Source organism: Crassostrea angulata, chromosome 1 (assembly GCF_025612915.1).
Source record: "Crassostrea angulata isolate pt1a10 chromosome 1, ASM2561291v2, whole genome shotgun sequence".
In the NCBI taxonomy this organism is placed as follows: Eukaryota; Metazoa; Mollusca; class Bivalvia; order Ostreida; family Ostreidae; genus Magallana; species Magallana angulata.
The window spans coordinates 3,351,180-3,423,268 of record NC_069111.1 but is presented as its reverse complement, the minus strand read 5'-3'; the positions used below and the strand labels follow the sequence as shown (position 1 = coordinate 3,423,268).

General features: G+C 33.7%; 2 protein-coding genes and 1 long non-coding RNA gene across 4 annotated transcripts; all 3 read left to right on the top strand.

The window, feature by feature from the left end:
• The first annotated feature begins 7,131 nt into the window (after window positions 1-7,131).
• Window positions 7,132-12,303, top strand: LOC128165726 (homeobox protein Hox-A5-like). The gene is made up of 2 exons (XM_052830531.1): window positions 7,132-7,664; window positions 10,993-12,303. The coding sequence occupies exons 1-2, from the start codon at window positions 7,217-7,219 to the stop codon at window positions 11,298-11,300; spliced, it is 756 nt and encodes a 251-aa protein (XP_052686491.1). The 5' UTR covers window positions 7,132-7,216; the 3' UTR covers window positions 11,301-12,303.
• Window positions 12,304-33,310: 21,007 nt separating this feature from the next.
• On the top strand, window positions 33,311-43,376 carry LOC128163627 (uncharacterized). The gene is made up of 4 exons (XR_008240831.1): window positions 33,311-33,611; window positions 40,284-41,157; window positions 41,584-41,684; window positions 43,029-43,376. It is a non-coding gene; the product is annotated as an uncharacterized LOC128163627 (long non-coding RNA).
• Window positions 43,377-45,164: 1,788 nt separating this feature from the next.
• Window positions 45,165-67,382, top strand: LOC128176469 (homeobox protein Hox-A4-like). 2 transcript variants are annotated; one of them, XM_052842853.1, is made up of 4 exons: window positions 45,165-45,325; window positions 55,500-55,682; window positions 63,955-64,518; window positions 65,512-67,382. In XM_052842853.1, exons 3-4 carry the CDS (start codon window positions 64,053-64,055, stop codon window positions 66,294-66,296), a joined length of 1,251 nt encoding a protein of 416 aa, XP_052698813.1. In that variant the 5' UTR covers window positions 45,165-45,325; window positions 55,500-55,682; window positions 63,955-64,052; the 3' UTR covers window positions 66,297-67,382. The 2 variants fall into 2 exon arrangements, with proteins under 2 accessions (XP_052698813.1, XP_052698821.1); XM_052842861.1 differs by lacking the exon at window positions 45,165-45,325 and adding an exon at window positions 55,087-55,224.
• Window positions 67,383-72,089: the final 4,707 nt, after the last annotated feature.

The window sequence follows — 72,089 nt, the reverse complement described above, 5'->3', positions numbered from 1 at the left end:
GCATATTTATGTAAACTAATATTGTTATATAATAGGATCATTGTTTTAAACTGCAGATGTTGTTATTTTGATAAAGATTTTTGTGATTAATATATGAAAGCAATTAAAAATGGTTTTTTATGGATTCGAACTTTAAAGAAAGGAGTTTGCAAGATATGACTATCACTGGAAAAAAAATGAGAACAATTACCTTTTTCCAATCTACGTACATGTACTTAAAGAAAGATGCAAACAATTAGCTCAGTATCTGACTAAAGTCCAACTTATGACGAACGTAGCATGAGTTCATTGGCAAAGAACAATGAAAATCTTATTAAAAACTACTTCGATTCAGAAGTTACATGCAAAGGAAATATATTATCAAGTTTTGGAAGACATAACGACAAACAGACAGACAGACAATGACAAAAACATTACGCTCCCGATATTCAAATCGTAGGGTGGGGGATTAAAGTTAAACCATATATACGAATTAGCAGAAAATTAATCAGAACCCAGCGTCTGAAAAGGTTAGAATCGTACAATTACAATCTTCATACCAGATTAAACACCCAAATCAAATTTATTTTTTTTGATTTAACTTTATCTTATATATAGCTTCAGACGAATTTCAAATCTTGGGAAAAGTTCAGTCACAGACAAATGTCACAGACTGAGTAAGTCTTTCTAGAAGCCAGGTAACCGCTCCCCAGAGACGCCATATCTAATCACCGCCGAAACCATATAAATCTTGAAGCACTGTACATCAAAATCAATATTTTTCAATCGTCTTAACAAATAAACCCAATTTTAACTGCCAAAAAAAAAAGATCAATAGGTCTTTTACATGCTTTTGAAATACACACACATATATATATATGACAAAATTATTTTCCAACAGTCCGTTGAAAATTCCAAAAAATCTCTCTCTCTCTCTCTCTCTCTCTCTCTCTCTCTCTCTCTCTCTCTCTCTCTCTCTCTCTCTCTCTCTCTCATGTGACGAATCTCTTAGATCCGTTTTTATTGTGACGGAAAGATTTCTGTTCGCTGGATGATATTGTTTAGGGTTTTAATAGTGATAACCGTTGGTCTGCAATCATTTATAATTCTTCTTGGAGCTAAAAGACGCTTCATACGGCGCGTAAAAGGCGATGAAACGTATTTATCAACTGACAAAATATCCAGAATACGGTAATTTTGTAAGAATGATAAATTCTACCAAACGGCATCAAAAACAAGATTGCTGCTCTCGTGATGGAGGGAAATGAATGGTCGATGTCACTTCTTTTCGCGTCGTCTCACCAAAGGCGGTATCGACTCCAGTGTTCCAGCTTCCACGGCCGCGGCGAACACAGCAGACGTTCAGTGTGGGCTATAACCGCACAAGTTCTACCGAAATCAGGAAAATCATAAAGGAACCACATTCCGCTTGTCTTAACTTCATTCAAATTATGGAAAAGTTTATACGTTAACTTCATTAAAAAAATATATTGGGGATGTTTAGAAGTTGCCCAACTCCTTTGTGTTTCTTAATTCCTCACTTCTAGATTTTTTTTTAATTTTATGTCATATTTATTTGTATCCTTATTTGTATCAATATTGATATATACACGTACATTGTATCTCTAATAGAAATACTGTATACCGTATACTAATTGTTTGGTCGATTCTGTTTTGCCCCCTTAAAATACTGGGAGGGGGGCTTTAATTTGATAGTAGCATGTATTTATTATGGTTGGTATTATCTCAAATTGAAAAAAAAAATAGTTTATTTTCATTTCAAATTAAAAATATTAAAATAACTTGAACTAATGACAATTAGCCTTAATTAGGTTAAACAAAGTGCGGGTTATGAGACCTTAGAGTTATATTCCTAATTTTGATATTTTAGATAATGTAGATTATTTTTGAATTAACCAGTTCTGTATATAAAAGAAACTTAACAATATAAATATAATGCGAAATGGAAATATTTCCCCCGATTTTCTCTGTAAACGAAAATATAAATTTCTTACCCTAAGTTAGTTTTGTGGCAAATAAAAACAAAAAATCCCAAAATATACAAATTTACAAAGTCAATGAATAATAAAAGAATTGAAACTGCTAAAAAAAACCTCTCAAGTAACCAGTAATCTCTTCAATATCCTGGTATTTTGGTGTTATGCTATTTTGTTTTTGCAAGGCATGTTTCGCCCTGAAGCACGCGTGCATGTGTGTGAATGTTTACGCTGCCGCGTGCTACATCTATCATTCGCGCTGTGTTTGAGGAAGTTTTTGTAAAATAAATACGTTATTGAAAGGTTAGAATCAATCACGTTTCCTCCAATTCTCAAGAACAGACTAATGTAGTCGATATTTAGTTCTAATGAATTCTCAAACTGCCAGGAGATTGGGAACACGTCGGAAATGTGTTTATTTAAAATTCTACAAAGTGAAGTTTTCGGTATTTGGTGATAATGAAAATAAAAACAAATGCGATTTACGGTGGGTTTTTTCTTTACTATGCGCAGGAGCCAAAGAAATGTGTTCAGTTAGCCGAAGTACATGTACGCAATATTTTTTTCTTCGGTGGTACTAGTTTTTGTACAGTTTGACACTTTCTTTTAACCACAATAAATTCCTGAATACCAGATGTACTATGCTAAAAATTAAATTAAGTGTCTTGGTGTCAGCAGTAACATATGAAATGTACATTATAAAATATACATATCAGCCACCGAAGGCTTTAGTGAACTTTGTAATTGTTTAAAAATATGTTTAATTTTAAAATCCTTTTTTTTAAATTTAAATTTTTAATTACTTGTTTTAATCCCCCCTCAAGGTGTTCAATTAAGGTTGTTTGCAATTATAGATTGAAGTATTTCATTGAGTAATTGGTTTACTAAAACTGCATATATTTTCAAAAGTACGCATTTTTAAATGTTATTTTAATCATTAGATTCGGTTTATATATATTCTTTTCTTTTCCAAGACAACAAACTTGATTTAACGCTCTTAGTTACATGTACATGTATATCGTAATTAAGTTTTCATATTTTTAAGGTGTAATCTATCTATATTTACATTAATCTCTATACAGAGAAAATAAAAGATGAATTAATTTTTAGTTTGTTTTTTTGTTGAGTTTAATATTGTAGTTATTGTCTTACATATATTTTCAAAGAAAATTAAACATTTTAAAGTTTACTCGCAATATCAACAAAAACCGTTATTTTAATTTCAGCTAAAAAGAGTATGTTGAGGGAAATAATTATTTTTATCAGTACATCAAGGGCAGCGTACTAAACCAGTTTTTCTTGTCATTTTAATTATGTTTGCAGAAAACAAATACTAAACTCGTCTTCTGTTGGCTCTTTATAAACAAACTTTGGTGCACACTTAACAAGCAGAATAACCTACCGGTACTATATATATACATTTTGTAAGAATTAAGTCCATCAATTAATCGTCACTGATAATAATAAACTAGTGACACTCATGATACTGCTGTCGTGTAGGGAGTTCATTTCTAACCCAGGGTTCCCCTGACAAGTTTACACGGTCTGTGAATGCCTGACATACGTACATTATATCTACATTAACTGACACAGCGAGGAAACTGTTATCAACCCGACTCTACCAAGTCCCAATGTCTAATTTTTCTTTGCCGAAATTTAAAAAAAAATTCTTGAGAAAGATCTTTAAAAAAAAAATAGGGCAGGTGAGACAGCGATTTATCTCAATAAATAATAATTGCTACATTCCAATATTTCACAGTCACCATTAATATCCTTGAAGTTTTGTCAAAGAGGACTGAGAATCGCTCAATGGGAATCTAATTGCTCATGAAAAGAACCGCTTGTCTTTTGGATGAAGTTGAAAAATGTGTACATTAATAATCCGGGTCCCCCCTGACAGTCCCTCCCCAGAAATATCTGACCAAACAATGACCCAGCTGTCCCCCTGACCTCCCCCAGGCGATGGTCAGCTCCGGAGGCGATTGGAGGAGGGAGAGATAGCGCCGGCCTGTAATGAAATGATTATTACTAACTACTGAGGGGATATAACGGAACAGCACGCGGTCGTTCGCCCCCTGTTTGCTGCAGTTTGTCATGTTTTTCTATATTCCGTGTATTTGTTTTCGGCAAAACAATCGCCATCTCCAAGAAGTTTTTCAATAAATTATGAAACTCTTAAAGAAAATAAAACTTTAATAATAAGTGTTTAAAAGATTGAATGTTTATGACGAACAAAATATCAATGAATTATTATCTATTTAATTTTTCCCCCTTAATTTTGATATTTTTTCAAGTTTAACTTTAATTTTATCACTAAACTTTCTTTAATTGACGGTCTTTTTTGAAACAAGCGATTAAATCTTTTAATTTAATTTGATTTCATGATCTACAAAAAAATGTAGTGAACTCTCGTCTGATTTTTCTCTACATCATTTCACTGTATTATACGTGTAATAACCGACACAGTCTTGTTAATTTAATTAAAAGAATGTGTCAGAAAGGACGATGAACTTGTTTAACAAGTTGTAAGAGAGTAAAGAAGTATATCAACAAATCCAACTAAAATTAAATTTTATTTGCTTTAAATAAAAAAAATATACATTGCAGCTTTAGTATCGTATTTCTGCACTGTTATTCCCTGAATTCAAACTGCTTCGAGCGGGAAATCAATTTGAGAATTTGAGTTTTTGAGTTGTTAAATGATTAATTATACATAGTTTTTTATCTTGCAGGTATTAATTGTATTAGTTTTTAAAATGAAAAAATAAACAAGAAAAATATATATTAATTAAATTACGAATAATAACCAGTTGACTCGCTGGGAGGATTTCGGTCCACGACAAAGACAAAAAAAAGTTGTCTTCAAAAACCCTTTGAAGACGAGCTAGAACTAGAAAGGCGCATGTTTGTCTTTGAATACAGACTAGAAAAACAAATCACCTACATGTTTTTCCTCCGAGTTGGGACTGGACAGACAGCTTTGGCGATCGGAGTTCATTAATCAGTAGATTTGAACGAGATAATCCCGGGGTCGGGATGTACCGCCCGTGGGGTAGGGACCGCGCGCCGAGACATGTAATTTGTCATGTTTTGCGTGCCCCAATGTGTTTCCTTGTTTTTGTGTAATGTGGAATTTAAAAAAAAACAAATTTTTATGGCCTTTTTGACCACTTCGTACAAATTTTTATGGCCCTTTTTTATTGCAGGAATTATCGTTTACAAATTGGTCGACTGAATACACTACATTAAATGTCACACGAATGATTGGTGCTCCAGCATGTATTTCCTTAATCCTAATAAATTGTCCGTTGGTATATTTTCTTTGAGAAACGGGTCTTAAGTAAATAATCTTATCTTATTATTTCAATCATGCTACATGTAGGTTCTTATTTTCATTTTTCGACCGAATGAACTTTTCAAGATTATAGCACGTTACAGTTTTTAGATTAATTGAAATAAAACTATACTTTTATTGAGGTATATTTCTTATTTTCGAAAATTATGCATTACTTTGTATTCAGATTAATCCCAAATACATAAGCCTAATTTCACAATGAAATTGATTTAGAAAAAGTGAATAAATCTTGATTTACTCTACAATCGGGTTCAGCATTGATTTGAGGACGGTATTTATCGGATGCTCATTATCATTTAAGGAATCTGTTCCTCGCTTTAGTTCGCCAATAAAATGAAGTTCCAGTATATAAATCTGCACCAGTAACATCTACGCGCTATTTGATTTAATGTCTGTTGTGTGCACATATGGATGGATGTGCAAACTTGATAGAGAGGCTGCCATGGGTCCAGATTCCCCTGACATCCCTACTCTGTGGGTAACACCTGAGTCTGTAACATTTGTGGCGTACCAGCCCTGTAATTTATCTCCCTTTCAATTATATACAACCTGTGTATGATTCCTAATAAATCACGGCAATGTTGTATGAAATACGTTGTATTTCTCCGAATTCTTAGATTCATAGAAATACGAAATTTTATTCAATAATAATTTCTACTTATTCCTGCATGTCAAATTAATTCCCTTTAACAAATTACATAATGAGCAAATCTTTTTTTCAAATGCGTTTTCAAAACACTGACACAAAATGTATATGCATATAATGCACCAGCATGAAAAAACACCACAATATCGGAAATGATTTTATACTTACTTCCATATATTCTTGGTTGATCTAAATTTATGTTTTCCTTTGCGTCAATTAATGAACTATATTGAAATCAATAAATTCAATTAAATTCTTTAATATATATTGATAATGATATGCATCATCAGTTTAACTAAGTGTTTTGTGATTTTTCTAAAGTACGAACTATTTCATGTATCTAATCAATATTAGCTGCTATGTCCTTTTCGCAAGAAGAAATGAAATGTTTTTATGTTCTTTTAAAATTTTTAACTTAGTCTTAATAATTATGTAAATGTGTCTGCCATTCAAATAGAATATGCCCGCTTATTATTATGAAATTAAACTCATTTTTGAAAAGTCGGATTTTTTGGTCTTTATAATTATTAAAAAGCTAAGATATAGCATGTGATAACGTAAAAACTATATCAAAAAAGGTATATGTTATGTTTTTATTCTGAAAAATATTTTTTTTTAAAAAATAAATACATTTTGTAATTATTTACCAAACCATGTAAGAAAAAATAATATTGTTAAGGCAGAGCTACATAAATTACTTTTAAATTCTAAGAATACATAAATGTCGAGTTAATTATTAGGGAAAATATTCCCGAATTTTTCGATGTTGAGTTATATAAATTACTTTTAAATTCCAAGAATATATTAATGTCGAGTTTATTATTAGGAAAATATCCCCGAATTTCTCGTTGCTGTAATACACACACCGAATTCTCCAAACCTGTTTTTGTTTGATGTTTTCCGACAGGATAAAACTATTTATCATGATCTTAAATCCGTTTCCTAAAAACATGATGTTAAATAAGATTTACCCCAAGATCCTGATTATTACAACGGGTTTTCGGTATTACAATATACTTGTTATTAGATAAAAATATTTTAATAGCTGTACATAGCCATAGGCCAGTGGCGGTACGTCAACATTTCAGCGTTCTGCTTGAGCGGGCTGGGAGAGTACACCCATTGGCTATACAAAACCACGTGACAAAATGATATAGAAAGATGGGAGGGCTAGCAAGTGAAACTAGAATATGTGTAGTAACGAGTTGGAATTATTTACAACCAATTCGGTGAAAATTAATGGCCATGAGTTCGTTTTTGATGACTTCGGTTCAATATACAGAACCAAAGTTTCCCCCTGCCGACGAGTTTTCCCAACAAAGTTATATTCCAAATCATGGAACAGATTACTATAGAAGTAATTATCAGACACATTACGGATATCCCGATCCGAGGAGGTTTGACGATGACAAATATACCCCGAATCAGTACGGAGGATGTACCAGCAACGCACCTGTTTCTCCGCCACAACCCTCACCCCCTGTCTCCAATCACGGCGGGGGTGGAGGGGGAGGGGGGACGATGAACGGATTCGCGTCCTCACAATCCTCCACTCCCAGCCCCCCGCCCGTCCCCTCCCCAGATGAAAATTCCTCACCCCTGTCACAGAGTTCCTGTGCTCAGCAGCAGTCAGACGGACAGCCGGTTATCTACCCCTGGATGAAGAAAAGTCAGGGAAACAACCCAGGTAATATATAACTACAATCTTGGTCCTAATTATTCTGTTTGCTTTCTTTTTATTTTTTCTCTTTCGCGTGCAATGTGTCAAACGTCTGATGTCTGATTTACATTCGGTGTTTTTGGTAGTTGGGGCTCCTGTAAACACAGACGGCATAATGTTATTAATAATTTATTCGTTATGATTACGAAATATTCGCTCTGTTTGGTTCGGAGAGTTAATATCGGGACAATACCGCGTAAATGGGGTTATGTTACAGATTCTACCTGTTCTTTAGTTAAAAAAAGGAATTAGAGGGAATAATAAAATCACCCATAGTTATTTAGAGAGGAATAAACCCATCAGACAATAATATAGATTATTGTAGTAAGGTTTTCCAGCGATGCTCGCGTGCCGAAACGATCTATCATAACACAAAACTATCATAATGGCTACAAATTGCCTATAAACTGGAATTAAGAAGCATCTTCTCACCTCCAGGTTTAATGGGGAGCTATTATGGCCAATAACCATCGTAATAAATCACTGGTAATCACAATACAAAACCCCGTGTAGCACGCTCGGTGGAGGGCCTCTGTTCCGGGTGTTAGAACCACTGTAATGGATTAACTTTTTCACAGGACTAAAATTTCACGCACTCAATTAAAACTCAATATTCTGAGAACGTTCTGTTATAAGAGGGCAAAGTATATAATAGAAGGAGGCCTGTAACCATAAATGCGTCAAGGAGCGGTCTCTATGTCTATCTGGCATCACCCTCACAACCTTACCCTCGTAAAAAAACTACAGTTCAATTACAAAATACATCTGTGTATATCTTGGCCTATTCAGGCAATGTCAGAAACTTGTCATGGGGTTTTTTTTCAGGCTCTGAGTGCAGTGCTCTGTTGTACTTTGTTACCCCCAGTATTTCTTTCCCTCTCCCCAGCATCTTGTGTTATTAAGCCTGATTAATTGTAAATTTCATCACTCATGTTTTCGGATTAAATTGAAATTCCTATCAAGTGTTAAAAGATATTTTCTGCCCCGCATGTTCAGACATTTTTTAAGTGCATCTTCTGACATTTTCCGGCATAGCATTTTTTGAATATCGATTTTCCTCCAAAATCTCCCGACATGTCGACAAAACTTCAACCAACCTTTCAATTAGTTTTTGGATTTTTGACATTTCAATTTAACATTCATTGAAAACCTTTAAAAATGTTTAAAATGAAGGATGTATCTGATATAAATTCATGAACTTCTGCAATTTTTATATGTTTGAGAAAGAGAGAAATGTTGGCATTTTGATAGCGAGACACTAAAAATCTTTGGTGAGTATCTTAGGTATTAAACGAATAAAATTATATTGTACAAAATGCTATTCCACATGTCAGCGTGTTAAGATTTATGAAGATATTCCTCCATTATAAACGTCATCTTTGGATATTTTACAGTCTCCGTCCTGTGTCAGCGGTCTAGTAATTAGGTCACGGTCCGGGGAGTGGGGATAGGGGCATAAATTAACTCAACCCACAAATCCACTAAAATCGCTCTCCTTTGGGTGAAAAAACAAAACACAAAAACACGGATCAAATTAAAAAAAAAAATAAAAAAAACTTATTTTAAAAAAAATTAATAAATAAAATAGTTCATTAAAACTACATCATTGTACGACATCAGATACTAGTAACCTAATTATTAAACTTGCCATAATACATCACAAAGTTTTCTCTTTCAACATTAATTCATCCGAAGGTCATTTTAATATTAATCAGTATGTATCAAATTCCGTTGTCAGTTTTCATTATGAATAAAAGAAATGAAATACACATGTCAATTAATCCTTCATGTGGTAAAAACATAATTATGTTTCAGTAATGATCTCAAAAGTGCAGCGTTATTAATTGTAACCGGGCTATTAACATTCAGCTAATTGTTTACAACGAGATTCAATAGTACAAACGTCAATTCAGCTTACGAAATATTTTTTTTTAATTTTACTGTTCCTTTTAAAGTAAATTACTGGGCAATATAAAACAACGGTTTGAAATTTTCCCCTGTTTTAATATCAATTTAAAATTTTGAAATCTTATCCACGAGTTTCTCTATCGCGTATTAGTACGAGAAAAGAATGAAATAATTCAACAACATATTAAGCTAGGCCTATAGGGTATGTTTAATACATGAACAAAGTAAATGGAAATTAAATACGAATTTTGTTTAACATAATCGAAGCAACTTCGATATTGTTCATTATTTGAAATGGTCAGAATCCCGAGTCTTAACACTGATGGAAATGGACGTACGTAGAAAATTTACAGAAGTTCTTGTCATTTTTACAAGACTCACGACTAAATATAACTGTCAAGTTTTAAGTTAGATTTCGTGTTTTCCGCTGTTTATGAATACAAGGTCACCCTTCCCAGCGACCTCTTAGCTTGTAATTTCTGAAACGAGTAACAACAAAAATAGGGTTCTGTTCGGTGAATAAATTTCACACATAACTTTCTAAAATGCGGAAACCGAAGCAATCGATCCATGTAAAAAAAATACTTTACATAAAATAAAAGAATGGAAACATGGGAGAACATATGTGTGTCTTGAACAAATATCTTAAAAATTATTCGATTAATAAAAGAAAAAAAATATTTTACATGGATTAAATGATTGAAAATAATGTTTGAATTAAATTGGTTGTTAATTCCTACATTTATGCGACCGAATTTTTTTTTTATTTATTTGGAAAGGGAGATTTCAAGTCTAATCATCCTGTAATTGTCTTTGTTTTTAGTAAATATTTAGTAAGAAAACCATCCCTTTATTCGTGTTGAAATTTCTTGGAAATGTACCATGGTCGTGTACAGAAAAAGTTTACAGCAAATTGAACTCGGTCTACGACATATATTTACGTAACATCGACATTTGTATTCAGAATGTTATTTCCCGGATTTCCGTGATCCGTCTGGTTCGCTTTCGGTATTTACCCCGCTATTTCTTGGTACAAAGGTGCTGACTGTATATGTCACTCGTCCACAAATTGTTTTCTCGCTGTCACTATCAAAATTCATATATTTACGTACACAACCAGTTTTTGCCGCCTAATTGATATGCGACAACAGCCAACCCATGGCGACGTTCTAATTGTTTTGAATTAAGTTTTATTGCACTTTAAAAATTCAATCTGAATTCAATTAAAATCTTAATGCCAAATAAACACCATGCACATATTTGTCCGATGAAAAATTTGAATTCATGTATTACAAGATTTGTATTAGAGAGTATTTAATATAAAATGAATAAATTTATTGTTTTAATGAGAAAAAATATTATAATTTTCATTTTTTTTTCGTTTCAGGAAATAATTTGGTTTCGGAATCAAAAAGGAATCGAACCGCCTACACAAGACATCAGATTTTAGAGTTGGAGAAGGAATTCCATTTCAATCGTTACTTGACGCGGAGGCGGCGAATTGAAATCGCCCATACCTTGTGTTTGTCCGAACGACAAATAAAAATCTGGTTTCAGAACCGGAGAATGAAATGGAAAAAAGAACATAAACTACCGAACACAAAAACAAGACTCATGGAAGCCGGAACTGGGCTTCTTGATCCGACTCACCATTTTACTCATATGTTGGGACATCCGGATTTAACTCAGATCTAGTCATTACTGTGTTCATTAACTATAACGCCATCAGTTCAAAGGAAACTTTATAAATCCAGTGTGACTGTGTAGTGTATGAATGTGCTGAACATACCAAAGATTTACTGATTGCCGAGAAAATCCGGACTTTATCCTCCCCTGAAGTGTTTGTTGATACTGCAGCTTTGCTGTACAAATAGCATAATAATTTATACAATTTGTGTTTCAATATTCCCTAAGGACACAAATTATTGAGAGTCAACTGACAGAGTTGGACAGGTGCTTGAAGACTGCAGATTGTCCTGAATATATAACACTATACTAGTGTTCTCGCTGAGAGAGTTCGTGTATTAGTATATCCAATTAATTAACAAATTAATTAACAAATCCGTTTTGTTAAGTATTACTACAAACCAAAGAAATGCCTCTGTTTTTTGTTTATTTATATATTTTGTAAATATTGTTGTTGTATAGATATTATTTTATATCAGATCTGAGGTGTGTATGCTACACTTCTTTGTGGTTAACACATGAGGTTAGTACACACCATTTTCCCCTCGATATTCCGTAACATTCAGAATTATCGCGTTTGACTGTCTAAACAGGAGTAAAATTAATATGGACTCAATGCAACTGGATATTAATCGAAAGATTATAATCCAAAAAAATTTTGATTTGGTTAAAGAAAAACATATTTTTTTAAAAATCAAAATCACTTATAAAATTAATAATGTTTGGTACGTTTTTCGGCTTTTATTGGTGACAATCTTGTGTGTGCTAATAAATAATGAATGTTAAATTATGGATTTTTTTTTACGAATTCATCAATGTCATTCTTTTTTCCACTTATTGTTATTACTGAACTTAGAATTTAAGTCCATCTTTTAAAGTAAACAAAATCTGTTTTATATAGCGCGTCTTGTATCCCCAAGATTTACCAACAGTGATACCACCAAAGTCACTGTTCAATTTGTGACCGATATATTCATTTTAAGAAGTGAATAAAGCCATGTTTTTTATAATGCATCTGTTTTGTGTGTGATTTATGCTGATATAGAAGCTGCAAAATGATGTAGAGAATTTTTATTGCCAAAAATATATTATAACGTTCATTCCTTTAAAAAAAATTCAATATGGCCCAGTAGATCATCACAGAACTTTGATGATACGTACCGTGCTTCTGTCACATCATGACGAAATCTGAGCCGGTGTCATGAGTCAGATTAAACAAGAATGGATATTTTCTGCCAGGCAATGGAACATGTATATGATTCTACCCCGCTGGTGCGCTCGGTGTAGCAAGCCTGTGTCTAGTTCTCCAAGATATGAAAGCCTCGCTAGCAGTTCTTCGGGACGTCTCTTGAGTGATGGAAAACACACTCGGTTCTCCGCTACTCCAGTATTTTTTACAAGACTCATTTAGCAGCCTGATGGATGTTTTGTATATATCAACTTGACGTTGGTGCCGCATAATTATGTAATAGAAACCAAATTTTTAAATAGTTCATCTCAGCAATCGACTTCTGTCTTTCGTTGGAATCTAGTACTAAGTCATGCTTCAATTACGACCCCTCTTTACCTCTGTTGCTTTAAAGTCTCAGTTTTCTGGTATAATGTATTCTAAGTGAATTCAATCATGGTCAATTATGTGACATGTCAATATTGCTTCTTTACAAGGCAAGATTAGGTCTGATTTTGCGGTGTCATTTTTATAATGTAATCTCGTTAGCGGTTCGGTCTCGCTTGTGTTTTATGTTCTCCACCGACTTTTATTGGTGTGTTTTCTCCAAGTTTTTTTTCTTTTGCAATGCTCATCACAATTATGTATCGCTTTTTGTTATCTTGTTCTTATTCAAAAAAGACATTCAACGATTTCGTGCGAAAATTCACATTCCCGAGTTCGTGTCTGCAGCTCTGCATGTAGAATCCTGGAAGCAGATCAGAAAAGGGTACGGGGAAAGGGAAAAAGTTCTCAAGAGATACTTCAACGAGCAGGTGGCGATGAACCTCTTTGTTGTTGTTGGTTTTTTTTAAATCATGCAATGATAAGCAACAGCTTTATATAATTCTGGGTCCATTTAATTGATTTATATCCACCCTGTCATCGTCATTTATTTTCTCGGAATCGTATTCCTTATTATTCTGTTTGACACAATGTTGCGAGCCTTGTCTTACCAATGAGTGGATGTTTCAGCTTCCACTGATACCAGATCCAGAATAAGGCGCCAGTCCGCGCGTGACTTAATAAATCATGGCGGTGATCAGGTAGTTTCTTTGTTTACCTGTGTTTTGTAAATAAATCATCTCACCCTCTGCTGTATCATGTAAGCTGACCCGGCCACTTGTACAACAATACAGATCGCAGACACAGATTTTGTCAGAGGACTCAATCAGAATAGGCTCAATTTGCAGACAGGTTCTTTAGAATTGGAGCCGGTCCGGAAATCCAAAACAGGACCGATCGGCCACAATTAGAAGAAAGTGACACGTCGCGGGTTTTTAAAACTCTCCATCTTTTTTTTCCTCTGCGTGAGATACATATTTTGGATTTAAATGGAGTTAATATCGGCTAGAGATCTATAAAGATCAGCCATTCTGGTTCAAAAGGGGTGCCAACGCGCGACAAAAACTATCACTAAATTTAAACTGATATAGTAATTATGTAAAGGTATCCTCAACAAACTTGAATCTGATGTGTCGGGTTTATCATTCAATGAAAGCGCAAAGCCGACTAATTGCTGAGCATCTGAGTCAAAATTACACTGAAGTATTTCTTCGTGAAATATAATATTATACTATAAGATGTACATGAAAGTAATAATTAACTGTTATTTGGTAGTACAGACCTAGTGGCACTATTTTGATATTAATACTTTTTGCAAATGTGCGAGACATCTAAATATCTGCTAAATTTAGAGTACAATTAATGACGCAGAAATGAAAAAAAAATCTATGTGGATTTTTATATTTTTTTTAAACAATAAAAAATTAATTTATTGATTTAATTTTCTACAGTTAGTAAAAAAATTAATTTTCTCTCTTTTCTTTTGACATCACACGCGAAGACATGTCATATTTTTTTTCCATTTGCTTTATTATTAATAACACACGATCGAGAGATTCTCTTTTTACATTTCGTAACAAGGTTTCTTGATGTCAACAACTAGTTATCATATTGACGAAACAGGACTAAAATAGTCATGTTGTCAGCGTTTTAACACGTACAGTTTAAGATTACTCATCGCTCAAATGTATTTGTTACATACAATTTTTCTTTGCCAACTGACTTACGTACATGTATGCGGCCAGTCATTATTACATTAGTACATGCATATACATGTATTAATAAAATTTAAAAAAAACTACAACCAGAATCCCCTTGTATTGTACATGTACTAGTTTTGGAAACTTTACAAGTACATGTACATATGTTGACGATAACAAAAATGTACGGATTAGATTAAAAAATATTTTGTTTGAGTACACATATACAGTGATGTATCTAGAGTGTCGTTTCCGAGATCAAAATCAAAATGATGCAATTTTGCATTGTATAAAAAAACATTGTTATTCGGGCCTCATCCCTTCTCATATATTAATATGCGCACCAGGTCATCAGGTTAATTTAATTTCCTACAGGGAAAAATCGGAATACTGTACACGGATATCCTACGATACGGGTTCAGTGTTTTAGTTCTGCCTGAAGCAGTTCATTATGGACAGGCTTGAAAGACGTCAAAAAGCCTAATGAATAACTCCAAGTTTTTTGTGTCTAAATGTTTATCAATATGTCAATTGTTTAGCAACAATTTGTCAACGGTTGTAGGCCGCAAACACGAGTGCAACTGAACATCGCTGACGTAAAGAACTACATCTATGCAAGTATTTCCTTGGGATGGACTAAGACTGTGGTTCCAGCTTGCTACACAGTATTCTGAAACCTCACCGCATTGAATAAAGGTTAATTGAGTTTTGAATTTTAATAAGTATTTATATATGCAGGTGTCGATAACGATTTTGCTTCCTCTTCTCATATGAGTACAAAATATTTAAAACGAAAATATAAACTTACACAACGTAAACGTGTAAACAAAGGTTTTCTATTTTCAGGAAAGTGTGTTGTCCTGTTAATGACGTAATACGTAAAGCCACACGTGTAAACATGACAAAAACAATGTGTGAATTGTTTTGCCTGTTTTCGAAGTTCATAATATTAGAAAACCAAATTTAAAAGGGGGGGAGGGGGGTCGATGAAAAAAAAGATTGTTTCCTTTATATTTCAACGTATGACTATGTCACGTGTGCTCATTATGAACTTACACTCTGTAAGAGGGGAAGTTAGAAAATTCACAAGAAATTGGGTGTTCCCCAGAATTTAACACACATAAATAAGGTTGAGAAACTAAACTACAGATGCGCAATTCTTACATCGAGATTTGTTTTCTTAGAATCATTATGGTACATTCCCCTTATAAGATACACCTTCAAAATGCTAAAAAAAGAAATAAAGATAAAAACCACATACAAAACCAAAGTTAAGTCACCAGGCTTGTTTTTCTGTCACTGATTAACTTACGGCCTAGAAGAATATGTAAATACATATTATGTATGTAAGTTATAGGCTTTTTATTTTATTTTTTAATTTCCGTACATGGATTTCTAAATAGAGTTTAACATTTATTTGAACACTACAGAAATCGCTACATTAGTATATAAATGTGCAAGGTTTTTTTTTTTGTTCGAACTAAGGCAGCTAGATGTCACGAGTAATGGAAACACCATTTCAGATACTTTGTTGTTGTTTTTTTTATTTTTCATTTATTTATCTAATTCTTCACTTTCTCTGAACTGTGTTACATTATGGCATCGACGATCAGCTCCAGAAATGGTCATGATACAATTTCATTCTTCCTATAACTACTTCTTATGATTTTACGCGTGTTTCCAGCTAAAATATACACAAGCAAGCAACAACACTATGTATTTGGGAATCGATTTGAGTTAAATGTCTTAATAAAATTTCCCCTAGATTTCAATTCTGTAATCATGATAATATTTGCCTTGCAAGAAAAAACCCTAACATGTCGATTTCTATTTTCAGATTTTGAGGTCGCGTGACTTAAATGTAATGATAGAAAGAGTTCACATTGACACGTGACCTTCGTGTAGACACGAAAGCTTACATCTATTTATAGGTACAAACAGTTCACCGAATTCAAAATGCGTCCTTCAACATGGTCGGTATCAAATCATTAAGAATGTAGCATATTATACATTTCTAACTGTGATAATTTGAGAAACGGGAAAATGACAAGTGAAGGTTCACATATCACTAGTCTAAATAATGATAATAAAATCTATATACAATGGTTAGTTCCTGAGCTCTATATATGGCATTAGATTAGATTTAAAGAATTGAGTTAAAAGTATTTGCATATTGCGGTAGGATCGTAACATTTAATAGAAACGGTATAATTAATTCTTCATACTTCAATGACGAGATATTTGTAAAGAATACAGGCTCGGACTTTTAGGGAACATGGGAAAGTGAAGGAATCCATTGAAGATGATAACGGCCATAGTACACCCTATTTCTTAAAACAATTGTTGTACGCTAACTCGAACATGACAACAGCCTTAGTATATCTTATATCTTATTTTATAATAAAGATCAATTATAATACATAAATAAACCATGTTCTGAATGTACGTATATACAGTAAAAGGCGAACTATAAGTAAAAAAAAAAACGCCGTCGTACTTATTATATGTTTTTTATTCCAATATCATAAGTCTTTTCTGGCAACTTTTTGCTCATAAAGGGTACAATTAAAAAGCGAAATTCAAAATTATTTCGTTTACATTGAAAATTCAGTATATTTTATATACAAGTCAAAATTGTACTTATTGTTGACTAAGATCCTGCTTTATACTTCGGAACAGACAGAGTATCCCTGCACTGTTATAAAATGCAAACCTGAAAGTACAATAAAGTGATGTTTGTACACCTCAATTGGTTTTTTTTAAATTAAACATAAATATTTCATCGAAAATCCAGAGGGACAGAATTTTATATCTGAGCAATATGAATATTTCATTTTCTTTTATTTTTGGAATGAGCAAAAAACTAATATGCTTAAAAATTTATTATGAAAATTAATGCAAATCTATTGGTAAAAAATTGTGTCTCCGTAGTACTAAAGAGTCAAGGTCACTTGAGGCGCTCAATGCCGGAAGTCCATCTTCTGTAGAGAGATTTACATTTGTACTGTTCGGAAATGCTTATTGACGCCATTTGTCATTTCTCTTTGTACTTTTTCCCCGGCGCTGCTCGCCATCTATTTTTTTAATATCGTGTCTATTTGCACAAATTATGCATCAGTTTTACATAGATAGCCATTAATCAGTTTCATTTTTGTTTTAAATGACATATAGCCACAAAACCTCGTCATAATGGTTTAGACCACCTTTGATGTCCTTTGTTTTGGACGAATGGCACAGTTAGTTTGAACTTTTGAAATTCAGTAAGCGAAGTAAAGAAATTTTATTGTTTTTTTTATCCTATTGTACAACTGTAACTCCACCAATTGCCAATGGTTTAGTGTACGGACCAGTTCAAGCACATTTAAGAACTAATAATGATCGACCAATTAAGTTTTGGTTTTTAGTTGTTTATCGCTAGTTTATGCATCATATATGTTTCCTTAGGAGATAGAAAGTCCTGATGATAGCAGCCTTCTACAACATGTAATTTTTGCAAAACCAAAATAGGTGGAATAAAAAAACTATAATCATTGTTTCCAAGGAAAATATGTATCTATTCTCAGTGTCAGATTAATATGACATTACAAATACTACGATTACTTAACTTTAATGTGCTAACAGGGATTTTAAAAGATATGGAAAAGGAAAAGATTCTCACCAAGTTTAAACTAGAAGTACATATACAACGTACTTACTATGTAGCCTCGAATTGAATCTGATTCGTGTTGACTTTAAATCTATTAGAAATATTCGGATGAGAAAAAAACCCCGACAAAAACAATTTTATAAGAATACGTGTCTGTCGTTAACAAATTTTCAAACACCCATATATTTGACACATTTGCCACAGCAATTTAGCTATATTTGTATTCAAATTTCTTCGCCATACATGTATATGCATTCGGAAGTCTCATGAGTTTACAATATATACATGTTTTAGAGCTATATACTGAGTTAAACATGTAGTAGATTTATATCCCGAGTTATGTCGGAAGTGCCATGAGGAATTATGAAATTGTTGGATTTTTAAAACTCTTTCTACTACAGCAGGTTTTTTTTTCAAATGTTAATATATAATTCTGGCTATTCAAGAAAAAGCTGTTACGTCATTTTCTCAAATAAACGTAATGAATGTTGTTACATTGAGGGTAAATATATGTATGTCCCCATTCTATCGTTAGACCGAGTCCAGAGGACACTCCCATTCAACGATATAATATTCTGAACACTCATTGAAAGTAATGACGTGTAATGGCGATAAATACGAATTGGAATTCAATTAATGTACTATATGAACATAAATTTAATTATAGGAAAAGGTCTAAGTCTTCAATATATAACACTGTTGATTTAAATTCTAAATTTCTAGCAAAGGTACACTTAAGTAATCTCTAGAGTGAGCGAATTCAAAACGAAGCGAAATAATTTTAAAGTGTGATTAGACAAAAAAACATGCTGCAAATATAACTCTACATGAAGTTTTTAATCGTCTTTCAGTCAATGTTTTTTGTTGTTTTTGTTGTAGTAAAAAGGATGATCAAGTGGGACTAAATGCAGCTGATGTACATTCAATGATATTTCAGATAGCCTTGCTCTTTTTTCAAGCATTTATTCTTTGTGTAATTAATTAATTCTTAATTGTGTTCCTTGCACAGTGTCAGAGCCATGCGGACAGCATGTTGAGGCTGTCAGGAGATATAATTTATGAATATTAAATCTCAAAAACGTCCGCGGTGAATTCAAAATGTAAATAAAGTACCAGCCTGACACCATCACGGTAGCGACCTGCGGACCCTTCCCCCAGAACCAAGATAGGTGGTGGTAACAAATAACTCTAACTGTCAGCCGCCAACTTCAGCCCCGGGCAGCAGTTGTTTCTCCAGCTTTTAACAACAAAGAGACACCAGCATTCTGCCCGGGGACAAATGGCTCGCTAGCTCTTCTCGTGGTGAGGTGTCACTTGGGATTGTTTCGGTTTAGGTACGTTTTCTGCAGGTGCGCGCGTCAAAATCTTGTTTACAGCTTATGGCAGAAGCAACAAGCGTAAGTTTCAGTCGTTATGTCCGGTTGTCCGCGCGCTCGGTGGTTGCGTTTTTTCAGGTCTTCGAGGGAGATCTCCAACTCGTTTCATTGATCTTCGCCCCACACATCGCTTTAGGAGTGGAGATGATTTGGGCGTATGAAATCATCCTGATCCACATCACCACGATCTGTCCGTTACCTGTCCCCCACGGCTCCCCACACGTGTTACACCGTCACTCCGAATCTCACAAACCTCAACAGTTCAAACCAGGCTCCGGATGCGTAGTGCATATATCATACAGATTTAGAAATATTATTTTTATATAAATACTGAAATTTAGAATTTTTTGTCATATTCATTATATGATTTTTTTTATTAATCATGATATCGAAGTTAGTAGACATAGAACATACTGGATTTATTCCTCCCAACAAAATAAAAATTCTCTGAATATATCACAGACATGCTTCTGAATAAAATTAAAAATAAAGAGAAAATTAATAAAGCCTCAATATTGACAAAAAATCATTTGGTTTCAAAAATTATGACCGTAACGTAATCAGTTAATTTTAACCTAAATGACTTTACATGATTTTAAAAAGAATATTTAGTAGTTAAAGATATAGGAATTAAGTTTAAAACAATTAATTTGATTATTTAGGTCTTTTTGAAATGATCGTATCTGCTTGCTAACATCATGGATGTATCAATTCAAAAAACACTTGAAATGTTGTAGAGGTGTATGTTCGCTCATCTTTCAACCGTTGGAGAGTGTCAATACATCAGCAAGTCCCGCTATCTTTAACTCTGAATGCCTTCCTCCTCCGAGATTCCAAGGAACAGCCTTGTTTTCAAATAAGACGTTCATGTCGGTGAAATTACAAATAAAATTTTTTTGCGTGTATTAACATCATGAATATCTGTAAGACTTACTACGTCTTCACAGAAAAGAATATCAGCAATATTTAATCTTTTGAAAAAAAAAGGATTTCCATAAAAAATTGATTGCTTTTCAATTAAGCAAAAGGTAATACATGTATATTTACCCACCATTTAAAAATTAGAGTTATGGCCACTGAATGGTAAGTCTAAAAGAATTTGTTGTTTTGTGAATTGTACCGAAAATGCAATTATTTTTCATTTCCTGTAAGACAATTTGTCAAACTGGCCCGTAATGATGAGTATTTACAATGCCATACGTATCATAAACCGTGGCTTTTAATATAATAAACGTGGCAATATCTAATTTATAACATTCTATATTTTACAAATATTCTCCCTGCTGTCTTTTAGGGAATTGAGTGGAGCGTGTATGTTTATGAGCCGGAGACGGTCAGCTGTCAACCCGGATAGTGAAAAATGGCCGTTCTCAGTATTTGACTGTTTTACAAGTTTTCGCTAACCTCCAGCACTTAAAGTGATGATGTCCAAGTATACCGTGCCAACTCAGACATTTGTCATCCAAAAACGACCCCTGGTGTGGTAGTCCGGACCGTCCACACATAGGGGCCGAATCTGAGGCGTCGTTAACGTCAATGACCATTTTACTGGGAATGGAACCGATTGTGGCGGAGATGAAAGTTGTGAAGATAAATAAAAATAAAAAATAAAATAAATGGCTTTATAACTTCTAAACCTTAAATTATAATTTTCTACAAGTGTTTGATATAATTTGTCTTAATTTATTTTATATACATGTGTAAAATGAGAAATATTTCTAAAAGAATAATTTAGTTAAATGCAAATTCTTGCCCAGCAAAGTTGTAATTAGGAAAACAAAATTCATGAAAAAAAATACCCAAGGAATATCAAATTAATAATGTTACTTGTTGTATATTTCTTCATTACCCGAGCATGGAAATATTCACCATGCAGTGTAGAATTTTGCCGATAATGATAATCTGGTGTTTTGAGTGATTATTTTTTTTCCAAGGTTTGCTAATTTTAATTTTTTTTTAATTCAAGGTTTAAACGGATGTTTTAACTTTGTGATTATGTATCATGGTAAGAAATCACTAAGGCTTTTGCTCCTTTCTCCATGGGTTATTGTATTTTGTTGCTTACGGAAACAGTGCAGACAAATTGCAAGATCATCAATTGTTGGGTTGTTAGCCGAATCTAAAATATGGATTGTTCACCCCTAAGACTCTGCCGATAAATTAGCAGTAATCACAAAGTATGGCGTAAAAATAAGTTTCTTTGAATAAATGTAAAATGTTGGGGTTTTTCTGTTTTGACACGCCAGTTTAAGGTAGTCTTCTGGAAATTGCAACGTTTATTAGAAAAAGACCGAATGTGACATGACACTAATTGGACCGTAATAAATGAATCCCTGTTACACCTTTATTTATTTGTTTGTGCGCATTCATGCCATTGACAATAAGGTTTCTATATCATGAAGCAATTTAAAGAATGAATTTTTTTCTCATTTACAAAATGCGTACCTCTTGACAAAGGTTGTTACTATTTCAGTATCCCCCCCCCCTTTTTTTTTTTACCAAATGTTCAGTGTAAACAAAACTCCGAGAGTCATTTGTCATCGAAAAAAAAACCGCTTGAATGTTTGGAGGCGTGCACATGTTTTGCTCATTAATAAGGAAAGGTGTTGGCCATGGTCAAATTTGTAGTGTGCTTCCGGTATTGTCTTTCTCTTGGAAATGGTGGTCGTTAAAATTTGACAAATTATGATTGTCAAAAGACGTTGAATTGAGCCCGAGAAAAAGAAAATCTTGCAGATAGATTAAACAATTAAGATTTTGTTGTTCAAGTTGTCCACTTCCAAAATGTATGATTTACAAGAATATCTAAAAGAATTCCACGTCCACTAAGGGAAAAAGACGTGTGGGGGGGGGGGGGGGCAAGCAATATTTAGTATAATCTTGCCCTATAGAATAAGGGCATTGATTTGGATGATATCAGCTATGATGTGAATTTGTTTGAAAATATCAGATAGATTTCTTGGCTGACCACAAAAATTTACATGCACTTATTATTTGGGCATCTGTAAGAGTATAATGAATAATCTGATTCATAGTGTATCATGTACCTCTTATAATATTATGTATATATTTATTATACTATTATACCTTTATAAGTTTACTATAACTAAATATCATTTGTACTCTTGATGAATAGACACTACCTGATACCCAGTCCTTTTAAGTATTTATATGCGTAATAGAATATTGGTCGAAACAAATGTGGTATAAAAAGACTGCAGTGTACACTATTTCACTAATCATGGTAATATGTCTTGGCCAATTTGTACAATATCTGCGGGTAAAGGGTCTAACTAACCACCATTTTTTAGATTGAAACTGTTACATTGATAGAGGTCAAGGGTTTAAAATTGTTTGGTTAATAAATTATGACTTTTGATGCTTAAGTTTATTTTTGAATATTGGTCTTTGCAAAGAATAAATAATTATCATGTTTCTAAATTTTTTAAGCTGATGTTTTGCATAATTGTGATATTTCTGTAGATACATGAAACAATACATGTTACAAAACATAAAGACAAAACATGCATGCCGTGAAGTATGTTTTTTTTTTCTTAAAAAAGGAGAAAGATACACGTTTGCATGAATGTCTTGTTTTCGTTAAAAATAAAACAACAAAAAAAAAAAAACCCTACAAACATGTAACGACTTTATATGCAGTACAAGTAAAATTTATATGCAGTACATATAAAATTTATATGCAGAACATATAAAATTGACTATGACACGTGCCTCATGAATATTCATTGTTATTTTATGGGTGATGCTGTGGGACCGTAAATGCCACGGGATCCAGTTTTCTGTGTTTGTTTTGTGGCGGTCCTGGGAATCTAGCCACCTGTGCCTGGAAAGACCGAGAGTCAGCGTGAGCGCGTGACTAGCGGCGAGGGGCTCACGAAGGGGCGCCACGGTACGCAGAAACTGACACGGTGTGCGGGGAAAGATAGATCGAATTTTTTAGCTACTTATCGCTTCATTTCTAGGAATATGATAAGTCATATCCAATTAAACAGAATCTCAGGACTGACTTGCAAGAAACATGACGGAGAAAATCATAAAACATCCTATTAAAAGTTTCTTCACGTGGCCATAAAGATCGCGCTGGCATTTTATAATATTGCCGTTGTACAGTCGGCATGAAACCCTGTTAACTGTTTAAGTTATTAGCCGGCAGGGTAGACTTTGCCTGCAATAAATTGAATTTTACAAATCTCGACAAGATTAAACCATCGAAATACCATGATGTCACTTGTAAATATTGTCTTAATTGAGGTCGGTTTTTTAACATTATAGCTCAAAAAATGGCGGGTAAACGCTAGGTGTTTGACACTTATAGATCCAAGCGTCTTCTTAACGTTGAGTAATCATGTAAGACGGGCGCTCTTATCTCATTCAACGTCTCTTCAATTTTCGTCTTGTTTAAAATTTTGATTTGAAATGTGGCAGCCATGGAATATGGCAGACGATATTGTACATTCATATTTATTTTAACATTCTTTGTCTGGGTTTGTAGGGAGGGGGAAGGATCTCGCGTCAGTTAACAGTGGCTTCAAATCCAACGATTTGAAAAAAGATTCTCTGTGTCGTTCTAAAAACTACGATTAGCTGTAAATTTTAGGTTTTTTTAATCGATACTTTGACAATAAACATTTCTCTGTTTACCCGGTGTATTATGTCTACAAAGATAACACTATTGAGTTATCTGAAATGCGGTTTTCTATCGAACTTAAGGGAAAATGTAACATCTGAATAGGGCCGCTAGAATTACTAATTACGGTGTAGAGTGCATGAATACTGTAGTTGTTGTTGATTGACAGGTGAGAGAGACAGGTAATAACGCCGAGGTACGGTCCAAATCCGTGCGCTGAGTGACCACTGCACGCGTGCGCAAAAAACATCGCCGCGCGTGCGACACTGTGTCAATTTAAACAGTTCACAGAGATGAAATAAATAAAAACAGGATTATACGAGATTCTCGCTCGCAGTTATTTTTGTGAAAGGTCAAATCAATTTACACAGAGCTCATGCAGGATAAACAAGCGTGCATATTGTATACAAGAAATGTATATTTATGAATTTAAATGAGTGCAATGAAGATAAATGAATCTCAAGAAATTGTAGAATAATTACAGCACAATTACTACAAAGCTGAAATTGGTTTTATCTATTCCTTTTCTTTTTGTATTGCCCTTTACTCCATTAGAAAAAAGTTATAAATGCAATTGTTGTGGATTTCAAAACAGAATATGACATGTACATGTGTAGATTTTTATATAAGATAAGTATGTTGCACAAAAGGATTAATTTAGTATAACGATACGTGACACGTAATAAATGGTTGAATACTTTATTCATCATAGCAAACAACTGATAATTATGGATAAAAGTTAAAAAAAAGACTGTATGATCACAACATATTTACAATATTCAGCCTTATAAATAATTTTTCTATCTTTTTAAAAGATCCTAAACTGTAAGGACAATGTTTTAGAAAATAATTTACTTTACTTTTATTTATCAACATTTGGCTTCATTGTTGTAATGAAATTTTCACCTATCTTAAAATGTCGTAAATTTTGTAATTGTCATTATATTCCACGATTTTCAGCCCCTCTATTACAAGCGAACATTGACCACTTTTCGTTTTTTTTTCGTTCTGGGGAGGAGTTTGTTAAGGGGGCTCTTCACAGCGAGTCTTGACAGTTACTGATGCCTCTCATTATTCCCATACAATGATAAATAACCCGGCCTTATAGATTATTTAAACCAGCGGTGTGCCAGCGTCTGATCATCGGGATCGGCCTGCAAAGACAAAGCCCCCCGTGATCAGGCATTTATTGTCGGGTGTGGTGTCAGCTTTCCCCGGGTGTTATATCGGAAGCCCAAGCCGTACTCTTCTCCCACTGAGGATAGACGCTAGAGAAGGGAAGATTTCTCCGAGAGATCGCATATATATCCTGTCTGCCGTGGCGTTAAGCCTGCCCCTTCTCTTTCTCCTCGCCCGGAAGAAGAGTGAGATATCTTTGCGCTGCTTTGTGGAAAACTTCATCAATCTTGTGTGCCAACATTTCATTTTGGTCGCTCATAATTTTTTGTCCTAATTATATAAAGATTTAGACAGCGGTGAACAAACTGCGTGTATTTGTTTACTTTTAAACGTGAGCCATACTCCTCACGACTACAGTACCATTACTCTGAAATTGGGGCTGAAAATCACAGTATTTTGGATTTTAACATTTACCATAATGACGGGCGTCTATTGCAGATTGATCTTAACTTCTTAATTCATTTTAACATTGGTTTTATTTTATTATTCATAACATGCGCAATTTCATCGATTTAATTTCAAAATGGTAGTTCAAAGTAAAAATTTAAGAAGTGTTTGTTTAAAATTGGTTAACTATTTTTTTCTACCAGAATTTGATTTATCAACAATCAGTAAAATGTGCTTTATGACCTATTTTCATATTCTCATTACAAAACATGTGTATAAGTGTCAGACAGGGGAAAACCGGTAAATAATATTTGCATACAATTAAACGTTATAAAATTCATGCAACCAAGTTGATGTCTCCTGACATACCTTGATTATTATAAAAGGAAAGAAAAACATGTTTACGTATTACGATATTTGAAAATATACGTTTTTTACAAAATCGAGAAGTTGGCGAAAATGCAGGTACACACCCCTTTAATTGTAACGATCCAAATTATTCTTATATTTAATCGGTTTTAGAAGCTAAATCTAACAGTAGGGAAATTCCTAAATTATGAAAATGATATAAATTTAATTAATAGATTACGCTGCTGTACTTGTTTCGAAAAGGGCCATATAGATTTTAGCATTAAATATTTGCAAAATTAATCATTAACTTTAGATGTATCTCGTTAATTTAACTCATTAGCAACTGATGCAAAGAAAGCCAACATCTATTTGTCAATTTCAGAGATGCAAAAGTTCCGAAAGCGTATTTGATAAAAAGAACGCAAAATTTAGGAAGAATTGCTAGACTAGGAAAAAAACTCTAAAATGTCTATTTATCAAAATTTGGGTGGCAAAAATATTCAAATGCAAGAAATACTTTTGCTAAACGATTATTCTATATAAATAATATGTGTATTATTGAAACACACATCCCAATGTGGAAAAACGAAAAATAGATATTAATTAAAGCCATTTTTGGGGAACTGTGATGAAATTTCTATTCAAATTTTATATCGACTCAGATTAACTGTAATATATTGTGTTCTACAGTTACATTTGCCCTGTTTTAGGGTTTATTTTGTTTGTTTGTTTGGTTTTTCTTTTTTATGGTCTTTTTTTTTTTTTAATTTTGGTTCGTTTTTTTTGTGTTCAAAGTCTTTGAATTTTATTATAATTATACATTTAAAAAATGCTAAAAATAAAAACAGGTGAATAGAATTATCAGTGTTTTGCTTTTCGTTTTTTTTTCTTTTGATTTTAATTAAATTGCCGTGAGAGGAGGATGTGGTGTTAAAGTCGGAATTTCAAAAAAGTTCATTCTTGTAGCCTAATGGTCAGATAATCTATTAATATTTTTTTTTTCAATTTTTCGAAACAAAGACTATGTCGCATGACGTTCTTTTCTCGACGTTTAAAAAAAAGAAGTTTGAATATTAATTTGTTGTTATTGTAGAACTATTTAAATAAAAACAGTACTGAATTTATTTTTAAAATCAATATAATAAAAAAAAACTTGCCATAACTTCTCTTTTTTGTTTTTTTTTTAATTTTATTTAATGTTATTTTGTAATTATCAAAGCTTCTCATGCTACAACAGTAATTGAAGTATAGTCTCGAAGCTACAAAAAAAGAAGATTTTGTTTACGTTTAGCGATAAGCATACTTTCCTGACAGAAATACATTAATATATGTAAAGGAATGTTACGTGATAGTCTGACACCTATCACCACTGACCAAATATCTGAACTCGCTAATTAATAAAAGTCATTATGACCCACGATAATTAATTATGTTTTATCACCGCTGTTGCTCGTTGCTGCAGTACAGTGGTCAGTTATGCCAATCGAAAAGATAGACAATCATTAATCATGGGAGTTGCCGTGTTGGAGATAAAACAAATTCTATGATTGGGTGATGGACAAGACACTTCTTCAGTGACAGGGACGATAAATTACTGAGAATTTTCTCAACAATACTTGTACAATTTCAAAACAAAATCGTATACTGAAATACTTATATTACATCTTTCCCTTTCGTATCGATATAAAAAGTAAGAAAAATTCGTGTTATGTTGTATTTTTAGACATAACCGACAGCTATTTCTGTTTTTGAACAAAGATAAAACTTCAAAGTAATGCTGCATTTAGACCTTGTTTGATTATTTGAAATAAAGAGTTAAGAGGTCACAGTCTGTTGAAATTTTAACGCCTTTATCTTGACGGTCGAGCCAAGGGGTCATGTGTTTCCGATGACCTAATTAATCCATTTACTTCTTTATATTGATTCATAAATATAATTTTTGGAGAGCGAAATTTGGACTCCGTAACCCAAAGGATTTTGGCAAAACTAAGGATTACGCCCTGCAGATCCTCCAAGATCCGGTGCAGAAATTTTTGTATTCATGACTTGGTGATAGGACAGTTATTGATAGTTCAAAGTCGATAACAAGTTTCCATAACTTGCATCTTTTTTAACACAGGGTCGCCCGATAGTTCCGCATGATTGTCGTATGTGTATGTGAGTTCCTTAATCCGGTGCCAGAAGGAAAATCATTGGTGTGGAATGCACTCAATCTACAAAAAAAAACACAATAATAAACTGAGAAAAGTATTGCAGAAGTTATGTATCCCCTGTTTCCCACATTTGATTTGTATTCGGTTGATCTTTGTTTCAGTTCTGAAAAGACTGACAGGTTTTCCTGAAAACTGTCACGTGCTTGAATTGTGTTCATCAGATGGAAATATAATTGTTATCACAATTTTGAATACATATGAATGTAAACTATCTTTTGTCGTCTAAAAAAAAATAAGCAGATTTTGATATAAAAAAAACAAAACAAAATATAAACAGACCACAATACTGAATGTTTTTTCTTGGAGTGCCTCCCCAGCTGTTCTTTGCTTGATCAGGTATGGTGCACAGGAGATTGCCCAGGTGTGATTTTATATTTGTTTTTAAAACATCCATGTTGCGGCATTCTCTATTGGATAACAAGCGATACAAAGCATTCTCCTCAATGAAGTGTTAATGTGCGCATGGCATATGTCAGACTCTCCGATCCCGAACCATAGAGGGGGGATTCTCCAGTACCACACGTGCGTAGACCTGCTCATAACCAGATATATTAACAATTAGCCTTCAGAAAATCGCTCAATTGATGAGTAACGTTGTTTAATTTGTAAGAAACAAGGAACGTGGGAAAAATCTAAACTATCCGATAACTGAAGCCTGTTCCGCACAGGGAACAGAAACCCGTTCTGCAAAAGGTTGAGATGAAAGTGGCTCGCACAAGAAGCAAAGTTCTTTGATATTTTTTTTTCTTGTCTGTTTTGTTACTCGAGTTCTTTGATTACGAATATATCTGTAAAATTAAGATAGCGTATATGTAAAGCGTTTAATTGAGGATCCTAGATCAGAGTTTGATATACGGTCTCTGGAAAGTGACAGGCCGACATATTGTGTACGCAAGTTCCCACTTATTAGCGAACGAGGAGCGTACTCGCTTTGTAAGGGGAAAACTTCAGAGAAATCTGGATTTACTGTGATGATATAATATGAAGTATAAAGACATGTACTCGTAATCGTCAAATTTATCATTATATTTTTCCAATCCGTTTCCACAATCTTGAGAAAGTGTTTGGACACTTTTCATTCAACAATTAACAATAAATTATTGGAACTTAGAATTTGATGCAAAAAGTAGAGTCATGGTTTGTTTCGTGTGTAGATGGTCAAGGGTTCGATACTATTATACCCGTGTCTGATGAACACATTGGTCACAGAATCACTAATAATTTCTTGTTTTCATAAATATCAGAAAATTAAAGACATCACCTATCGTCACCTTTATTTAAAGAGGTATACATGTACATAGAATTTAAGTACAATTCATGGGTAATAAATATAATTCGTATGAAATACGCACTGTATAATGTTTTGAGATTTTTTTATTACAAGGGGTTCCTCGGATCTGCGAAGAGAGGCAGCTTCGAACTTTGAGCCAAAAACAATCTACAGACATTCTCAGGGAGAAGTCAAACCTGTCGATCGGAAATGGACTTCGATGTACGAAATAACACCAGCGTTTTGTTTTCTGTGAGGACGTAAACACGAGTGTCATGTTCGGCTTGAGATCCTCTCAAAGGGAGCGGAAAACCAGGACGGTAAAAAGTCAATAATCCGAGCGCTGGAGCTTCGACAGGCAGCCCTGACACCGGGTCCTTACCCAGGCTACCTAGAACACGCGGGTACGATCCGTGCTCTGACAGTTGGTCGCCGAAAAAACTCACCTGTTTCGGCATAATGCATTTTGAACAGATTTATACGTGGGAAAATTCCTACATATATACAGCAAAAATCCTAATTTGTCATATCTATTAAAGAATCATTCGATTTTGAACGTTTCATTATAATGTACCTGATTAAAACTGTTATAATATTGAGTTAGTCAACAGAAAAACAAATACATTGAATGATAAAAAAGTAAATAGATTAAAAAAAAAGGAATTAAATAAATTTAAAAACAAAAACGAATAAATAAAACACAGCTTACTATTTTCACATGACATGACAGCAAAAAAGTATAGATACAAAAATTCAATTCACATCTGTAGTTTTTTTTGGGGGTTTTTTCTTTTATCAAATTAAGAATGTAAGACAAATATGTGTTTAATTACTTTAAAGATGTGTATCAATTTATCTTAGCAAAAATGTAATCCTTATATCCTTGTATTTTTTTTACTTGTCTTTAGAAATTTTTAGTAAATCTATTTCTAGTCTATTTTGATCTGGTAAAAAAAATTACAGGCATCTTTTTGTTTTCTATTGTATTTAATCTAGACTGCCTACTGTAGAGGTTGTAGAAATTGGTTGACATTAGGTGGTTCTAAGTAGCACAACAATTTATTTGCCATTATACCTGTAACCACAGACAACATGTCATACCGACTGCACGTAAATATCATCATCATTTGAGGACAGATATACCACGGACAAAAATATCCCTTACCACGAAATATTTCTGAAAATGGCATAAAAAGGTATTGACTTAAATTGAAATATTTCATCGAAATACGCATTCATATATCACTCAGAATTGAAAACAGACGACACTGCATGGATTTTATTTAAATGATATGCTATAGTAAAATACAATCCATAACTTAAAAATATTTCTAAAAATATTTCTAAATCAAATTAATTTAAAAGAAAAATAATAAAACTATTTTTATTTTCAATTTAATTTTTGTGAACTTAAAGAATGATTTATTTTTATTTACAGCAAGTTGTTCTTTTAGTTTTTGTAATTATGGGTATAGAACCCGATCTTCCTGCGCGCGCAGCCGGATATTCCAGTTTGTGGATATCTTGGGTGGTTTGACACTTGACGGCCCCTTGTCGTAAACTGTCAAATAATAATGTACAGACATAAAAATAAATATGTATGAAGCAAAGACATTTTAAAATAGACGTATAAACTCGTTCTTTTTTCCCTGTAATACAGCTTGCGTGTGATTAATGGCAAGTTGTGCTTCTAAGTCGTAGGGGCAAAAAACGGATCGTGAACGGGCAATGTCTAAACAAAATAAAATGTTGGTAGATAAATTGAGCAATATCGGTTTTCTTATTACATCCAAAATATGTTCCGTTTAATATTTTATTGTCCATTTATCTCGTTTACGCTATCATCAATGCTCGGTCGAATTAAAACGAAGTGCTTGCAGCTGATGTGTTCCGAATGTCTACAGCTGATGTGTTCGGATTGTTTCGGTTTATGGCAAATGTTACACCTGGGTAATGGCTTTACCTAGAACAATCTATCTTGTCAGGTAGCGGGGGAATAACAGGCCTCCTGGAAAATAATGATATATTGCTTCATAATTACTGACAGGAGAGAGAGATAGAGAGAGAGTGAGAGAGAGAGAGAGAGAGAGGAGAGAGAGAGAGAGAGAGAGAGAGAGAGAGAGAGAGAGAGAGAGAGATCTTTGTATGTCTTCATTTCATTCTATAACTGATTTTTTAAACATAAAATCGGTTAGGTTAAAGATATAGTTTATAATTTTTATTGTATTCTCCATACCCATTCCCTTTATACGTAAGGATATACATATACAGAGGTGTTCTGACATCAGAGTTCTGTTCAGAGTTGGTGTTTAAAAAAATAAAAATTGAAAAAGACATCCGAATAAGCGACAAAGGTGATTTCAGGAAAACATATAAACGATAATTATTTACGGTTTTCTATCTTCTTACTCGAATATACATGAACGTTTGAATATTTTTGTTTTTTGATTTCATATCAGAAAAAGTTTTGTTTCTTGATTTATATCACAAAAAATTATGACTTATTCTTCATGGATATGATTCATCTTAAAATCTATTTGTCTTTAAAGTATTTCATTTCATTTTTAATAAGAATACTTTTATGCATGTAAATAAACCCATTACCATGCAAAATGCATAAATTTTTCAAGGACATATTTGGCTTCACATCATCCTGTAAAAATATCACACATCGTTAGTGGAGTTTTTGTTTTAACTAAAACTTATTAAAATATTAATATAGCTCTGGTATTTTGTTTATATAATGTAGTGTATTAGTAAGGTATCTTACTAAAACCTTACAATTTATGAATTTCTCTTTTTATTTTGGTTTACGTTCCTACACACGTTTGACCTTTGTTCATTTCATTACTAGGGTGTCCAAATCCATGTCAGAAACCTATACACCAGAGCCAGTCTAAACACCTATTTCCTGAGGTACGTACCGAGGAAACCTTATCCCGGCCTTTCTATTTTAATTACACAACAAGCCCTATATTTGATGTAGATCTTGGTGCTTTATTCAGGGGGCTGTAGTCTTGAGACAGGTCATCTGTCTTCATCATCGTTCCTCTCCTTACGGTAATGGTGTGTACGGACCCTCCCTCCCTCCTCGGGGCCCGGCGACCGGTGCCACGCGACAAGGTCTTTGTAAAACTGACCCGCCGCTGGACAGCTGGGGAGGATTCTATTAACGCCTTAATATTTATGTCCTTCGGTACAAAGCCGCGAGTCGTATACTTGTCTATTGGTCAAAGATTGGTTACATGGGCATTATGTGCTTTTACAATCACTAGAGATCTCTAATTACACCTAGTTTTATCAGCTGCCGGATGACCACTGGTGGGTTTTAGAAAGAATCGTTCCCTTAGAACCACGAGATCTTAAATAATGCTATAGTTCTTATTTAATTTTTTTTTCGTTTCAAAATAAGTGCATTTCCGCAAAGTAAAATATTGTCTAAATAAACCTTGAATTTCTTTGTTTGATGTTGGAATGATGAGACTATTGAAATATTGCCTTCTAACATTCTCCATCTATTTCTGCAATTATTCCGACTAAGTGCCGATTGAACAGAAGGCCATTACTGCGGCCTTACTGTAACAAACTATCTAAGAGAAATTGTAATGAAGTTGATTTATGGTTATGTCTTTAGATTTTAGTAAAACTTGATCGGAATCACGTTCTGTATAGTGGAGGGAGTATCCATAGGCCAGACGACAGGTGAAATGGCCAACTCTGTACGTGTGTCCAGAACTTTTACTACTTTTTCCCAGTAATGGATTTTTACGTAAAAACAACAACTCTTTGAAATGGCGATTGATGATGTTATGGTTACGAAATGGGGAAACTCATAAAAAGTCGGATTAAGGAGAGGATGAGTTCTCGGAGGAAGCCGCGACCGGTTCCCCGGGAGAATGGTGACAGGGTGTTTTTAAGCCCCCACTGCTTGCTGCAGCAGATTGCTGAACCTACCGGGTCCATCTCGGCCTGCACCACCCAGCGCGGAATGGAGTTCGGTTAGTTGTCTAATCAATTACAAAGAAATAACTGTGACGTTTATCATTATTCTTTTAAGAATGAAATTTTGAACATTAACTGAGTATCAATCTGCTGCTAATAATACCGACTGGTACAAGTTTTCGTTTTACCAAATAGACTCACAATAAAACGAGCATCTTTTAAAAAATGTATGAAACCAAATCAATACAAAAAAGAAGCATTAACCTCTATGAGCCCGGCACAGTTTTCTTCTAAATACATGGTGTAATTTTTGTAAGGATCAGGACATAAGGAAGCAGATGTTTATTAACTATTTTTGCGATTAATTTTGATTAGACCTGAGTCGCTTCTTGATGGTTGTCTTTGTTTTTGGACAGCGCTACACGCTCTTTATGAATTACAAAAATATGCAAATCAGAGGATGCACTCGCTCGGAGATTAAATCCAATTGTGTTTATTTTGCACGATTCTTGGAGTCCGGATAATGATTCATCCGGTATACTCTAATTTTAGTTTGTTTGAGTAGGTCTTTGATGGAAATTTCCCCCACTGTCTCCATATCTGATTTCAAGTTTAGTGTTTCTAGGAAAGTGGAAGACTTTTCGAGACACAGAAAAAAAATTAGAACGATATTTCAAATTATCGTCGAAAAATATGAAGTGAAACACAGTGGCATTTGGTGATTGAAATATTTGCTTTTTTCCACAAATAATTGTCATTTATTTAAAAAGAAGCATTAATAATCGTGTCTAATCTGTCCAAATATCCGCCGGCACTGACTCAGTCGCGTTATCCAATTTTAGCCGAACAAGAGAGTTTTACACATTCAGGGAAGGAATGAAGATAGATTGCGGCAATCACGTACAGCGATTTCTCCCCAACGTCTTCCCCGGGTCTCTTTGTTACATCGAACAGAAAGAAGACCTCTCCTTCCTACTTCTTGGTCTGCGTAATGAATATCATTATTAGTCGATGGTACCGCGCTTAGTCCCGTATTGATGTCTTTTGAATGATGGAAAATGCTACACTTTAGAAGTTGTAATGAAAATCCTTCATCTGTTTTAGGTTTTAGGTTTCGTGTTTTTGATGTTCTTTCTTGGGATTTTCTAGATGGTATTTTTAGTTGTTCGAAATCTCTAAACCAAAAAAGAAAATATAGAGTTTTGTTCCAATACTAGAGAAATATAGATACGAATTAAAGATTTCAGCTGAAAGACGGTTCTTTTTGAGAAATAAGAAAAGGTTTAAAAGAAGTTTTGACATTTTTCTCAAATTATGAATACCGGTATTTCAAAGTATGTAGACTTTAACTCTATATGATGATAATAATGAAGTTGGATTTGAAATATCACCGTTATATTGCCGTTATAAGGATTTTTCACCATTCATATAATTAGATTGAAGCGAGTTCATTATTGGTTCTAAAGTAAAAATACTCAAATAAATTTAATGTTCCTAATTACTTTAGATTGTAAAATTATGATATTTATATGATATTTTTCTTTAGAAAAGTAATCGATAGAAACACTAATTGGTACCGATGAACTTTAAAATAAATTTAACATTTTATGTAATTTTGAATTTAAAGGCTTGTTGATATGATATATGTAATTCTGAATTCCCAAGTGTTACAGCTATTTCTATGACATGTTTATGACAATGTGAGTATATTCATCTAGCCTTATACGGTAGCTGCAAGCGTCATTAAGAGGTGTAACACAGCCATGTACACATGTATGTTTTATTTTTTAAATCAGTGACACCATATACACTGGTCATATGTAGTATTTTTTAAAAACACAACTCCACATTGCATTTACATTAAATAGGATAAAAATACAAAATAATAAACTTTCAAGCGTTTCAGGCTAATCGAATACACTACAAAAAACATCTAAGTACCAAATTAAAGATGTCAAAAAGTAGAATATGCCATCAAGCTTTTTAAGGAATCTCGCAAAATGTCGTATATACGCTGTACACCGTCACTCGCTGTTCACGGTCAGGAATATCCAATGTCCGGAGGGACTGGTCGATCCCCCGCCTGTCCGGAGAAATTATCGCTTAATCTCTGGCCATTTATCATCCACAGAGCCAATTTATTTCCCCGATAGAACCGCTTTGTCTCCAATAACCCGGAGTTTCCAGGAAGTGAGAATAGACGCAATCGATAAGCAATTACCGCGGAATTCCGGATATACAGGCAAAGGGAGTTAACTCATATTAAAGCCAACACTAAAGGAAGGTTTACAAATAATTTGAGCGCTTAACGTCTTAATTCCGAATGACACCGTTGAAAACTGAATTGCTTTCTAATAGCTCTAAAATATTCTTACTATGCCAAACATGTTCCCTTGACTATAGAAGCTATTCACCACACGATGCAAGTTATTTAACAGTAAAGGCTAAACTTTTATATTTGAGTGTTTTGATGTTGTAAGAGGTGCTCCAAAGAGAGAACTTCCAAATGAGATGATTAATGTGTGGACACGATTCACACAAAGAACCGCTACCCAGCAGTCCGCTAAATCTGCCCCCTTCACCGGAGAAATAGGTGTTACCGGTCCTTTCTGGAGAAGCCATCAATCATGGCGCCGAGCGACAATCTGCCTTAATCACACGATATGAGTGTAATTGTTCTGAAAGTTTCTGCTGCTGCTAGAATGGGATTAGTAGGATATAATTTATGTGTTTGTCTATAGACTATAAAACACCCCGTTCCCCGTCGAGGTCGGAATGCCAAGAACTCTGCACAACCCGCTTATCTTTTGAAGTCCGACCCCGACAATAAACAAAATCGGTTATGACTAATGTACAGGAATTCTAGGGAAAGAAAGTGGTCTCAATTCACTGAAAATCACTAACAGTTCGGTCTCAAGATTTACAATAAATCACGTACGTATGCGGGGATAGAAATACAATGAGCGAGAGAAGGTTTAGGGATTTTTGTAACAGAATGCACTTCTTGTGTATATCATAGCCTATTTGAATTGTCCTTTTTTAATCTAATTGCAATCAAAGTGACTTGTATTTGACTTAAAATGTTTGACAAAAATTCCTTATTGTAACATATTCTGTTGGGACATTTGCATTAATTTATTTTTCATGTTCAGTTATAAGTACATGAATTATATTAAAGCAATGATTTCAATTTCGTAAAAAAAAAAATAAGCCTCGATTGGAATTTGATTTGTCGTTTATTCTTAGGAGTGGGTGACAGATACTTACGATGTACCACACACTAGTTGATAGAGTACTGGATCCGAGAGTCCCCCAGAAAACAATGTAAATTCGTGATATTAACACAAGTCATAAACAGGTGGAAATCAACAATGGTTGTACATTTTATTCCAATGGTTTGAATATTTTGGATAGTCACAATAAACAAACCATTAAGTTGCATGTCCATTACATGTGTTCATTTCCTTTATTGGATTCCATACACTAGTGTCCTAATTGGTTTGTTTTCTTCTTTGATTATCTTATCTGAATATATGTGTCTGAAGTAATATTGATTTTCGAAAAGATGGAACCAAAATGTGTGACACGTTGTCAGGGGGAATCACTCTTTAACTTGATAGTTAATTTCATTCCGGGAGTTGTTTCTCTTGTATATGGAATTTTCATCCTTAAAACCAAACGTAAAAATGAAAATGGGTACTAAACAATATTGATATTCATTTGAAAGCTAATATGATTTGATTTAAACATATTTCAATATTCCAGTAAACATTTTTGGATTATGCGGCAGGCATAGCCTCTTTAATTTTCTATCTAACGCAAAAGAGATTTTTTGCTTATTATTTTCCCACGATTTAATAATTTACATGATTTTCATCTACCATCAAAAATTGCAATGACTCAAATCAACATCTTAATATTTATGGAGAAAGCCTGTATATAATTCGATTACAATTAAATTTGGTTTTAATCAATTAGAAGACTTTGTGGTCTACAATTTAACCATGAAATTTACCTTTAATTTTTAGACACCGTATGGTTTATCAAGCCGTAAACAAGAAAGAAAAATTCCATTAACTTCAACTTTTAATTTTGAGTATTGTATACAATGTACATGTACAGAGCTCTTCTTCTAAAGGAGGTCAATACAGTCTAAAAATGGCCACCGCTGTCCAAAAAAGCAGCCCTCTTATAAAAAGCTAGCTGAGCAGATTACATGACATGAGTTACTGCTCTTGGGATGCATTATTTGAGGCTCTGTCTCCGCACCAAATATTTTTTAAGAAATTATATATAACAACAGTGATGTTAATTTACTTCGCGGATCGATGAAAGAAATAACAAACCTTTTGCTAATGGCGAGACAAAGGTATACAGCGTGTAGTCATCGAGTCAACTTATAGTACTAGTCAAGTAAACCGTTCTAAACAATGGCACAATTGACGTGGGTAACTTAAAGGAGGCTGGGCGGTCAATTAACCATCAGATCTACCTTGAATTTTTGAAATTTGATTTGTTTTAGTGTAAACAATTATTTATTAAAGAAATATCTCATTTATATCAGTGATCAAATTTCAAGATCAAAATAGTCTAAAATGATCACGATTATACAGCTCCCTTTAACCTTATTGCTAACGCTTAGCTTGAACGGTCTGCAGAAAGAAAATTGTTGACTACCAGAAAGATACATTTGTAATTCTGGTTAGAATTAGAGTGCACACTTCATTAGATGGTCAGCCACGATCAAAGCAAATCACAATTTCCGTGTCATCAAATGTTCTTCCAGAATTCCCATACAGTAACGTCATTGCAGGAAAGATAGCGTGACAGCCATCAATTCAATGTGGAAATTACGATATAGAAAAGTTGCATATAATGGGCACTTCCGACTAGAGGGTTAGCTAAGGACAGTAAGGTCACAGAATTCCCAGTAAAGCAAATTTTTGCTATAATTAAGTAATTTAAAATCATCGATATCATTCCGCCATTAAGCACTTTTCTGTGACGTGTCGGGTCGTACTATACCGGGGACTGAGATTGCGCATTATCTCTGCATATATTAACTGATATTATCTCCAGGACAACAGTTACGGGTCTGCTTATAGTATATATGTCTGTAACTTATGCTATAAAGAGGCTGGATTTCGGGCTATCATCGACCCCTCACTAAATCACGGCGGCGAAGATGACGAGTAACCGATGTTTTGAGGAAGAGTGGGCGGTGACCAGTGTGTAGCTTCCTTTGTGTGAAGAATACATCAACATCATTATCACCGAGTCTTTTCTTTTCATTCTGTCGACCCGGGGTTAAACATGTGGAATGTTGCATAGCGTCTGAAGCTATTGCATGCTATATATTTCTATATATATAGACTTATGCTTTTATGAATTGTTATGACTTTTTATGTATATTTACATAATATTACGTGCATGTCCCTCAATTCACGTTCTTACATCACTCCAACTTTCTTTGTTTCATATTTTTAATTATTCAAAAGCAGACGTGCGGGGGGGGGGGGGGGGGGGGGGGCTATATTTCTTAAGTATTTTTTCAAGATAAATCATCTTAAAAGCTAACTGGCCTCTCTACTTTCATCTTGCATCTCCATTTTAGAAAAAAAAGATGCCTGAAAAAAAGGTAGGTACATGTATATACACAAGCATGGGTATCTTGTTATTCTCCAATAAACACGTGGTATTCTGTGAATTCTGAGAGGATGTCAAACAAAAGACCAGTAAACAGGATAATCCTAATCCGTTAATTGCGAACTAACTCAGTAACGTCAGTAATTGGTGCAGTGAAACAAGCAACTCTCCTTTCAAATTCAGGGAAACGTAAGTCTGTGCTATAGAATTTGATAACGGTGAGTTGAACATATATTATTGACTAATGCCAAAAGGAATGGACACAAGTTCCAAAATCTTTAGAATGTCCTCTCCTTGTACATAATATATTAGAATGCCATACAATGCCAGTTAACATTTATAAAAGTTATAGTACATTTAATGAAATACAAATAAATCATTAGTTTTAAATTGAATTAGAATTAGGATGGATAAGAAAGTTATGCAAATAATTTAAAAACTTAGATAAATCTACCACACTTTTGTATATATGTGTTCATCATAAGATAAAGTTTTGTCACCCCAAAGTAACAAATGTACATCAATTATATTCAGAAAGTTCAGTGATAAAAGATTATACATAAATGATTGTCTTAATGATGAATATTTTTTTACAAACGAAGAACAAGTGATGTGCATCTTCTGAACTTCCACATGAACACATTGGGTTGGCTATTATGTTACAACGATAAAGATCACAATTGAGAACACAATTATGCCTTAATTGTTACCGGTCTACTTTGAACAGTCTGTTTTATTAACTTGGTCAAGTATACAGAAATTTTAATCCAAGAAATTTTTGGTAGTAAATATGATTTAAAGATCTTTATCAGAAGAAAAAAATGCGAGGGACTTTTGAATATTGGCTCTCACTATTGCCGAGAAGTATCGAAAGACAACTTATCAGATATGCATGCAGTTGTGGTTATGTTAAAATATAACTGAAGTATGGATAAAATCAATTTCTAGATGTCTTTTAAGAAAATTGGTAAGGTTAAAAAAACCTTTATAGAATGTGCCTTGTAACAAGTCATTTTTACAGTATAATTATCTTATATCTAGATTTGTCGTTTTATTAAAATGTGCATTTTTATACTTTGTAGAGAAAAAATACCCGGTTATATTCACCATTATAGTACAAGGAACCATTGAAAGACTGATTAGCAAAGCAAACATTTGTAATATCATTAAATTTTGTAATTGGGACATCACAATCATATTATGCCCCTTTATCCTGCGCTGATTTATTCATCGTGTATGAATTAAACAACAACGATTAAGCGGTAATCCATCATTATCAAAAACATTTTTAGCTGCAAAGATTTTTTATCTTCTTGTTAAATAAATACTAAAACTAAATAGTTTCATCTTTTTATACATTAAGATACTAATTACACCAGTTGGTTTTAAACAAGGTACATGTAGAACAGATGAGCAAAAACCTACAGCGGCTTGGGACCTCGGTCTTAAGGTATCAAATGTACATTTGACCAAAAAAATGATACCTGGTAAAGTATATATATTCTATGTACTCATTTGATAGTATGTAGTTTCTAAAAATAGATTTTTTCACGCCCAATCACTATGGAGAAGTACCTCTAACGCTGCAGATCACACACAGTAAAATACTACATGTATTTTTCTTTGACAAAAACATTTGTAATCATGATTAATATTTCTCAAATAAAAATTGCCAACATATGTTAAATCAAAAATAGTGCGACATTTTGAAAATTTATTTTTATCTCCATAATCTACCAAGCTCATCCAGGAAAATCCCGAGCTCTCAGGCTCAGTTATAAATCCGATACCTTAAGTAAAAAAAAACTACCTTGTACCTGTAAGGACCAGTCGGATATTTGAACCAGGCAACGTTTACAAATCAACTCCACCACAGTACTGAGACCATCGCTCTACCACCGCACCACACAACAGATTGAAGAAACCTCAAAGGGATAAAATTCATCAGCGCTGCATGTAATTATTATTTATTTATTTATTTTTTTTACAAAGACAAGTGCATAAATGTACATTGTTCTATCATGAGATTAGCTTAGAGTTCCTTGTTCCTACTGGAACCTTTCGTGCTCGGAGCGGGAGAACTGCAGACGGGAGGTACTATTATAGTATTCGTCTTTCATACATAATATGATATGTAAAGTAATTTGATTCGTTCTTTGTATAAATTTCGTTTTAAAAAGTTTTAAGACATTACAAAAACAAATTGTCTTCAAATTAAGAAAATACTCTGAATTTGATGTAAAACAACACACGTACATGCAACCCATCCCATCCTGAAAATATTTTGATTTTCGAACTTGTTTTCTTGCATTAAGATCAAGTATTTTTAAATTAATTTTTATGTTAATCTTCGCTCGATCAAATATTAAAATTGTATTTCAGATTGCAAAAAAGAATTTCACATTGCTGCTCTGAAATATACTGATGATTCTAGGAAAGTGGTAAAATCTATTCCACGAAATCATATTGAAAAACTCAAACGGGTAAGCAGATAGAATCAACATACTAGCAACAGTGAATGTGTTCACATTGAGTTGTCATTCTTTGCAAGATGTAGAACTTTGAAATACTGCCTTGGAATGTCAAGAAATCGATTAATTTTTCTTGAATGGACCATAAAGTTATCAATGCATTGTAATTTATTTGTTTAACCGCGTATAATGAAAAATTATGGTAAATTATAGAATCGGTTTGGTAGATTTTTATACATAAATTTCATTTCAATATGAGGCTTGTTCCGATTGAATTATCCTGTGCATATAAAAACGATTTAGAAAATATTGATTATGAATGTATGCATAATGTTTTATCATTAATCACTATATTCTTTTATTTTTAAATATTGAAAAAAAAATTGAAGTTACATGTAGTTTCGAATGGGTAAAAGATTTCTTTGCTTGGTTTTGTTATTTCTATTAGATGATAAAATTTAGAAGCATTTTATCCTTTCTCCATTCTTTTTACTGTTAATTAGCTCTTTTTTTTAAATTTCGTTTTAATACAACATGCTTTCAATATCTGAGACGTTCTAAACTATTATGAATGCGTGCATTTTTTTTTTATTGAAACACTATTGCATATATAGTCTGTTTAGGACGTATGTTTCTCCACTCAAAAGGGCCTTCAACGTTCATGTGAAATAGAGTCTCTTTATTTATTTATGAATTGCACATATTGCCATAAATAATATACAGTAAATTAAAGATACATGCGTCATGGATAAAAATATCGACTTTTAAAACAGTACGGTCCAAAGAAAAGCAACTCTAAATGAAAAATATTTTACAGAAAAGAAAGAAAGATGAATTATATCACAATATTGCTATTTTCATTTAATAATTTATACCTGAATTTAGAGAATCTCATGGAAAATTTAATAATACAATTAATATTCTTATTCCAATCTTAATCCTTGCTTTGACAAACTGTGAAATATCACAAACATATACAATATTAAAATGAATTATATTTTATTGATTATAAATGCATAGAAAAATTATCAAAATTCATCCTATCATTATAAAAAAAATAAAACGATTTTTTAATGTAATATTTATAAATTATCTTCAATTTATTACTTATGTGAGACAGAAGCATAAATTATGGAATATTAAAAATATTAAATTACGTCGAGTAAAAGTAAGTCATTACCGATTTTTCAAACTAAAAATCAGAATACGTGTAGCTCATCTAATGTCAGAGAGGAGCGCGAATTACTGGATTATGCAATGTGGGGAGCACCTGCTCCAAATTCATGCAAAAGAGCGAACCAGAAAAGGATTGTAATATCAAAACTATATGCAAATTTTAAGCAATTTTTTTCTTAGATCTAAGGACAGAAGACCACCAACTACGCATGAAAACAGATAGATTTTATAATGTTTAGAGATATACATAAAATAAACAATATTGTTGAAATGAAAATTGTGGCATAAATTTACAATGTCATTCCGGGATACGCATGAAGTAAGCTGCCAAAGGATACCTTGATAAATCAAACAAATAGAAAACAGTCTTCAAGTGATAATTTTGTCATATTGTTAATTTTGAATTTACTGGGTGGGGGTAAATAAAACGTTTACAATATGACAACTACTTGCACATGCATGCATGTATTAAATTTTGTGAATGGAAAAAAATATAAAGGAATGACCTCAGTATGATGGAAGAATCATATTTTGACATCTGATATCTATACAAAAAATATAAATAGATCGTATAAGAGGACGTTTTCCTACAAACATTCCAGTTCGGTATGTAAAATGATTAAGCAATAATATCATGGTTTCATATGTAGGGATTAAGTCAGAGGAATAAAAGAGCTGTATTTCATATAAAACTGCGCGGGCGATCTAACAAGCTCAAATCGTTCTATTCTCATCACAATAATTTAATCCCGAACCCGATATCTTGAATGGTCAAAAGTAAGCATTGATTACAGGCAGTCAAATCTACGAAATCAAGACGCTAGCATGGATCTACACGACAGGCCCTATCTAAGGTCCGCGGTAACCGGATCACCGTCACTCAAAGCTTCTCATTACAAGCGGAAGAATTTCAAAATTTTGCATAACAAGTGCCACGAGATTCAGATATGGTTGATACTCGGCCATTAATCAAATCGCGGATTACAAGAATATGGACCATATTTCTTGCTCTTGACGTCCAGGCGCAATTGTGTGTGGTTACAATAAACACTTACAAAGCATACAGAGCATTCCGGATTGTTTCCTATTCTAGATTTTTTTTTACTTTAATCAAAGAATTCTTAAGTACGTAATCAAAAATAGCATACATTGTTAAGATAAAAAATAATGTTACATATATATGAGTTTTTACGTGAGTTTCTTAATTTTTAAAATGTATTCAATGATAACGTCTTTGTGTGTATATAGATGTAGTTCTATTTTCATGGGTAAACGTCGTTAAGTTTTTTAAGAATAGTCTTTCATCTCGAGTCGTTCTAGTTTTATGTCAATTTAATTATATTTAATTTGAGTTTAGCGTTAAAAGGCTGAAGATCACAATATTAATAACTGATCGATAATAAATGATCAATAATAAAAAATGATACGTAATATTTGCTATTAGCAAGACCATAAAAATATTTGATCTGCCTGATCAATAATCTAAATGTTGCTTAAATGAAAATTCTCCGAATTTAAACCAGACGACAAAGTATTTCAGCAGCTGTCACTAAAGCAACCCTTTTTCAAGGATATAAAAAATGAAAAAAAAAATTAAAAAGATTTATTGTGTGCACTTGTGTATATACACCTATAAAATGATATAATACTAGAGAAATGTATTGATCCAATTGTGTTATCAGTTAATATGTCGAATATAACTCGTATCTGTCCTTTTTGTGAAAGTTGTATTTAATAGAAAAAATAAAAATAAAGAAAGATTTATTATGCAATTTCTTTTGTACGAACATCGTATACATGCATTTATCCAATTAGGCAAGTCGCTTAAATCATCAAAAATGGATTTATTTATTTTTTCCTTTTGAATTTTATTTTGATCATTGAGTGATTAAGTTTGATGGATTTATATTTGGGTATTTTTCTTCGTTTGTTTTTTAAATTCTAGTTGAATATTGTAATATCATGATCCTTTTAATTTCATTCTTAATTTTATTCTCATTTATTTATCAAATATAAAAATTATTTATTCTTAAATACAATAAATAAATATTTAATGTGATGTAAATATCTAGCGAATAAATAATCAAACATCACAAATATAAATTTTCTCTTTTGTGCGTATTCCGTTTGCAAGTCCATGTTCTGTTGTTTGGATCTTGTAACAAACGCCTGTTTTTGTAAATATGTACGCTGTAGCAGCAGGTATATATATACACCTTGCTCTTCCACCTGAACCAAATTTCCGCGGTGTAGTAGGTCTATGCCTGACTCCATTATTTGGGTTACTTTAGTAATCAGTGGTCGACCTATCAGAATGGCAGTAAAGCTGCCTCTTCGGTTTACACATTCAAATCGAGGTCACGTGACCCCATATTGAAAATGACAGGCTGGTATTTTATGAGTTTGCTGGGTCCTCTGCTTTATGGGTTTCTGCGCAAGACGAAGAAAGGGGCTCGTTTATCATCGACAGTCGAAAGGTAATACATTTTCTGTATATCAAGATCCATTACCACCTAACATCGTGTAATTAGGGGGCGAACAGTCAATATAGGCCTCACTCGGGCGCGCATAAAACAATAAATCCGATGCTTTATGATCATATAATTTTGTTTGATAATTTTTAACCCCATGAAAATTGAATGAAGTTGTTCACTTGCTCATTTAGGTTTGGGGGTTTTTGGCGATGATAATAAAATACACATTAAAAGATCATTAAGCATGTCGTTTAATTTGCATGTTGTAGGGGAGGGACTAAGATGTGGAGAACTTAAAACTAGGGGTCTGTGTATGTATTTCTAGTATTTGTGTAATGAGCAATGACACCGGCGCTTTTGGTCGTGTTTTGGATATTGTTTTTACCATGCATTGGTATAAAATACAGGAGTGGATTATCTTTGGAATGGTTTAAGTGTGTTTTTGTTAGAAAAAATATATTTGTAAAAGGTGAAAATACTGTTAAAATCCGTGTGATTGCAAAACGTTTATAATGTGACAATCTCTCTCTCTCTCTCTCTCTCTCTCTCTCTCTCTCTCTCTCCACAACTTCTCACTCAAAATTCTCTGTTTTTCTCTCTTTGCACTATTTATTTGACTATTGAGAAAATAATTCTGAAATATTGCCCTATTTTTTTTAAATAGCTTTGTAAACATTTAAAAAATATTAAATTCATTACTTATGTGGTAAAAGCTCTTTACAGGCCGACTACGTTGAATTCTGCGATTGTGATAGCTTTTTATTGAAGAAAATCAATAGCATTATATGAAATGCTTGACCCGCTGCTCTCCCTATGTTAATTCCCCATGTTACGTATTTTTCCCCGCGTCCTATACATGTAGTTACCTTTTTGGGGACATTCAGAATTGACTCAACGGTCCAGTTGGCCGATTTCTTTACTCGGACGGCGAGGACTTTGATTTTAAACTGTTATTGTGCCATCCTAATGTACACTCCAAGGTTAGTATTGTAATGAAAAATAAATTTGAATGCTTGAATTTGGCCACGAATTCAGAGCCCTGGGGACCTGACCGCAATACGAGGGTACAAGGATACCCACACCGGGTGAAAAAACCCACGTGTTTGAATATGGGCTTGTGTCTTTTTCACATCTAATGATTTAAAACGTTTTTTAAATTGTATTTTTTTTTTCAAATACATTTATGGGTAACATTGAAATAGCGAACTATTTTGACAATAATTATTCTAATATTGACCCAAATACTATCAATTATATATATTTCAGTTTACTTTGGGAAAATGTCAGGTTTCTCTGTGTTTAGTGATATGTTACATTTCTCGTACATTAGCTTATCGATTTTGTGACATTATGAAATATTTTCTCATTCATATCCGTATTAAAACCAGTTCACGACATAGAAAATGTTGTATGCATATTCACATTTTCAAGGCGATCGATCAATGGTGATAAAATCGTTTATGTTTTGGAAAAAAAAATAGCTTTCGTTCGCTGTTTTCATTCAATAACGTGAAATAAAACATTTGTAATATAAAAATAAAAACACCCCCAGTTCATCGTTTTTCTGTACATGTAGGTAGAAATATTTATTTTCTAATAAATTTCTGTGACATATATTTAAATAGATATATTTTACTATTTGGTTTCCAAATATTGCCGTGAATTTGTAACGAAATTCAAATACGTGTTAAAATTACTTAATAAAACTAAATACATGTAATTATAAATAACTATTAGTTAAACAAATTTCCAATATTTTCAGAATACTTCTTTTTCAATTGATTTTTTTTGACATGGTCCCGAATTATCCCTTGATGTCTCTTAAAACATGAAACAAAAAATATTTCTGAAGGCATATCACGCCGTTATATAAGTACCATTTGATGTTTCACTTTATTGGAATCATTCTTCATGAATATATAAATTGGACAAAATTATATGAAATTCAAATTTTAACTCTTCAAAAGAGAAAGAACTTTTTTTTTGCTTTATTCAAAATATATTAATTGAAACTCGTGTCATTTTTTTTTATTTTTGCATCAAGTAGGAAAGTTTTTTTCTGAATTTATCATTTATTTTTCCACAAGAATTAAGATGAGCTGTTCTTTTCAGAAATAGGCACCAGCGAATATCAATATTAATCATTTCTTGCATGTTATCCAATTTAAACAGAGGAATCTTAGATTTCCCAGCCTACTCTATTATCTCCCAGATGAACAAGATCTGATGCTTGTTGAAACGAAAGATGGGAATTGCGACAGTTTTTCTGAGGAGTAATTCATCATTTTTGGACAGCTTAAAGACGCGCTACAAATCTCTATTTGTTTTATTGTCAGTTCATTTTGAGCAGGTGTACAACGCCAAAGCACACGGCATGTCCATCTTCAAACATGTCCACAAATAACAGAATTAAAAAAGACAACGGGCGTGGAAAAGTCAATTTGTAGGGATAACTATTGTAAATATGCATGTATTGAGATATACAAGTTCATGCCGCGAATGTAAAACGTGTTTCAAGATTTTGTAAGAATTATTTTGAATGGTTGTAAATTTAAGACTGATGATAAGAACAATCTTGACTGAAACCTGCCACTGGGCAGTTAGATCCTGGGTGACAAGAATCCAAACGCTTTGTTTTCGTCGTTCCAACCATGTGCTGAATCAAGATGTTAAATTCTTCACATCCTGGGTAATTGCTTGATGTCGGCGCCTTGCCCAGTCGCAATAAGCTACTAGAAATGCGTGTGTTCCAAATCGTTCCCCGCTATTTTATTCAAAACAGTTAAAGTTTCAATTTCTTTTCTTTTAATTTAAAATCAAAACAAATAACATTTTGTCAATTATTCACACTATACAAAATAAAATTCCTCATGTTATTATTTTTTTTACAAATCCAAGTCTTATTCTGTCTCTATGAAGCAGTTTTTACAAATATTATTTACTAATGAAAAATCATAAATAAAAATAGAGTTTTTAAATGACCATTCAGTATTTCAGTACATGTAGATGCTTTGGTAAAATCTAAAAACAAACGATGATTCATATTAAATTAAGAAATCTGCATCAAGGAGAGGGGAAGGTTGTTCTAATTTAAGACAATATTCTGTAATTTCAAGACATAAGAGGGTCAAATTGGAAATTAATATCCCTTCAGTTTAGTTCTTTGCAGTTTTCAAATGGAAATATACAAAGCTTAAGTAATATATCCTATTCAAACACTTACTAGTTAAGATAGATCTCTCTTTTTTAATCGAAGCCGAGACATAAACTTAACCTTAATTTGATACAATTGATTAATAATTTGTAACCTTAAAATCAAGTTTATTTTTCAGAAATAGTTCTTTATGTAAATATGTGATTATCCTGAAATGCCGAGTTAATATCCATTTGGATTACAACATCTTACCAACATATTCATAACTAATAGGAAAGGACATTTTATCACTTAAATATTTTTAAACCAAAACTCGAACAGTGCGATCTACAAGAGTAACAGGCATGACATTTGATTATAAAACAATAACGAAGGAATTATGCGTTACAACATGCACGATATGCATCAATCTTGTGTTGATTCCTTCCAAAAAACAAAACAAAAAACAGCTGAAATTGTTGTATTAATTATAATTGAAAGTGTATTCGTTTCAAAAGAAAATATAAATTTCATTATAGTATCCAATACCGTAGAAAAAAATCACCTAAACTTTTTTCTGACGAAATCAAAAAGATGTACGTGGATAGAGTTAATTTATGACAACTATAGTTTGCGAAATTGATGTAGAATTGTTATTAGTTAGAATATCATTAATAAGAGAAGACTTCATACATCTGTAAACATGTACTGCTGTACCAAACTCATCCTATCAGATGATCTAAAAACAGTCAAATCAAATGGAATCAAAAAGTATAACTAGACCATGTACCAGTACTATCGATTCTCAGCTATGTTACACAAAAAAACTGAATAATATTAACGATAACAACTCAGTGGTTGAACTAATTGTATAAGTGTTTACTTCAAAACGGATAAAAGTTTTCCGTGTATTGGTTTTTTTAACAATAAATCAAACTTTGCTTCTGGTTTTTTTTTTCGTTATGGTCCGCATGGATCAGTTTCAGCCCGTCTGTCCGAGTCCCCCGCGCGGGGTGCAGTGATTGCGATATGTAACCAGCTCCAGTACACAGGTTCTGGTTAACACACCGCCGGGAGAAATGATGAATCGATGGCAACAAATGTGAAATTGACGGTAGGCAATCGATAACACAATCTAAGTCATCTCTTTACGAAGACCTTGACTTTAGAAAAAAAACTCCTCTATTTCTTGATATCTCTACAAACACCGTCGGCATTGTTTCTAATTGTTCCAAACACTGATTCATTAAACCAGTTGCAAACTTTAGCAAATTTATACATCAAAGTATTATGTCTAAACATTCAAACCACGTCAATAAATCTATTTCATTTACGGAGAATTCAACAAAAAGAAGATAAATCAAAAAGCCGACAGTTAACAATGGAAACAAACTGGGTTCCCGGGGGTTGATTTACAAAACATAGCCAAATATTAGTGGGGTGTCAGACTCTAAATGATAACACAGGCCCGCTATTTTGGTTTTTCACTTTTTTGGGCTGATCATTTTATACGAGTCTTGGTCTGAGTTACTTCTGTGAAACATAAGCTGGTATTAATTTTCATCCATCATTCTTCAAATGTTTAGACCTTTCCGGAAACTATCATGTTTGTTTGGTTTTCTCCTCAGAATGATCTATAACCCGCGACCTGTCCACGTGGCCAGTCAAAACCAGAGAAATATCATATGTTTCCCCTTCCTATACCGTGTATAATAAGGTCTTTATGTCACCTGATGTTTTGATTGTATTGTCATGAGGTTATGATCGAATTACACCCTTAAAAAATTCTTTCAGAAATGAAATTTCAACCACAAACTGGTGTCCTTCAGACTTGTCTCAGCAAAAATTTAACAAAAGTGGAAAAAAGAGAATTACTTTCTATAAAAAGGCAAAATACATTGAAATGTGAGATCATTTTGCAATTTAACTCAAACGATTCACACGAGTATTGTCTGTATTTCCAGTATATGGCTTCTGCCACACTAGAAGGTAGAGTAAATGCTATACACGTTTTAGGGATACAGAAAACGGTACCAATTTCTCCGACGTTGGCGCTCTATTTGTCCCCGCTCTGTATTGCAATAGGATTGAAGGTTTTATGGTCCTTCTCCAAATTACCTCATTGAGTCCAATTGACTACCAAACATAAAGGGACTTCTCTCAATAGTTCCTCAATAAGATCTTGGCGATTGCTGTCCAATGGACTTTAAACCTTTGCCGTAAATCAGTCACATTACAGGGAAATAGAGAGAACATGTCTTCTTAGGCACGGCTAATGAGTAAATGATGCGAGGTTCCCATTTCAATAATATACACGATTGAAGTTGGCTTAGGTGGGAAAACTGTTAGCTAGGATTAACGCTATAAAACAGTTTCAAATTTCTTAGAGGTTCGGCCGGTTACATTGGATTTACCGGAGGATGTCATCATTGAAATCCCTATAGATACATGGCGAAAAATGACAACAGTTCAGTTGGCATGGTGTTTTTTGTGACAGCTACATTAGGGAATCGGGCTTCCTGCCGAGAACAATTTACATTTTGTCAAAGAATCAAGGTGCTACAGGCTAGTGAACAATAATTCACCATAACTATCGGCAATGTTATTTCACTTTATATTAGACTATGTTTGAACATTAAAATTCCAAGCTATGAATGAAACTGAGAGAGAGAGAGAGAGAGAGAGAGAGAGAGAGAGAGAGAGAGAGAGAGAGAGAGAGAGAGAGAAAATAAATATGGAGATGTATAACCATATACATGTATCGTTTCTTTTACTATTTTCTTGGTAAAAAAATATTACAAGTTAAATTCGATTCTTTGAATATCTGTATATACAGAGTCCTACACCTCAAAGTTAATGTTTTCTGCTTTGTATATCCTGCATGTGTGTGTTTCACTCTGTCAATTTATCTTGGTTGTGTAGATAAGTCCAATCTCTGGATGATTTAGCAACAGAAACATGACACACAACATCGTATTAATCCCACGTTAGGGGCATCATTATCCCGTGTGTTTCAATCGAGTTCATAAATAATATATATCAGATGAAAAGGAGCGTGTATCAACATTAAGAAATATTTGGAGATGCATAGCTAATGCGTCGTCAAAGGGAGTGTGTCGCGCAGTGGTTCACAGACTTCGCTGGACTGTCCAGCGCTGTCGATACGAAAGGCCCTTTTTTAAGCATGAATACCATATTATTAAAGAATGAAAATAGAACTTGAAGAACAAGGACAAACTTGCAAACGTTTTTGTGATTCTGATTGACAGTTCCGGTTTCTGGTTTTGTGTATGTGTCCGTCGTACAAGGGTTGGGTTGGAACACGGGGAGGAGAACTTACTTTTTGACAGAATTATCAAGTGGAACTAAAAAACATTGTCAATGCAAGGGGTCCCCAGGGGTCACTGCCCATTGTTTGTTCGGGGGTTAAATTAATGTCAAATTTATCAAAACATATTGTTGACTTGTCCATAAATTATTTCAGAACCGAAGAAGACGGCCTGAAAAGGGACTTTTATGCAAATGAATTCATTATTAACTGTATTTTAAGAAAAGAGAGGGTAAAAATAGGAAATTAAAAGGTTATCAAACTTTTTTACCAATGTGATATGAGTTGGTTTATAATAGATAAACTTACATTTGGTACATTTAGTAAATTTAAAATTGAAGTTAAGGGGGTGGGGGTGGCTGCCATTTTAGACAATATTCATCTCCTTTAAAGAAGAGCTTCATATAAAGATGATGGAAAATGATGTAATTGTATATTAAAATATATGAAATTTTTCTTTATCAAAGAGAAGTTGAGAGCTTCAGAAATCACATATAAAATTTTCAGCTAAATGTGATGGTTTTTATATCATGTTATATTTTGACCCCCACCCCCCCGCCTCCTCCTTAAAGAGAAAAATTAAAAAAAATGTCTCCGTATATTATTTTCCTTTTAATTTTACACTCGTGAGAAACATTCTTGTAACTTTTGGCAATTCATCAGCCATCACCGTTGAAAAATGTTACATTTATTATAGAGATTAGACCAAATTAGTTTTATTATATTTGATAGATGAAATGAAAAGTAAAACGTATTCTAAGACATTGATATTTAAAAAATAATTAACGTTACACAAATTTATTTTTTTAATTTTTTCTTAAACTTTTTATAAGTGTATTATCTGTTATTGTAATGACAATGTGTAAAAATGAGAAACTATTTGTTATTATAATGAATATGTGTCAAAAAAAGCAATTATCTGCTATTATAATGAACATGTTAAAATATTAGATATTCCCGGAATTTTTTTTTTAGTATTTTATCGACCCTGCACTGGGTTTTTTTTAATTATTAATAACTAATGTTATTCTATAAAGGTTAATGAAATAAAATTCCATCTAGTTATTTATTTCAGTCACTAATTATCTTATCTAATGAGATAATAGTGACATGTTTCTCATGAATGTTTTACCGCTTTTTATGTTTTTAAATTATTATTAATTGAAAATATTACTTCGAGGTTAAATAATGAATTATTCTCAATTTTCTAAAATCTATAGAAAATCCTGAATAGCTGATAATTTATGACTATGATTTATTGCATTTTCTGAATATAAATTTAGCATTAATTAAAAAAAATCGAGAAACAAAATTCAGATTTCAGGTCTAATTTTGATATATTGATTACCAACAGGTGTTAGACAAATTATTACAATGTACAAAGGATTTCATTAATATAAAAGGCGGGCTCTAACTGGATAGAAACAAATCGGAATAATTCGTGACACCTTTCTATAATACCTGGTCACACGGTTCCTCTATGATCAGATAGATTTCTCGCTATCCACGGGGACATTCGGAAGGTCCCGCTCTCGCACCTTTCCCCCGCGCGACCCCAAAGCTGTCAATTTTGTCGGGGCTAGATTTCTTTGAGGCGATCTAAAGTGTTCCTTTAATAAATATATCGAATTCCTCTCGTCAACTTTGCTATTGTTATAAATTCAGTTTATTTAACACAGACACGATACTGCTATTGGGGGAGAAAAAGGCATGCAGGTTACAAATAATAACTCGATTGTAACGAAACCGTGAGCCTAACTCGGTAAACATTACTCAGAAATCTTGAGCTTTAAAGAATATAATGATTGAAGAATGATTTTTCTCTTCTAAAATTACATATTTGCGTTAAATGCTTCCGCCGAAAAATACGAAATTTAATCGGCAAAAATTGTAAATACGGAGAGACGATTAGGCGCCACTAGATACCATATTTATTGATTATTTATCATTAATCGAGTAAGTATAACTATATACATTCTATATTTTGCTCCCTTCAATTATTTTAGATTTGGTGACCTATATAAAATGGTCTTTTTTGCTACAAATAATGGCAAAACTTTTTATCGTAATTTTCTTTTAGATATTATGGAAATTTCACTTTCTAGAAAATAATTTCCTGCAACTTGTTACTAGTTATTTTCTCATAATTTTATAAAGAATTGTTTTCATTTTAAATGGATTTTCTTTTTTGAATTGTTAACAATTTAATAAAATGAGATAAATAAATGTAATAATAAATATAATACAAGAATTAAAGTGTTTATTTAGGAAGACATATTTTCCGGGTTCTATTTTCTCTGGTCTACTCTACCCCATGTATAGTTCTGAAGTCAACACCGCTGAAATCTAATTGTTATTTGTGATAAAAGACACACACATTAGATGATTACCAATAAAAATAATCCGGTGTAGGTGTTATAAATTCCAAGCTGATGTTTCATCATCCCGATAAAGAATTAAAAAAGAAAAGAAAAAAATTACAACGATAATTCTAAAAGCCACCAGCACAAAACTGAAGAGAAAACCACCACTGGTACTGCGCGATATAGAATATATTCCTTATGTTCCACAGTTTCTAAATCTCCATTTTGAATTCGACGCTCACACCTTTACGTACAAGAAAAAAAAATTACCACACATATGGAAGAATGAAGTTCACGGTGCAACAATATATATAATCCATGTCTGTATCCTTCAATTTGTGGTCAACAAATGATTTGGTGGGGGAAGAATTCGAAAGAAAAAAGGGAACGAGAGAAAATGACAAACGACCGCCGTAATATTAATTTATCACCGGGCAGGCCCTGTGTCAGCTCATCTATTCCCAATGTAAAACTTCTTCAAATTCAACCTGGATTTTTGGCCTTGTGAATCGGTAGCTAATTTGCGGGCAATCTTGTTAATGATGTCTGCCATTAATATCTCCTTTTTTATCACCCTCTCAAATCTGCACTGCAAACATGATACCACTTTGCATTGATACCTTAATGGGACAATAAAAACAATATTTTTTTTTCGAAAACTTTTTTTTTTACTCTTTGCGTCTCAGACAGACATAAATCAGTGATTCAGGCATGACGGTTTTTGAAACCTTCAATGTGTGGCATCTTATTTCGATCTTGTGGGTCTTGTTTTCGAAACACACACGGAGAGAGAGAGAGAGAGAGAGAGAGAGAGAGAGAGAGAGAGAGAGAGAGAGAGAGAGAGAGAGAGAATTTGAGAAATGTCAACGACATAACTTTTTTTCCGAAAGCGCTAGATAACAAGAGTATATGAGATTTTCAATAAGACTTATTAGTGACCGATTCCTGGTTTTTTCCCTGATGATCTAACGATCTTCTGTGTGTTCCATTCTGACTGTCGTTCTTCCCCTGCTTCATGAGCCTTTGTTGTTGGTCCTGGTTCCTTCTCTCATGGCTTAGATCTCCGTACAACGGCAAGGTTAATGAAAGTGTTTTTTATGTGCAGAAGTTTTTGGAATTCTTTTATTTGTTCTCTTATCTTTCTGGCAATACTAGATGCTCATTTCTGTTACGTAAATCAGCACCTTAATTTTGCAGATTTTTGTTTTTCTTTTAACTCCGAAATTCCAAGACCGACTTTCATGTAATAGTGTCTCATATGATGTTACATGTATTTGTAAATCATTCCATTATAAGGTTGGGTTGATTTGGTGTGATGTTTTAAAGAAATTTTCTTTTCTTTCTCTCTTGCAGAAAGAAACTTCTATGATAGCCAGCGTCTGACAAATGTGATAAACTTTTAATTCGTTGGAGTGCAAACAGACTACAAAAAGTTACCTTTGTTCTACATAGATCTGTAACAGCGGATGTAACAATACTAGAACACACCTGTACAAAAAGACACACCCTTGAGCAGATAAACAGATATTAAGCAAGGTAAGTTTTTTTTATATTTTTATTTTTCCCACGACTGCCAGTACAGGCTACACTCACCAGTATCTCCCCTGCCACCCCCAGTCTCGTGTGTATAGTTGTATGAGTAAATTACCTATCAGTGTAGCTGTTATTGCCTTGATCTTAATTTTGTTACTTTTTGTATAAGGAATTGTAACACTTTGTGATCGCACTGGTGTCCTAGAAATACGTTAATAGTTATATTTTGTATAATTTTGTGTCAAGTAAAAAATGATTTAAAAACAAGACATTAGATGAACAGATTTGTGTGGGCATGGGGAGATGTACGTGTATATGATGTCAAGTTTAATGTTCATTAAAAAGCCAATGAAACGGAAACCGCGCCTTTTGGTTCTGATAGGTCTATAAGTAGAAACGGTCACTTTATACCGTATCTTGTTTGGAGCGGCAGATGAGGGTTTCTCAATCAGCATGACCAGGAAAACAAACTCCGCCATTTGTTTGTTGAATCTGTCTGGCTCTTTAAATAACTCGTGTTTCTTTCTCCAGTATTTCAATTATGATCTGAATAAAAAAAATCTTTGAAATCCTTTTACAAAAAATGTAAATAGGGCAGATGTCATCGTAGATGCAGTTTATCAACCAGTGGTTTCTGAGCGCTATTTTGTCTTGCTTGGCTTTGAACCTCTGAAGTTATAAGTAATTCACTATGGTTGGTTAATGTTCACGATGGGGGTTCCATTTCTGTGGAGACCCAGGAGTCTCATTAGAATTTATGGGTCCCATTGTCACCTCCAGTTATGATATATGTATTTGTGTCAAACGCTGAATGACGGGAAATGATACATAATTAGAAATACCACTTTCTTGTTTGCGTCCTGAATGCCAATCCATTGGATTGGAAGAGGAGGGGATCAAACTATGAACGAGAGCTGAAATTTAAAAAAAAGACCAAAATCAATTCGAATTCATGCTCTTTTGCATGCCTTTGTCCTCATGTCTTTTTGCGTTGGTTTGACGTCGCCTTTGACCTGTGCGAGATGACTAACGTTTTTAACGCTGAAAGCGGAGACTCTTCCTGTCCCGTGGTTTGTCAGGTTTCTACGGACGCGGAGCGATTCAAACAGAGAGAGCGAGGATGTCCAGGAAGTTAATCTAATTCATTGTATGCAGATCCTGAGTTTTGTTTTGTGGGACTGTTTAAATCAATTCTGTTTCTATCTCATTCCCTTACTTAGATAGTTAAACAGATGTCGCATCATTGACAATGATTAATGATAAAATTATTGATACCTAATTCACCGCAATTCAATAGCACGTAGCTAGTAGCGCGGAGTTTTATTTCCATATCTGTATGCTTTTGGACAACATTACAGACCTCACATTTTACTAGACATTTTTATAAATAAAAAAATACCTTTCAATATAATCGACTGTTATTTTGCAATTAAGTTTTTTTGACATTGGAGGAATGGTTAGGCTAGCGTTTACAATGATGCTTGCTTGAGGGAGTTGAACTTGGATTACTCGTTTGACTGCAATACAGAGGGCAGTTTCCGTTACGAATATATGTTAACCAAATATTATCTATAAATGTATAAATGTGCACAAGAGTCCTAGTTCTATCTTTATTTTTTGAACTGTAAATGTGTTTGGTGCATGAATTGTTTCACAAAAATATAAATGAAGAGTAATTGATAAATAACATTCATACACTATAGATATGTGTATCTGTCAATGAAAAAAAATATTGGAATATATATGAACATTTAAGATGACCTCGTAACGCATATAACTGCAAATTTTATCAATCATGTAGCTTAAGGCAATTAGTTCTCCATTTGTGTTTAATGTGTATGTTAACCAAAATAGCACATAGTTTTAGTATCCCAGTTGTTGAAAAGGTTTAGAAATGTGTACATGTATATGATCTTTAAATGATATGTAATATGTCTATAGCATTCCCTAGTTGCCACCTCCTTTGTAGAGATTTACCAGTGAGCTGTTACTAGATACAGGGTTCTACATGTATGTCATTTTATGCCAAGTAATCACAGTAAACCGGTTATGCCAACCTGCAGACTCCATATTACTAAGCATAACAACAGCAAAAGTAGATCTCGACAATTAACTCTTCATTGATTTCATTCAGACTTAACTGTCAGGATATGCAGCCATGTTGCAGCGTTCTCAAGCAATCTGTCTGGGTGTTAGACGGAGGTGTTCAAGTTGTTGTAAGGGAGCTCAGGTAAACTACATGTACGACAAAAAACCCGACAAGGTGCCCCAAGAAAAAGGCACCTAAACTACCCCAAAGCTGACGGGATCCTGTCAGCATTCTTTACAACTCACACAGACAGACATGCCTGACACATGGAGATATTTTTTTGATATTCGAATGCAGTTATCTGACTTGATATCAATTCTCCGTGTATTTCACACGTATCGTATGGCAATAAAACACCTCCATCGCCGAGACAAGCCGCTTCCTTTCCAGTTCGATTTGTCAGTTTGTTGACACAATACGGTGTAGAGTGTTAAGTCGAACCCAGTCCAGGATTTTGGGGAAACGCGAATAAGAAAGAAAAAAACCTTTCAAAGAATATCATTTTCAGATGCATCATGCATTCCATGGAACAAACTCGATTACATTTTTTCCGTTGGGCTATATACACTAAATTCCTGTTTTTATTTAACTTGTCTTCTAGTTATTGGGAGCGACAGTTGGAGGTGAGTGTTTTCAACGAGTCGAAACGTTAGACTATTGATAAATATTTACCCAGACACCGAATCCGACCCTCAACAAGAAAAAAGCTTCTTTCTGTAAAGTTGACATGACCATGCAGCGCAGCACTGGTGCTGCTCAAAGAGCACACGAGGGGTATCATACAGCACAACAATCGTCCACCGTCATAGTTAATTTACGTCATCGTAATTGGCTGGGTGTCACAACATATAATTTGATCTAGGCACAGTTGTTATTTGTGACTAAACCTTTACAAGTGTACAAGGCTAATCTAATAAATTGCATTAAGTGGTCACAAAAGGGTTGTAACATTAATTAATGTTGGCAAATGGGTTGTTGTTCGTTTGAAACTTAAGAAATTGTGCAAGGTCTTGGGTGAATAAAGTGTCTTTCTGGCACTATGCATCATATAAATGACGATCATTGCAGGCAGGGAGCAAAGGGTTATTTTTCTGTAAATTTGTTTTAATTGTCAAAAACTTAGAAGAATTTGAACATTTACAAGTCATAAAATCAAAGCACCTTTCCGACTGTATGCATCAAAAATATATTTTTTTTTATTTCAATTATGGAGCAGAGGTTTATTTTTGTTATTTCTCTACCATGTTTGTGTCCAAACATAAGCCTCTTAGACGTTCGTTAGGTCGTAGCGCCGGTTGCTGACGGGCTATAGCAGTCTAAGGGCAATCGCCGAATCCAAGAATTACAATCACAAAAACAAATGTTTACAAATCTCTCAGGCTCAGAAAGGATTTTTTCCTCTTTGATAAAAAGTTAAAAGAAACAAGCGTTTAGTGAGAAAGCGCAGGAATGGGATCTATTTCACAGGCTGCTAAGAGTCCGGAGAAACTATCTTTTTTATGCTTTTTCGCTACATGCTGGGAATCAATGCGCTGTTTCGTACGGAGTATCAAATTTTAATCTTGTACAACTTCTTTCAGACCCCAGGTCTGATTTTGAGCGATGATAAAACACATCAATCATCGGTCGCTCTCTCCCCGCTCTGAAGTGGACCATTGGAACAGTTTCCCCCTCCGACGACATCCTCACCCAGATCTCTTCTCTCGAATACTTCTTATTTGTAATCTTAACTTTATGACTACCATATTTCAGATCTTGATTAGAGCCGTTCAAAATGATGTAATAGTTATAAAATACATCTTTGTAAGACAAGTTCGCTATTCTTTTGTACATTGTAAATTCAAGCTTTGAATGTCATTCGTACGAAATACAACTATTTGCCAGGACATAAAATATATATACAATATATATAAGATTCACAGGAAAGGTTTTAAGACTTTCAGTTACCAATCAACGTTTGAAAGTTTTTTTGTCATTAGAAATTTCGAATAACGAGCTCTTACTAAGAAGTATCAATATTCTATTTTGTGATCTTAACAATGTTAAAGTCTCTGCCTAAAATAGTTTTCTTCTACTTTTAAATGAAGAATTATTTACGGTTTGATTCTTTTAAACTACATGCATATATCTATAATGTGAAATTAAAATTAATGATCCAACATAATCTGTCTTAAATGGAAAGAAATTTTAAAATTGCAAATATGTAATTTGCAATTTGGGAATGGGTTAGTAAATGGTGTAAGTGTGAAGGCTAGAAGGGCATAGAAAACCTTGCATAGCCAATAAAAATCCGTATACCAAATTTTGCTCTCAAGCTTTGAAGACAACTGTACAAATCAGAATCGGTCGTGAATTCATTTGTTTATGAACTAACTTTTTAAAACCGTTCTCAACTCGAAAATAGGAATTAAAAGTAAAAATATTTTTTTCATTCATAAACATAGAAGTAATCATCTGCAGCAGTGTGCTGATCCATGGTCCATCAGTTTGCCCCCCCCCCCCCCCCCCCCGTACTTATGCCCCCTCCATTCAGTACAATCAGTAAATCTGGTTCATAGTAAAGGAGGGTGGTTACAGATGACGACCAGCCTGGACCACGATTTATTTACTCTCTCCCCCAACACTCCAACTGTCAGCCCCTGTGGGCCCTGTGATTCATCACCCTCATCCAGTCACCTGTTACCCTGACGTGACGTAACTTTCTTCCATTGTCATTGGGAAGATCAAAGATTTACTGCAAGTAGTTCCAGATTTCCTTTACTGGTGTGTCCCAATAACACCCACACAACTCGTAGTCCCTCGTTCATGTCTTGTTATTGGTAGGTGCTTTTTTGTAGTCTTGTATAAGAGTAATAAAATCGGAATAGAAATTCGGTAGCGGGAAGCACAATTGATTCTGATTTTGAAATAATCCATCAAATGCAATATTCATTTCCATAATATGACTTGTCTGCATATTCAATTTACGGAAATCGATATCCAAAAATAAACTCAGGGATCAAAGTAAATTTCTCGCTTGGAGAACTTGATGGCAGTGTTGTGTAAAAGTGTACTGAAGCTGACTGTTGAATATTCATCTCATTCTGTCTGACTTTGTAAGATTTCAGCTTCATTTTGTAAGAGTTAAATTCGAATCCAGTGAAGCGGATTTGCGACAGGGGAGGAATCTGATTTTAATCCAAAACTAAACGATGATTGCTCATAGCAAGACACATTGCTCAAACACTGGAAAATCTCTCTCTTTCTCTCTCTCTCTCTCTCTCTCTCTCTCTCTCTCTCTCTCTCTCTCTCTCTCAAAGTAAGTTTCTATGAATGTCTTTGGTTTTAATAGCATTTTTTATTTATCCATTACTCAACAATACATGTATCTTCAGCAGTTTCTTCCACCAACGTTACGTTAACTTTCAATGTTTCTTAGTGTAAGGCTTTAAACAAATGTTACAGTGCACTTCATAAAGGAAACAATATTTATGCTATATAACTTTCAAGTAATTAAAAATATTTTTTGAGAGACAACTTCATATATTAAAGCAAAATTAAAGTCATAAACAAAAATACAAATTCGTGGGGTTTTTTTATTTTGTAGAGTGTTTAAATATAAATATAAACAAACATGTAGTTTGCTTTTGTCGTTTCGTATACTTACTAAGTAAACTAAAAAAAAATAAGATCACATTTACAGTAAAGAAAAAATCATTTTAACCCTCAATAGTTTTAAGAACAAATATATAAATATATTTTACTTTTGATAAATAACGTTTTAAACAAAATATTGTTGTTATTGCATAAATTTTTTTTGAAAAAAAAAAGAACAGAATTAAATATATTTGGCAACAACGTTGTGTTTGTGCATGTAAAACTCCTTGTTAATTTAAAACTCTTTAAAGTTTAGTGATGTCTGATATTGTTTCTTGGTTGGATGAAGATCAGTGAGATTGTGTTCTGCATCAGGTATAGGTTCATAAAAACCGTGTAGAACAATGAGAAACTGATTCCCCACCGTTACCAGGACAACGGCAAAATGTTATCTTTCTGGAAAGGTGCATGTAAAGCAAGCGTAAAACCCCTGGGCTTCAATAAAGCAATGTTTGATAAGTTTCTGAGTAATAAAGAAATTATTTTGCAAATGAAACATTTTACTAAATTTTATTATCAGCCGTTTTATGTTGTTTTAATAAACCTTCAAGTCATATATAAAAAAGCAGCTGAAATAGAATTCACTAAAGGTTTTGTTTTCTAATCTTTTCACTGCTTTATTTTATTCAGTTGAGAATTACAACATAGATATTAACAAACATAGGACTGGCATAGAAGATATATTTTAATATGTGCACTGAAGAGATTTTACCGGCAAACTAAAAATAAATAAAAACCTCCCTTACATTTTTTCTTTTTTTTTTCTTTATTGGACTTCCTAGCAAAATGCTAGTGAAGTCCATTAATTTGTTTTATTTTTTGCAATAATTCTTAAATGTATAAAATACAAAAAAGACCTACATATATAACATATCATTGTGATGTTTTTAATTACTTGAATTTAAGATAATATATCATTTTTTATGTCGTTAATGTTTATATTTTCAGGATTCATAAATGCATGAGCGCAATTAACTGATTTTTAAAACCATGCTAATATACAAATAAATCATTATTTTTTTCTAATCAGTTTTATATACTTTTTTCAATCCAAAATGAAGAATATAAACTTTAAAGTAATTTCAAATCGGCAAAATTGATTAAATCTTTCACCATAAATCTATTTAATTTCAAATTACTATTTGGTATTTTTTAATGCATAAAAATATATTATCAAGAATTTTTTCACGGAAAACCCGATATATTTACAAAATGTAACATAGAAGATTGAAGATAAATTTATCGCTGAACCTTAACTGAAAAAAATTAAATAAAATAGTTTATTAAATCGCGTAAAATTAAGTAAACTAAAATAGATTAACAACCCGTGTAAAATCAAATTTAGTGAAATAAAATAACAATAACAGAGAAAATGAAAAATAATTAACGTTTACATAAATTATTTAATCAACAAATGAATAAATAGATTATCAAAGAAATAAAATAAATAGAACTACTTGATGGCCAATACTTATGTTATAAATCAGTGGATTCGCCGATTTTTTGTTTGTCAGTGATTTGATTGGGACAGACCGCTGCTTGACGTACACAAGTTTTGACATCAGAATTTGAGTTCATGGTTTGAGCTGTCCAGATCTGAGATCAAATGATTGATTGGGCTTCGATCTGCCCTGTCAGTTACAATACGTCAGGAGTATGGAAAAGAGAGAGACCGGACATTCGTATTAATTTCAAGAAAAAAAAGAAAAGAAAAATTCAAATAAAATGTTTGACAGAAAACATGAGCATTATTAATACCAAAAAGGTAAAATTGATTGTATGTAAAAAAAACTTCAGTTTTAGTTATGATCAGAATTTACTGGTTTTGTTCAACTTTAAATTTTTTAAAAGGGTTTGGAAATAAAATTATAATTGTATATCTTTGAATGAACTTTTTTCCCTACAATATTACCTCAGTAATTTTGGTTATATAAATATTTAGTGAAAAGCGAATCCTAGAAAGGACGGTTAACACGTAATTAATGAAGAATAAATCAATTCTGAATCGAGTCGAGGGTTATTTTCACACCAAAACGGAAATTCAATTAACTTCTTTGAATGCGTTTACAATACTTACCAACTCAACACTGAAAACATCCGGGATAAACTATTCCACAGAATCCATCTGATGAACAAAAAAAAATCCCGGTAATGAAGCAGAGAAAGAAAACGCCGACATTGATCAATCAGGGAAAAAGATAGCTGACATTTAAATAATTTGAAATCAAAATCAAAACCGACTGAATTTAATCCTGTTACTCAATTTAGAAAACTTTAAAGGTTCCGTCGGCGCCTTTGATGTGGTCGCGGCCGTATTGGACCGTGACCCCATTGTGGTGGTCAATCTTCCCCTTGCATAAGACTGACACCAGGCCTCGTGTCACCCGTCTCCCCCATTCTCTACCCCAATTCCTGTTTGTCAGAGGAACATAATTTATGCGAAAAATATTACCCCCTGACCAAAGCGATTATTTTTTCATTACATAGTCTTCGATTTCAATACCCCTATAGTCGTAATTTAAGAGGAAAATTCTTTTCTCTTCTTTTCAGGATCTGAATGAAGTCTGATTTAGCTCCGTGATTGGTTGGAATCGCGTCACGTGACGGCTGAGTAGGTCGATGGAGGAGATGATTTGAGTTATCATAATATGACACATAGAAAGGGGAATGAAATAAATTTCAGCCGAGACATGCACAAAACTGCGTTTTACAACCATCAGTCTGTGTTCCAGAATTACTTCCCCGGGGACACAAATTATTCCTACGATGTTCCCTATTGCCAACCGAACATGTCTCCATCAAACGGGGACTTCTTCTCTCATCCGTCGTGCGCAGTGCAAAACAGCAGCATTCCTTCTCCTACTGGAATTTTCAGTACACAGTACACAGGATCCGAGGGCTACTCTAACCACTTGACCGGAGTTGGGAGTCCGAATCCAACCTCTTTCAGCAATAAGGGCGAAATCTATCCTTGGATGAAAGAGTCACGACAAAATTCAAAGCAAAGACAAGCAGCAACAGCGCAGCCACAAACGCAACAACAACAACAAACGCAACCAAACCAACAGCAACCTGGACAAACGGGACAGACAACAACCCCGCAACCACAGCCCGGTAAGTCGCTCCTTGTGCATGTGCCTGTAATGAGGTGGGGAATTTATTGTAGACATTTATAGTCTCCCCCAATGACCGCAGCCCCATTAAAGCCTAATTTTCTGATGATGAATTCGCCTGTTTCGTTAGCTTTATGGCGTGTTTCTGTGGATTGTTCGTTTTTTAGATGTCTGACACAGTAGACAATTTACCAGGATTATATCGGCCCTGACTGATATCAATTTAAGGCTACATCTGTTTACCTACATTGGTAGATTCTTTTCTCGGCCTCTCTGCAACAGAACTGTTTTGATGCAAATAACAAATATTAAACCATTCACAACTCAACCTTTCGTTTTTCAAATCTTCATAGTTGATCTTGTAAACACAAAATTACCCTTGAAAACGCAAGAAATTTCATTATCGGGGATTATTACTTTGATTTTTTTTTTCATTTGTGCTCTTTTTATCTTTTATTTCAAAAGTTTTAATCTCTGTATGTTATGTTAATTTTTTACCGCCTTGTTTTTGAGGATTAATTTTTCACGTAAATTTGTCTGTAACAAGGTGTAATCTCTATCCAATGATACTCCTGTATTTGTGTGTGGTCCTCGAATTACTTGTAGATAAAAGTTTTAATTCAATTATATGAAGGGTCCGCGGTTTTAATGTGAATGGTTTGTGCTTCTTTGATATATTCAAATTATACAATTTCAGCCGTATTTTCGAAATAATTTAATTGAATTACCAACGATAATTGTAAGCAAGACACAACTAAGAATCTGAATATGCATTAAAAAAAACCTCAAATATTTAAGCAATTCAAAGCTATGTAAAAAATGAAATAATTTTGCAATTAATAATAAATATTATAAAGTTTTCAAAGTTTATAAATTTTTGATTTCAATGTAAACTATCAATTTGAGCTAAGATTTAACTGCGTATATAATTACATTCTTCATAATTATTGAACTTGACAGTATTATAAAAAAGAACTTTTTTGTTTATTAATAGAGCCAACTAAGAGGGCTCGGACTGCGTATACTAGCGCCCAGCTTGTAGAACTGGAGAAGGAATTCCATTTTAACCGTTACCTCTGCCGACCAAGGCGAATAGAAATGGCGGCACTGCTCAGCCTGACTGAAAGACAAATCAAAATTTGGTTCCAGAACAGACGAATGAAATTCAAGAAGGAGCAGCGACAAAAGCCGCACTCAGAGAAATGTAAACACGACGGGAATATGTCCGGAAGTGAAAGTGATAGTCAGGGCTCGACTTCCGGTGGTGGAGACAGAGTGGGGAGTGAATGTGGCGGGAAATTGAGTCCCGACGACTTCGTTCATTCTCAGTCACCCCACGGACTACACTCCGGCCTCGGGGCCCACAACAATCACACCAACCACAAAACCTCTCGCTCCCCCCAGATACCGGGCCAGGATCTCAATCTACGTCATCAGTACCTCGCCGATAACGGCAGTCATTACTTCCGGGAGCAGACGTCACCTCGTCAGACGCAGTCTCTGTCTCCTCCACATCAGCAGTACAGCGACATCTACCAGCAGTCGCAACATCCGGGCTACAATCACATCCCCTCCGATAACCCGGGGTACCCCGCTGCGGGTCCGTATAATACTCACAGTCCCATGTATCCCGAGGTACCGCACATGAACGCTCATATGGACACGGGAAACGCCCATCCTTTCTCTTCCAATATGGGATACTCTTCTTCCGGAATTCCTAATTCTAATTGCTATTCTCAGGGCTCTTACGACTATGTGCCAAAATTGACACATCTATGAATATGGAAAGATGGATATTTTTGTCGAATTGTTCCGCTGCATCATTCAGATGTTTCTAGCTTTGAAATGCATATTTTTCTCATAGCAATTAGGGAGGATTCTTAATACATGTACTTCTGAGCAGAAGGAAATTGACGGAATCTGCATAGAGGACAAATAGTTTACTATTGGTAAAGCCTGTCTTGGAATTGTCACGTTTCTGTTAAATCCTGTAATAAACCTAATTGATTTCACACTATCGCGAATCAGGGAGTGAAATAAAGCGGCCGGAACTCAATTGAAACGATAGCCTTAACGAGCTGCCTATCCTGACACTTGTTTAATAAAGTAATGGTCTTTTAATAGTGTCCTCTAGCGAGGAAATATACAGCTGTATTAGGACGCTGGTCACTTACACACAATCGCCTCAATATGGCGATCTGTCAACGGAATCTGCGGGCAGACTGCACCGTCAGAAGGAAGGGTCGAGTGGTCAGCCAGTGAGGGTGATACCCGGCTTTGCCCATTGTGCAATGCCGTCACCTCTACCATCAAGCAATACGTGTAACCTCTACCATGTGACAATACATGTAACCTCTATATACCATGTGACAATACGTGTAACATTTAGCACGTGACAGTACCTTTAACCTCGACCAAAAGCATTAATGAGATTTGTATTGGTAGTCTAATCAGGGTAATTTATGTCATGCCAAACGAGAATTTCTCTGTTTTATTATTTTTGTATTGTTGTCCATGTCTGTTTTAGTAGTGGTTTTTGTCCAAGCAAAATTTAGTTGATAATAGGTGACGTCTAAATGTCTTATAGAAATAGTTGTAATGTCTCGTTCACTGAAGTCCTTTATTGTTAGCATCTGGAATTAGAAATCATTAAAATAAGTTTTAAATGGTTGACTTCGAAGAACGAATGGATAGGGATTCATGCATTTAGATTTATTCCTGTTTACTTTCCTAATTACTTATATTACCTTATATTGTTTACTGAAATCTAGTTCTCCGACGTTGGACTAAGATGTTGTTTTCTCATTGACCTACATTGTGAATTGTCCCGATGACAAAATCTTAAATAAATGAATTTAGAACGTATTTTGTCTGTTCTTTGGGGATATTGAAGGCAGAAACAATTTTACGTATTGAGAATAGGTGTCCAGATTTCTGCCTATGTGTGATGTCTAATCAAATATTCAGAATCCGAGAAGCAATGGAAAAGTTTACAATAGTTTGATTGACAAGGGGTTTAAGTCTTCAAGGAGCCAACCGAAATTCGGAAAAATGCCGTAGAATGCCACCTCTGATTCTGAAATCCGTTTTGATTGTAAACCGTTTTGATGATAAAATCGCGCTTCAGTTTCAAATTCGTCATTTTTTGAGCGAGTGTCAGTGTGCATTAATTCAAAACGTCCTGGAGATTTCTATCTCTCCGTTCAATTAAAATTTTACCACACCAAAGATGAATTCACGTGATTTTTTAACCCCGTATTTTCAGATGGTGGTGGATATACCGTCCCTGGACTTTAGAAATAACATTGGCCCTTTCATTTTGACAACAAAATATTTGCAGAAGACGGCCTTTGAAGTCCAGCAAAATACCAACCAATTGTTGGCTGTTTTGTGAGCAAACACGACTGATCAAGAATAATCGAGATTTACCCCGAATTGGATCCGTGAAACTGACACAAGAGTCATATTTGATCTGAAGCAGACGATAGCAGCAAGTGCCCGGCTGTAACGTCACAGGCGGGTACAGGCCACGACGAAATTTAGCTAAGAAAACAAACATGACCCCTTATAATACAGTCTGGCGTTTGTCCTCGTCCAGTATAGATAGAAAGAGAGATTTAATTGAGTCCCGACTCCTTGGTTATTTTCATTTCATATTAACTTTATTATATCGTTTGTAGAATTTTAAATTTCTTGGGTGGGTGTAGATGCAAAATTAACATAATGACATCTTGTCATACTGTAAATATTGCATTAAATTTCACACCCGCTCTGGAAATTCCATAATTGACAATATGGTTCCTGTAAAAATATCAGAGTACATCTTGCTTTGAGATAAAATTTATCGGATGAACCACATATTGGCTGTTATTGTCAATTAATTGTTCATTAGATTAATGTGAGCGATAATCAGATTCACAGATTCTTATCATTTATTTTTTGTGTAATTTTTTTTTCAATTCTGGGTTATGTAATTTTCATGATAATTCATTTTCTCGTCTGTTATCAAACGTGAATTCTTAAAAATATGGTAGTAAAGTAAAGGTAAAATTGGGTATTGAAGAAATAATGAGTAAGATATTACTGAACAAGGTCTAAATGATTTATTTGAAAATAAAAGTAACGACATTAATCAGAAAGAAAATTTTGACGGACCTTCATGGAAAGCCAAACGTTTAACAGATTCTTTTGTTATTTTTCTTTCAGATTTATAGCTTATTACATTTATATTACCATACTATTCTGCTTTACTTAGTATTCAATAACTAGCATAATGGAAGTATATATAAACGTCAAAAAATTGGTTCATTTTTATTTGTAACCGAGGAGTGTTTAAATTAAATAGCTTTGCGAAGAGGAGGTAACTACAGATAATCCGGAGTCACCCTATATTTCTTTATGCAGTAGTCTCTCTTTGATCACTCCATCAAATGATACTACATGCATTTTTATTTCAATAAAATGATTAATTACTTCTAGGATTAAAATTTCATCAGTGGATACACTTAATACTCAACACATAATAATAATAAATTTAAACTAAATTAGTAAACTAGATTTTTTGAAAGCTAGAACATGCAATTCATTTCCTCATGAATGAGCAGCGAGGTTTTATTTGGTGTGAAAAATGTTTCTGTTAAAGGCCTATCACCTTACTATTATTTGTTTAAACAGTTAATTTTTTAATATCATGAGCTAGTTGATCTTCACCTCGGATGCAAATTCTGTCATAGACAAACAGGCGCCATGACAATCACTGTCGGAACACGGCGCGATGGTTCGGGGAGAGGGCCTACACACAAATCCAACCTCTCCCTCCCCATCTGGTTTTCCATCCCTCCGTTCTTGCTTAGATTCCCACCGTGAACTTATCTACGTGCGAGAAAAAAACCTCACGAAACCTCTCCCGGAATTCAGTTCGCGATTTGTAGAGTTCTCAGCAGGCGGCTTCCATTGACTTCCTTTGAGGACTCTGCTCAGGATTCTACAGGAAGGGGCCAGTATTGTACTCTATTCGATAGAACATGTTTCTTTTTTCTTATTAAGAAAACCAACGATGTGTCAAAATATATACCAATCTTTCTTTTTTCTTTCTTTCTTTCTTTCTCTCCATCTCTGAGTATTCGTGAAGTTATTCATGATTACTCCTATATAATGATTTGGCAGAGTGAAATGTCAGTATCTCTGACACAGGTCCGTAACAAGATGTACAGGTGTTGGAATTATAAATTCATAAATTCAATCAGAAGCCAGGCGTTAAAACGGCTCTATTCTCTCCGTACGTCCCGCGCCGCGGATCCACAGGGCATGTTTCACGCTTCGCCTCCTCATTTCTAGCATGAATGAAATTCATTTTATCACAAGATTTTTGGGAATTTTTTTTATCAACTTTGATGTTTTGAAGATTTTGGAATTTAAATGACATGTATGACTAGATTTTGGACAGAATAGAATACCGGGCCACATAATCAATGCATCACGTCTGATGTTGTATGCTGTAGTCTAAGCTGTGCTCAAAGCTGCGTTTATTTGAAAAATATCTTAATGTTATACAATTTTTACAACGAATAAATTTTTTCAAAATTGTAAAAGTGCGAATTTTAACACAAACTTAGAGACATATAACTTAACGTTTGACAGCATTGACATTTTTTTAATACTAATAAAGATTAAACATGTTAAAGGAAACGCTATGAAACGCCACTTAAGCAGTCATGAAACGTTACTCAAACAGACAAACCATCCTGGCATCACAATAATTTACCAAAGAACTAGATGTATTAAATATATTTTTGGCCAAAATTTATATAATTAGCCACACATTAAATCCAAATATTTTAGTGTTAAGGTGGTATGGGGCACCTGTCGATATTTAGATGCATAAAGGTACATTTACAATCAAAATAATTTCACCCTCTTAGAATTTTCAAAATGGAGGTGACCCATATCACCTTAAATATGTACATTATATTTACTTTATAAGACGACAGTTTCTAAACCAGTACATATAAAAAAGAAAATATTTACAACCATCATTTTTAATTACAGAATTACTAGAAACCGTGTACACATGTTGTTGCGACCACACGACACGATACCCCTATATCTTACGCATGCTACCCACAAAATTATGATGACTGTCCCCTCCTATGCTACAACTTTGATCTGAGCATAAAAACAATAGCTTTGACCAATATTGTGTGGGGTTTTTTTTTGGTTTCTATACGTTCAAACTAAAGTTTATTCTGGGTATTGCGTATAACCTGTTCACATAGTTTTTTCTGGGTCCATATTGCGTAGAAACAATAGTTCTATCTGTATTACGGATGACGTGTCTCCAATTCAGAGGACATTGCTGACACCAGAGGTCATTGCTTATATTTGAGGTTTTGTGGTGGATTCAAGTATTTTAAGATTAAAATTTAATACAGAGTCATGATTATGCATGATGTTTATTTATGTTTACATTCCTCACAAATACGCAGTTCAAAATCCACGAAAAAGCCAACACACGCAACTCGCCACATTATTTTTACGACTGTAAAAAATTATGATACAATAATACGGTCATTCTCAGTGATCATTCTATTCATAAAATGACAAATGACAAGACTTACAGGAGTGAGATGATTCACAAATGTTACACGAGACAGAATTGGTCAACAAGAGGGATCAACATCGTAGATTAAAATACACCCTTTCCTATACTTATACCTCTTGACATATATACACTTACTTTTCAGAGGTGTTAGGAAATTAATTTATACATGTATCTGTTGTCAAAATACTTCATTAATCTGGAAATGGAAACGACACGATGGAGTTAAACAGGGATGAACCATTCTACACAAATCAGATATGTTCGGACTTAGTTACTACACGTATATCGGCTTTCAAAAGCTCTCATTATTTCCAAAATGAAACCGCCACAACGTAAACATAATCTCAACAAAGGTTTGGAAATAAATAAATCATCGAATTTCTTTGACTGAAACATTGATAATAATAAATATCAAACTGTCAATAAATTAGTGAATCAATCAATCGTCCCCTACAGAAGGCCAATATTCTGTGTTCGCTTTTCCTCCAACGAATCTTTAAATATTGCCTTGCAAATATTGTAAGCAGCTCGTTGAACTGAATTTACTTTCTTACCTTTTTCCAGGATAATAAATAATAATATGAAAATTAATGTATTTCATTTAGGACAATTATCTTTACATGATCAAACTCAGACCGCAAAAAGGTGACAAATGGTACCACTATTGACAGGTTAGATTCGTCAACCGACTTCTGCACTTGGAAAAATATCTGTTGTTATGACAAAGACGAGTATACACGATATTATCATCAATAAGTATAGTATCTAACAAAGCATAAAAAAAATTGCATACTTGAAACTGAACAATCTTATAAACAATTTGATGAGGACCATAGTCAAGGTTTTAAAGGTTTGTTGGGAGTATCTTAAAATTACTTACTATTTATAATGACAAAATGAGCTGTCAAAACGATACAATAACCTATGGTTGAAGTATTAATCTAATGGAAAAGTTATAGAATAAGGGGAGT

Bases quoted from the DNA above. Each gene is read 5' to 3' on its own strand.
- LOC128165726 (XM_052830531.1), top strand. From the start codon at position 7,217: ATGGCCATGAGTTCGTTTTTGATGACTTCGGTTCAATATACAGAACCA. The intron at 7,665-10,992 runs GTAATATATAAC...TTTTCGTTTCAG, and splicing joins AAGTCAGGGAAACAACCCAG to GAAATAATTTGGTTTCGGAA.
- LOC128176469 (XM_052842853.1), top strand. From the start codon at position 64,053: ATGACACATAGAAAGGGGAATGAAATAAATTTCAGCCGAGACATGCAC. The intron at 64,519-65,511 runs GTAAGTCGCTCC...GTTTATTAATAG, and splicing joins AACCCCGCAACCACAGCCCG to AGCCAACTAAGAGGGCTCGG.